This window comes from Oryza sativa, chromosome 2 (genome assembly GCF_034140825.1).
Source record: "Oryza sativa Japonica Group chromosome 2, ASM3414082v1".
Classification (NCBI taxonomy): Eukaryota; Viridiplantae; Streptophyta; class Magnoliopsida; order Poales; family Poaceae; genus Oryza; species Oryza sativa.
The window spans coordinates 15,659,031-15,730,334 of NC_089036.1; the positions used below are offsets into that span (position 1 = coordinate 15,659,031).

General features: G+C 42.9%; 5 protein-coding genes and 1 long non-coding RNA gene across 9 annotated transcripts in view; 1 reads left to right on the forward strand and 5 right to left on the reverse strand.

Annotated features, from left to right (window-relative positions):
• Positions 1-2,884: 2,884 nt before the first annotated feature.
• On the reverse strand, positions 2,885-5,031 carry LOC107276524 (histone H3.3). Its single transcript, XM_026023482.2, has 5 exons — positions 4,942-5,031; positions 3,953-4,022; positions 3,743-3,852; positions 3,396-3,486; positions 2,885-3,298 (listed from the first exon to the last, which is right to left on the reverse strand). The coding sequence occupies exons 2-5, from the start codon at positions 4,019-4,021 to the stop codon at positions 3,128-3,130; spliced, it is 441 nt and encodes a 146-aa protein (XP_025879267.1). The 5' UTR covers position 4,022; positions 4,942-5,031; the 3' UTR covers positions 2,885-3,127.
• A 541-nt stretch (positions 5,032-5,572) lies between these two features.
• LOC112937976 (uncharacterized) lies at positions 5,573-12,424 on the forward strand. 2 transcript variants are annotated; one of them, XR_010739164.1, is made up of 5 exons: positions 5,573-6,009; positions 10,011-10,526; positions 11,314-11,459; positions 11,582-11,617; positions 11,902-12,424. It is a non-coding gene; the product is annotated as an uncharacterized lncRNA (long non-coding RNA). The 2 variants fall into 2 exon arrangements; XR_010739163.1 differs by lacking the exons at positions 5,573-6,009; positions 10,011-10,526 and having other exon boundaries at positions 10,986-11,459.
• A 5,966-nt stretch (positions 12,425-18,390) lies between these two features.
• LOC136355238 (uncharacterized) lies at positions 18,391-19,943 on the reverse strand. Its single transcript, XM_066307627.1, has 2 exons — positions 19,092-19,943; positions 18,391-18,798 (listed from the first exon to the last, which is right to left on the reverse strand). Exons 1-2 carry the CDS (start codon positions 19,941-19,943, stop codon positions 18,391-18,393), a joined length of 1,260 nt encoding a protein of 419 aa, XP_066163724.1.
• Positions 19,944-24,159: 4,216 nt separating this feature from the next.
• Positions 24,160-25,027, reverse strand: LOC107276414 (histone H3.3). 2 transcript variants are annotated; one of them, XM_015767661.2, is made up of 4 exons: positions 24,959-25,027; positions 24,749-24,828; positions 24,427-24,517; positions 24,160-24,330 (listed from the first exon to the last, which is right to left on the reverse strand). In XM_015767661.2, the coding sequence occupies exons 1-4, from the start codon at positions 25,025-25,027 to the stop codon at positions 24,160-24,162; spliced, it is 411 nt and encodes a 136-aa protein (XP_015623147.2). The 2 variants fall into 2 exon arrangements, with proteins under 2 accessions (XP_015623147.2, XP_025879268.1); XM_026023483.1 differs by having other exon boundaries at positions 24,749-24,813; positions 24,950-25,027.
• A 7,125-nt stretch (positions 25,028-32,152) lies between these two features.
• Positions 32,153-37,890, reverse strand: LOC4329284 (uncharacterized). Its single transcript, XM_015768388.3, has 4 exons — positions 37,375-37,890; positions 34,731-35,006; positions 34,490-34,627; positions 32,153-34,028 (listed from the first exon to the last, which is right to left on the reverse strand). The coding sequence occupies exons 1-4, from the start codon at positions 37,720-37,722 to the stop codon at positions 32,463-32,465; spliced, it is 2,328 nt and encodes a 775-aa protein (XP_015623874.1). The 5' UTR covers positions 37,723-37,890; the 3' UTR covers positions 32,153-32,462.
• Positions 37,891-62,819: 24,929 nt separating this feature from the next.
• LOC9267316 (alpha-terpineol synthase, chloroplastic) overlaps positions 62,820-71,304 on the reverse strand; it is a 19,589-nt gene continuing 11,104 nt past the window's right edge. The window contains exons 6-7 of one of the 2 annotated variants that reach the window (XR_010739589.1): positions 63,462-63,713; positions 62,820-63,295 (exon numbers count right to left, since the gene is read on the reverse strand). The gene's annotated coding sequence lies outside the window, so the exon portion shown is untranslated. Of the gene's footprint in view, positions 63,296-63,321; positions 63,714-71,304 lie in introns of those variants that run through there. The other variant, XM_015769298.3, reaches the window with a different exon arrangement.

Genomic DNA, 71,304 nt, shown 5'->3' on the forward strand with positions numbered 1-71,304 from the left:
TATTGAGATCCCTAAACTTGGTTTAATGTATCATCTCGGTCCAAAGCCTCGTTTGACCGTGATCTTGCCTACGTGGCGTGCCACGTGGACGATGACAAGGAATTTTTTTATTTTTTCTCCCTTCTCCTTTTTTTCTCCCTTCTGCCACAGGCCCACCTATCAGTGGGCCTCTCTGACCTCACTTTTCCCTCTTCTCTCTATCCTCTCTTTCTCCGACCGGTTGAGCGAGACGGGCGGCTGGCGATGGGCGGGGCGGCCGGCGAGAAAGGAGCGGCGCGTGGGTGCCGGCCGGCGGGAGGAGAGGAGCGGCGCGCGTACACGGGCGGCGGCTGGAGAGGAGAGGAGCGTCACGTGTGCGCGAACAACGGCCGGCAAGAAAGGAGCGGCGCGCGGGTGCCGGCTGACGGGAGGACGCGCGTGCACGGGTGGCAGCCGGAGTGGAGAGGAACGGTGCACGTGCGGGGGAGGCATCGCCGACCACGCTCGGGAGTAGAGGTTGCCGACCGTGGCCACGCGTGCGGGGGAGGCGTCGGCCATAGAGCGCGCGAGCTTGGCGGCGGAGATGAAGTCGTCGCCGACCACACGTGGTAGAAGTTTACACGTAGGGATTCGTGACGATACATGTTGGTACCGTAATAATACATTGATGATACTTAGAGGTATGCTTGTTAGATACGGGTGATGATATACATAGGTACCAGTGGTTTCTTTGGTACGTTTTAGCTGGTATCATATAGGTGTTGGCGATGATACAACGTAGGTATATATCAATGATGATACATTTAATATAAATACTAGAGACGATGCGACATAAGTACATGATACATGTATGTACCAAGGATTATATAATGATGTTGGTGATGATACACGTAATTACCAGGGACGAAACCTGTTGGTGAGATATACTTGTACTAGTGACGATATTTTGTCAGTTATAAACTTGTGATGCCTTAAGATATTATTACCGGTAGAGAACCCATCTTTACTCACGGTTCGCAACCCCTTTTAATCCCGGGTACATAAACGGGACAACCAATCCAGGACTAAAGATGCCTATCTTTTTTGTCCCGATTGAGCGGGATGGGCGGCCGTCGACCGAAGCGGCGAAGGACGGGGCAGCCAGTGAGAAAGGAGCAGCGCGCGGGCGGTGGTTGGAGAGGAGAGGAGCAGCGCGCATGCGCGGATGGCGGCCGGCGAGAAAGGAGCGGCGCACGTGCATGGGCGGCGGCTGAAAATACTCCACATATATAATACCTTATTCATATTACCTTGCTATTTTTAACGTAGAGAAAAGTTTCAGTAACTGAATTTAGGTGATGGCATTAAAAGGTGGTCTTTTCTCCTGAAGATGAAGACGAAGATGAAGATGAATATTAGGTTTTTTTACGCAAAACGAGGTGGTATTAATGTACGATTGATTGAGTTTTAATTATTACAAACTTGAAAAATAGATTAATATTATATTTTAGAGCAACTTTCGTGTAGAAATTTTTCGCACGAAACGCACCGTTTAGCAGTTTGAAAAGCGTGCCACGAAAATCCTAATCTTTATCCAACTCATGTTGGAGAAAAGAACAGGACCAAAATGTGTTGCACAATTCAGGGTGATGAGACAATACACTTCTTTTTTGTGTTGTTCCTGTACTGTATTTATGCTCCCTTCACTAAGAAATGTAAGACATGGTTTGTCATGGCATTCTCCATAATTGAACTTGTCCAGATATAGTGTAGTTCTTTATGCATCAGGTGGTATTGCAAAAGGAGAAAAACATAATTAATTCTTCAGGATCTATGATGCTAAATTGGTTAGTCCATGTTTTGCACTGTTATTATCACTGATCTGGAATTATTCTCGCAGAACTCTTAAGGGTCATCCGAAGATTGAATTTGAAAGAGCAGTGGACTGATGTGCTACTTCACTTTATTACTTTGTATGCTCTGAGATCAACAATCTCTCATGATAGATAGCATATTGTGTAATGCTGGAGACGTGGATAGAGATTAGTACGTTCATTACAAGTGAACTCGTGGCATAATTCTCTTGATTTTTGTGGTGTTTGATACATGTCTTTAATGGACTGTATTTGATTATTTCAATTCAGTCCCTATCATTTGATTTAAAAATATAGCATTCATCTGTAATCTCTGGAGATAATTTTCATTTTGTAATATATATAATAGTTTGTTATATGCACATAGATCATGATTTTTTATGATGTTCAGAAGACTGGTACATGTGAATAGAAAAAAAGGGAAATGTCATGTTGTTTGGGGTGAATTGGTGATAGTTTATGGCAATGCCAATGTATTTGTACGGGAGGTATGTTATAGGGAGATCTGCAGCTCATCCATGACAAATACTATATCTAGGTATGCTTGATGTTCTAGATATTAAATTTCCATAGCATTCTTCTATCTACTACTATGTTCTAAATATTAAACACCATGAGATTGTTTTATATGCCAGAAAGCTTACACTCGGATTGTGTAGTGGTAATAGATTTTTTGTATTGAAATTAATTTGAATTAAACTACAGAACAATTTTGATTTGTAGTCTCTTCGATTTGCCAGATTTTTAACCGTGTTCAACAAATTTTCACTCAATGATTATTTAACATCTTTTCACCTCATATAATTTGAAATTGATATATATTATTTCACGTTGCAACGCACGGACACCCAGCTAGTATATATGTAATTTGTAAATATCATTTACATGTTTTAGCAATGTAATAATCATGTTGTTTACTTGAATTTATTGGAGCATTCAGTTTTGTTTGCAACCATAAATTTATTTCCTTAGCAACGCACATGCACTTAATTTGCTAGCATAATAAATTCAAAATTGCTAGACGAGCGAAAAAGTTAGTGACACACAAGAGATTCTCTTGTGTATTCGTAGGAGAGATTATATTCGTAAGAGTAACAGGAAAACTCAAACGAAATTGGCTGCAAATGAAATTTTGAGGCTTAACTTGTCATAAGTCACGGCTATTTGCTAGCTGACGAGTACTCATAATGTTGAACAGAAACTAAACAAACAAACATCAATTAAGTTCGCCCGCCCTATATATCTGTAGAACAGTAGAAGTAGCAGATATGAATCAGGCCATTGTAAAGCGGGGTTCAGAGCCTCTCGCCACGGATCCTCCTGGCGAGCTGAACGTCTTTGGACATGATGGTGACGCGCTTGGAGTGGATGGCGCAGAGGTTGGTGTCCTCGAACAGACCCACCAGGTACGCCTCCGCCGCCTCCTGCAGCGCCAGCACCGCGTGGCTCTGGAACCTCATGTCGTGCTGCACCGCACCAAAACATCGCAAAAATCAATTAACGTACGTACAAGCATCCTTAGAATAGAATGAATCGATCGGCATAATTTAAACGTTTGGTTACCTTGAAGTGCTGTGCGATCTCCCTGACGAGCCTCTGGAACGGCAGCTTCCTTATCAGCAGCTCCGTGTTTTTCTGATACTTTCGGATCTCCCTGCAATCGTATATATATGATATAATTCAAATAAATATAATATAATATAACTGCAGCAGAATTACTTATGGAGAGAGTTAAGCATGCATGCATATATGCTATGGAAAGATCGCTCAAACAATTAATTAATTTGCTTCATCGTTCAGTTCTTTAGAAGATAAAAAACAGCTATAGCGTGGCGCTGGGACATGTACATCTTTGACATAGATGCTGGATTGAATTCTGTCATCATTGAAGAAAAGAATCATGTATCTACCTAAGGGCTACGGTTCCAGGACGGTGTCGACGAGGCTTCTTAACTCCGATGAACGGAACGGACTTTCGAGCGACTCCTCTGCTGGACGGAGCAGGCATAACAGCGGCTATCTGCATGTCGATCGATTAATTGTAAAGATGCATCGTTCACAAGTGAAACAAAATTAATTAGTATTGTAGTAATCATTTTTGGCAAAGCATTTGTACATACAGCACGGAGTGGCTTTCTAGGGGCCTTTCCTCCCGTGGATTTCCGAGCTGTCTGCTTAGTACGAGCCATCCTGCAATCCATATAGACAAGAATATGCACATTATCCACATTGGCTATAACGCTAAGACAACAATTTTGAAGACCCTATAATATGAACAAGAACGGCGGGAGCTCTGCGGTTTACAAACCTCACGCAGATCCAAAAACTTAATTACAACGTTCACGAAATAATAATAATGTTAATTAAGATTAGACTTAAGACCTTAATTAGCGCCAAGAACAAAAAAAAAATTCTAATCCAGAAAAAAAAAAGAACACCTTAATTAGCGTCGTAGATGAATAATGGTGGCGCTTGATTGGCCCAACAGATTTGAAGAGGGTAGAAGAGGTGGAGGGGCGATGATTCAACGGCTAACAATTCTGGAAACAAACCGGTGACAACAGTGTTTCGGGTCTTTGGAGTAGAGGAGAAGAGTCCGGATCAGGAAGGGAGGTTACAAGTTGCGAAGAATTGGGAAGAAAATAGAAAAGGAGAAGGGGAAGAAGAAGGGTCAAAAAGGACAATGCGGATATTTGCCAATAAATTCTTGGAATAAATTTGGAACTCTGAAACATGGTTCGAAAAGTGTAGAGAGCAAGCCTAAAAAGTCTTTAGATATGCATGAAAGTAAGACATTTTTCGTCAAAATTGAGAAAAAAAAAACAAATGGCCGAGCAATTATGGCTTTATAATTAATTAGTCGCAATAAATCTAATCTTGTTTAAATATCTCGATTAAGTTAAACTAAGAAAATAAACACCAATTCAAATTTTAAAAGACCCGTACAAACTAAAAAAAAAGAGGAAAACCGGGATGTTACAGACAGAGAGATGCTTATTATTAGTACAATTTACAGGAAACTAACTAGTGTGGAGATCGATTGAAGAACACGTTAATTAGTAGGACAAGGAATTTCATTAGATTAAAAAAATGATAACTTATTTTATACCTCTCACAGTTCGACGAGTGCAGCAACTGCTATTGCTGTGTGTGCCTCCGAAAATCCCCCTCAGGTATGTTTTGGTGTGCAGATCTGACCGGAGAAGAGGGCTAATTTATAGGCGATCGGGCGGGCTAATTTACCGTTCCATAAACCGACTTATTAATTAGTTTTTATTTAACCAGAGCTCGATTGATTACCGTTGCATTTAATTAATCGACGGCTGATATGGTTTGTTTACGTGGTGGCACGGATCGGTGTCGATGCACGCCGCACTGCTATTGGCTGGCGCTACTAACACAAGGATTTCCTGGTTCCTGCGAATTTATGATGGTAATCCTCCTTTGGATAAAAATTGTTTCCTTTCACTGTAGATCATCAAGACAAATCATGCCATATATATCTATATCTATATCTATATCTATATCTATAATATAAAAAGGAGGAGTTGTCCACCTCCAATCCTACATACAAAATCATTCGGATTGATCCCTACCGTCCATCTGCGCGAGTGATTTCACCACCACACGATCCATCCATCCACGCCGAATACGCCGAATACTTCGCTCCTCCTCCTCCACCCGCGAAGACATCACCCCACGCGCGAATACTTCGCTTCTCCAGTTCTCCTCCTCCTCGCTCGCTTGCTCCTCCTCCCCGCATGTTCTACCGCCGCGCCGCTGCATCCTCTCTGGAGATCTTCCCCGCGTGGACTGCCGCCGCCAGAGCCTCTGATTCTTCCCCGTCGCCGGAGCCAGTGCTTCTTCCCCGCGTGGATTGTCGCCGCATCCCCGCCGCCGGCGCCGCTGATTCTTCCCCATCGCCGGAGCCGGTGTTTCTTCCCCGCGTAGACTGTCGCCGCATCCCCGCTGCCGGAGCCGCTGCTTCTTCCCTGCCGCCGGAGCCGCCGTGGCCGGTTCCGACCTCAACTCCATCCGCCGGCGCCGGCGCCTAGATCCACTGCCGCGGCCGAAGCCGACTTTCCACCGCTTCCTTGAGACGTTCAACGAGAGAGACGACTGCCGGTGCGACACTTCAACATTATGCTCTACCACAACGCTACAGAGTACAGACCAGGTTCGGCACAATACTAGGTTTCCTCGCTTTTAACTTCACAATTGCTTCTGTTCCTTCTGGTGTTTGTTCCCACAAAATGCATGTGGCATGGAAGATGCTTGATGGAATACTCAATTGATTATTCGATACAGTATCATTTGTTGCAGTTTTTAGATCTTCCAATTAACTAGCGCAACAACAACAGATTCTGGTTCCTCTTTCTTTATTTTCTGCTTGCCATTTATATTTATATTTATGTTCGTTAAAAGAAATTCAGCACTGAAGTATAAATGTTCACCCATTTCTCTGTGATATCAGGCTTGTTAACAACAATGTTTTTGTGCAGGAATTCCTATTTATTAAAAAGCTATGGTATGTTAGCTACATTTTAAACGAACAGGATATGATTATCTGAGCTTTGTCCAGCTCCAGTCTCTAAAGATGGGATGTTCAGTTTGTAATCATAGAACACACGCGCAACAATCTTGCAGTGGGGAATACCATGATGCACAGGTTAGAATGAGAGAGGGATGGCATTGGAATTGTCAAAGATTTCTCATACACCTAAGCCAAAGCCCTTTCCTCTTTTGGTCTTTCCTTCTTTCTATGTAACAAGGGAATGATCTGGTCACAGAATACTGCAGCGGTTTGATCAACGAAAAGCAGGTGATAAATGTTGGTGTTTGACTTATGCCCAGGTTACTGTCACGCCCATAAATTCACGAACCAGAATTTTTAAGCTGAATGTGCATTAAATCCCTGTCTAGGACCAGCCAGGATATACAAATGACAATTGTTGACATATAGATCCACGTCTTACAAAAATAGAAAAGATTACAAATGCAGCCGAAAAGATAAAAGCGAGCTAAACCGGGAAGCTTGACTTCAGCAGCGGGGCGACTCCACTCCACACAGGCAATCCTTGACGGCGGCGATGAAACCAACTTTGACAAGACAGCTCCCACTAGGAAGATTTTCAGTTCTGGTGTGGGGAAAAAGAGAGCAAGACTGAGTACTACCCACTGTACTCAGCAAGTCATACCGGAAGAGGAGGTATGATGCAGGATATAACCAAAGGAGGCTAGGGGTTCATTTGCATAAAGCAGGCATTTAAAAGCAGAAGTTGAAAACAGTAAAACAATTGTAGTAATTAATCAACATTAACCAATCACTGTCCAATGCTACACCACGTTGCAACAAGCCCAACCAACCACCTGAACTACACCAGTTCATTAAGCTAAACTAGGGGTGAGACTAATCACGGTGAATCTGGTTGATCGCCCATAACCACGGGCACGACTATTCGAATAGTTTTACTCTGGCCAGAGGTGTACAACTGTACTCACAAGACACAATTCCACACATGTTGCCATGCCCCGAAGTATCACCATGATACTGCAAAGGGGGAAATCGTGACAAGACCCTCCGCATAACCCTCCCCTAACCATCCACACCACGCTAAGGTTTCACCCGCACCCCCAACGGGCAGTGGGCGGTCCCCTCTTGCGCCGCGGTGAATCCGGCAGCTGGACAACTGGACACCCCGGCTGACCCAACTCCATCATGCCCACCCTCACCACCGGTGCCTAGGAAAGGGTCGAGCTATACTTCAGATCAAGCAGTTACCCACTCCCGCTTGTGGTAAGCACGATAAGTCTTCTAGGGTTTCCCGTGAACCGGTCCTTAATTGCCATGGGTGCGACCAGAAAAACCATGCACCCACAGCCCACCCTTCAGTGTATTTTAATTAACTAACACCAATGCGGTGGCACCAATCCAAAGCTATGCTCATAGTCAAAGTCTATGTAATAATGTGATCCCCATTTGTGTACTAGTTGAACTACACATAGCTAAGCATTTCCTAAACCAACATCTAGTCATTTGGACACTCAAGTTATCAATGGCATAAGGTAAACAATATATGGCTGAGTAATGGGACCCATCCCACATGACATTGTAAAAGAATGCAACATTTAATAGAAATGCGGGATATTTGTAAATTGGGTACAATATGATGAATTGTAACGCATGACTTGCCTTCCTTTCGCACTGATGAGCCCACATCAACGTCTTCGTGGAACCGCGGATCGACAAAACGGCCGAAATCTACGCGACAAACAAAACACACAAGCAAAACACACTATAAGACTACTGAAAAAGGAAACAAAACCATTTTTAATGGATTCTAGGGATTTTTATGAATTTACTGAGACTTGAATGGACTTAAACGGAGCTCGGATGAATTAGGTATGAATTTTAGAAGATAAACTGTGTTTTTACTACTAAAGAAAAGCCCTTAATTAATTATTGCGCAATAAATCCCCAGGGCTGACGTCATCAAGGGAGGGGGCGGCGCCGGTAAGCGGGCCCCACATCTCAGCGGCTCGAGGTGGCCGGTCCACCGTGGACCGGGACCACATGAGTGGTCCACCGCCGGTCCACGGGACCGACGGTACAGATCGGCCTGAGGCCAATCGGACGGCGTAGGTGAGGCTAGGCATGGCTCGGCTCGGCACAAAGACGGCCGGCCAGCCATGGGGAGCGGCGGCGGCGAGCGCGCGCCGGCAACGGAAAGCGGCAGTGCGGGAGGCAGCGGCGGACGTCTCACTGGCCGGCGGCAGCGGCCGAAGGCGATGGCGAGCGCAGAGAGTGGCGGCGCGTGCGGGACAGAGGGAAGGAGGGAGGAGAGGAGCTCCTCACCGATGAGCACGGTGGCCGGCGCGAAGGATGGAGGTGGCGGCGATGACCGCGATGCGGAGGGACGGACGGGCGGCGGCGACACCCTAGGAGAAGATGGAGAGGCGTCAGGAGAGGAGATAACGACCACGGCGGCTTTAAACACCGGCCGAAGATGGGGTGGACGGCGTGACTCACCGGCGTGCGAGGAGAGAGGCGCTCCAGTGGGATTCCGGCAACGTGAGGCGGCGGCCGGGAAAGCTCTTGCGGCGGCGGCTTGGCACGGCGGCGGCCCTAGAAGCGACAGCACGCGGCCGGAGATGGGCGGCGGCGACGGAGCTCGGCGAGCGCGGCGCGACGGCGGTAGAGGGCGTGGGAGTGGACGGTTAATGGGGGAAATGAGAGAGAGAGCTCGAGGGAGGATTTTTATGGGCGCTTTGGGGGCAGAAACGGCCGAGGATGGCCCCTATTTGGCCGGCGACGTGGGGAGTGGAGAGAGAGAGAGAGGTGGATTCGAATGCGAATCCCGCCCATTTTTGGGCGTGCGCGAGAGCGGGAAGAGGTGGAGGAGGTGGGCGGCGATGTGGGCGCGAGCGCGGGGCGCGGAGTGGGGGCGGGGAGGCGGAAAACACGGCGGCGCGGGCGGTTACTGCCGGGGCACGGTCGGCTGGAGGAAGGGGACGACCCCGACAGGTGGGGCCCACCTGTCGGCGTTCCGGAGGGAAGGGGAAGGGGAAACAGGCCGGCCCAACAAGGGGAGGTGGCGCGGGAGAGAGATGGGCCGACGGCCCATCAAGAGAAAAAGGAAGGAAAAGAAAAGATAAAGAGGAAAATGATTTTCCTGGGATTAAAAATATTGCACTTGCTCATTTTTAATTGGTTAAAATTATTTATAGGGCTCTGAAAATTCCACTAAAAATCTTGTTAATGCATTAGGGCATGGGGAACTCAAGAAAAATTCCACCACGCTATTTCCAATTATTAGTTGCATTTATTAATTAGGGATTCAACTCTAGGTTAATTAGAACAATTTCTCCAGACGATTTATTTAACAAATTTTTAAAACAAGAAAAAGGGGAAACTTCAAGGCGTGACAAAGATTACCCACCTTGATTTTGTGCCTACCTTGAAACATGAAGCCTCAATATGATTGTTCACCATTCCAGCTTACCAACTATATTGAAATATCAATCTATTATGTAAGCTGCCTTTACAAATTAATTATTACTCTTTGTTGATAATGTTCAGAGCCACTGAGCTTGTTCTTGCTTTCAAATATGGTGCTGCTCTCATGAATATTGATAAAGTTTGCCATCTCTTCATGGTAGTTTTGTATGTTTGTGCAGGTCTTCCAAATTACACATAGTTCATTATGCTTGGGACAGAATAATACAATAGTTGATATAAATGTGCAGAAAAAACTGAAAGAAATTTCAGATTGCTTAATATTTTGATGTGAGTTTATCACGGGTGCATATTGGAGTGACTGAACAATGATTCTCATTGGTAATCATTTTCTCCTACCTTCTACTTCCTTCAGTTTCTCATATTCCTTTTTTACGAATTATATACCTCCGTATTTAAACAGCTTTTTATATATTTGTTTTCTATAAATATTAAATGATAATTACTCATTTTTCATTTTTTTTCGTGGTGGTACACTATGAGAATTTTCCGAAATACTATGTCCTGCCACATGGTTGCTGAATACATTCAAGGGCATTGCACTGTCCATTCCATTCAGTACTGGGCATATGCATTACATTAGGCACACACAGGAGAAACATGCCATAGATTAAGTCATAGAGTTCTGCCTTCAAATTTGGAAAGAAAAAGATATTCAGAGTGGCTTCAGCCTTCAGGTAATGTTACGCAAGCGGACAATAATGTTGTTATTAATTTGATATATTTTTAAGTGCTATAGAAATCGATGAAACTAATTCAGGTTTTGTAGACAGCTTGGTGATCAAGGCCTACCAATATTTAATGAGTTATGTCCCTTGATTGATACACTAAAGCTTATTCTCATAGGCAATTTTGATCTAGCAAAATATGTGTGCAATGGGTGCAAGTAATAGAAGCTGCAAGGCATATTATGAACAATCAAATTGTTTCTGAACTGAAGTAGCAGGTTTAATTTTGGTCAGGTATTTAATACAGACCAAATTTATAGTGGTAAGAAGTAACGAGAAATGCCCGTGCGTTGCACCGGGTATTGGTGGGGTGGCTGAAGTTTGATATTAACGACTTATCAAAAGCACACGAGATGATTATAAGTACAATGATAAAAAGGTCATGTTTGTTTTTGATAATTAATTTACTCTATATTTGGACGACTTAGATGACGCTTCTGACGTGTGTGGGCTTGATGGTCATGGCAAGGGAGGAATGAGTGGCGAACAATTAATGTGTCTCCTTTTGCATATAGGGCGACATATGGAAATTTATGTGATGAAAAATGAATGGAATTGACCTAAAGGCACCTCCCCAGATTTATATTTCCCCATATTTATATTTGTAGTTTAATTAAACTTTCTTCAGCATTTATTTAATAGAGTTGTAACCGAACCAAGGGATTTCTTGAGATTCTTAAGTTATCAATGGTGAGATTCTGTCAGGTGACTTCTAACCTTGAATTTGTTTCAGAAGTCACCAGATTGTTTAACACGCTAGATGCTATCTCACTGCAAGATCCTGCCTTTTTTTTTATCTGAAGTTATACTGAGCTGCTACCTCCTCAGGCTTCATTCTGTCCCCGTCCGCACCTTCCTCGATGATGATAACCCTACCGCAAGGTAACTATTCATGTCATCTTCTTTGGGTATTCACGCACATGTGGCAACACAACAGATTGGTACATGTGCTTTTCTACAGCCAGATCATTGCACAATGTCTAGAATTTTCTACTTATTTGCAGGGTGACATGAGAATTAGTTTATCACCCCGGTCGAAGGTATGCCCCAAAAACTAGATTGAATATACTTATGTCTCTATAAAGGGATATTGTGTGGATTCTATGCAGCTTTCAGATTCGTATGCTAAATTCTATATAGATGTATATGCTGAATTTTATGCCCCAAAAACTAGATTGAATATACAGAACTATATGCAGCTTTTACTCTTTGAAGGTGTATATGCATGCTACCATGTTTCCTGCTAAGCTGTATATAGTGCAATTTACTACGTCCTCTCTTTTTTTTATATATATACCTTCACAGAAGACAGTAATGGATGCAGGTAGCTAACTGCGTGGAAATTGGTCTTCCGTCACTCATTCGCAAAAATAAAAGAGAAGCGTCTCCATTGCTTCTGAATTCTGGTGCCTTGCATTTGATTTAACCTCAGGATAAAAAGAGTCTTGGGATATATGGCTTCTTTACTTTACGGATTGCTCTTCCTGCCCAATAAATGTATTTTGCAGCCTTCAAGCAGATAAGGATCATGGAGGCTCTCCAAATGATATATGCTTCTGTTCATAATCTGCTTGTGGGTTACTGTTTCTGTTGACACGGATAATTAGTCCATCTCTGTAGTCACAGATGACAACTTTTTTCCCTTCAATGCAGCCACATTTTTGTGATGCTTTACAATCTTGACAGTCAGTGCAAAAGGACCAATGCAGAAATCCATAAAACTGAACAAACAAATGGTCTATGTTAACTGAGATTATAAGCAAGTTATTTTTATACTGAAATATATTTGTCGCCCTAGGAATATTTGAGGGCTAATATATTTGTCAAGCTTAAATATTGAATTCCAATCCATGTGCACTTGGCTTCAAGGTAAACATAATTTTATTTCTAAGATGTCATTTTAGTTTACAGTAGATGTACACACTTTAACTAGGTATGCTGTTTTTAACTGTGAACTCAATAGGTGTAACTCCTACTATTTAAATGCAGATTTCAAAACCAAGTATACCAAAATTGGCGTTGTTAAGTAGTTGTACAGCAATACTGACTATTATTTGGTTTTTATACAATACAACTCTGCTAATAAGTATAGAATCACATCAGACATGTAGGCATATATGTGCACATGCATAACCAGGTGACCAAGGAAGCTATACTATAGAATAATGTGAACTCCTTCCTTTTCTTTTTCTAATTAGACACTTTATTGCATAGTGTTGTGGTTTGAATGTAAAATAGACAGATCTGTTGCTCGAGGTTTCCAAACATTTATCAAGCTATGAAAAAAATTACATATTTGGTATCATTAGATGGAGTTGTTTGAATGTAAAATAGATAGATCTGTTGCTCGAGGTTTCCAAACATTTATCAAGCTATGAAAAAAATTGTATATTTGGTATCATTAGATGTCCTTCATTTTTATAGTTAGTGTAAAGGGAGAGTTATGTGGCATATTAATATTAAATTTTGTATTTATATGTCCTGTGTGTTACACGTCGTCGGAAAACCATATAAATTTGATTGTGTTTATATGTTTACTATGATATATAGTGCGGGAACGTGCCTTGCACGTGCACTCTTACTAGTATGGAATTAAATTAAGAGATATTACTTATACTCAAATTAAATATTATATCTCTATCTATACTATTCTAAAAATTAAAGATTCCGCTAAAATTTTGGTACTCCCTCCATTTCATATTACTCCCTCCATTTCTAAATATTTGACGCCGTTGACTTTTTTTAAATATGTTTGACCATTCGTCTTATTAAAAAAATTAAGTAATTATTAATTCTTTTCCTACCATTTGATTCATTGTTAAATATACTTATATGTATACATATAGTTTTACATATTTCACAAAAGTTTTTGAATAAGATGAACGGTCAAACATGTGCTAAAAAGTCAAAGGTGTCAAATATTTAGAAACGGAGGGAGTATAAAACTTTATAGCATACATTCATTAACATCTATATGAATATGAACAATGCTAGAAAGTCTTATAATATGAAACGGAGGGAGTATGTCATAAGTGTTTGAGTTAGTTCTATGTCACCGTATCCAATTCGAAGTGACTCCACCCAGCTTAATCCAACCGGCTCACACCACCTTGATGCTCCATCCCGCACTGCGCGCCTCTCCCCGATCGACGTCTTCTCTCTCTCTCTCTCCTTTTTTTTTTTTGCTATTTCTCCTTTTCTTTTCTCCCAATCATCATGTCCTCTTCCTCCCCTTTCAATCTCCTCTATTTTCTCCTCCTTTTCTCTTTTTCCCTCATTTTTCTTCCAAATTTCTCTCCTCATAAATATTTTTTTAAAAATTATCATTAAGGTGTGTATGGGGCAAGAGTGTTACTTTGCAAATGTTTTCCATCTACAGTTAAATTCTTTTACTAATTGAATAGTCAAAATTTCAATCTTTGATCGATGACATATAGCAGAAAACATAAACGTCAACTTATGGAATAGCCACCCGATCGATTTCTGAGACTATGGAAAGGTGTACATAAAAGATTCTTCATGTGATGATGCATGAAGCGAGTGCAACCGGGTTTAATACTATATATGATTTATGACTTTGTTTTGTCATTGTTTTGTTTTTTTGTTTGTCATTTAAATTGGTAAAGTTTTTATCAATCGTGGAAATTGTCTTCACCCGTTGCAACGTACAAACATCTTTGGTAGTATGCATGGCCCCTAGTCCAATTTGCATCTTTGCTACCGAATATGTTTGGTTTCTGCTTCCAACGTTCCCCCTTCCCCTTCTATTAGGTCTAGGTCGGAAGTCCCTTAAAAAATGTGATGGCCTTTTCCACGTCCAGGTTGAATTACAATTTACACCAGATCGAGCAATCTTTTGTACCCTCCTAACTCCATCTCCCTCTTCCTTCTTGCTTCATCCTCCCGCCATCGCCGCGAGACATACGATCCCATGAAGCTTGCTCACTCACTGAAAGGAGAATTAATCGTCCTAGCTAAGTGTAATATCCCACATCGTACGAGATTGAGTCGCTAACGACGAAGAAGAAAGCAAATACTTGAAGAATGGGAAAGGGATTCTGATGTGACCATCAAATATATGAATACAACCAAGTATGAATGGACTTGTTCTGGTTGGTAGCCACGTCGCAAACGTCGCACTCGATCAAAGCGAGAGTTATCCCCTTATTAGAAGATCGGGCCACGAGAGAGAGCGTCATCAAATTCAGAGAAAAGAGGGAGGAGGTTGTCAACTTACTTCATTTTTTCTCGCCAAATCCTATAAATCTATAAGTGATCCTCACTTAATGTAGTTATTACCCAATTTCCTATCCTGTAGTTCATCCACGTCATAAAAAAAACGTCAATCATTGTATGAAATCTCAAAGGTTTGGATGCACCCAAATCCCAATGGTATGGATCAGAACAGTCCAAACGAGAGAGCCCATGAGCCCATTTGTACGTAGCCTCCCGCCCCGCGACTATTACCAAAAACGATTTTCTTGTACAAGGAGCTCTTTAGATTGCAGATAGACAGCACAAAATCGATTTTCCTATACAAGGAGCTCTTTAGAAAATTGATTTTCGCAGGCAGGCCTCTTAATGGTCCGCACGTAAAAATAAGCCTATTTTTGCAGGTGGACCTCTTAAGGGGCCGCATACGAAAATCAATCTTCGCGTGCAGACCTCTTAAAGGCCCGCCTACAAGTCTATTCCCCCTCCTATCTTCCCTCTCATCAATTTCAAAATTTTTAAGTCCCATTCTTTATCTCCTCACCTCTCATTCCACAGCCTTATCTCCTCTCCCTTGTCAAGTGCGTTGTGTGATAGGGTAGCTGGCCCTCGGCTACGGAGCTCGTAGCCGCGCGCCGTGATGTTGGGCGAGGTTTTCCCCCTCAGCACCGATAGACAGAGGCAAAGAGGAAGAATAGAAAGTTTGTGATCAACTCCTTTTCTTCCAAATTCTGAATACAAACTTAAGTAGGCTCTCGGGCCTTAATTCATGGCGCTAATCAAATCATTGTAACTAATTATTCCTATTACTAAGGATCTGATTGATCCTTCTGTTTTCAAATCCACGCGCTAATCCTGCTCAGCCGCGCGTGATCGCGTATACGGCGTCGACGGCGCGCCTTCAGTGCCCCTGATCTTGCGGCCCTTCCTTGTATAGGTGCGGCCCCACATGACATCTCTCCCTCCCTCGACGAGCAGCTCGTCCTCGAGCTAGAATGCTGGATAGCGATCCATGAAGGTATCCACATCTTCCCATGTTGCCGATGTTGCCGGTTCTCCCTTCCACTCGATGAGGACTTGTCGCACTCCTCGAGCAAGCCGCATGCGGGTAGCACGTTCAGGTTCTGGGATGGCAGCACCGTTGTGGATGGCCAGCAGTGGTGGTCGTGCGTCCGGCGGCATTCCCACAAACTTCTTGAGAAGGCTGACGTGGAACACATCGTGAAGACGAGTGCGCGGTGGTAGTGCCAGCCGCACGGCAAGGTTGTTGATGAGCTCATTGACTTGGTAGGGGCCAAAAAATCTTGGCTTTAGCTTGCCTTTTGTGACTTGAGGAAGCGAGGCCGGTTCGCGGTGGCGTAGACGCAGCCATACCCAGTCACTGACCTGGTAGGAGACGTCGCGGTGGTGCCGGTCGTAGAAGGCCTTTTGAACTGCTTGTGCTTGCTCCAGCCGGTAGCGTATGTCAGCTAGGATCTTGTCCCTGTCTTCCATGTTGCGAGCTACTGCCGCCATCCGTGTTTCACCTGGTTCATATGAACGGATGGTTGGTGGGTCGCGGCCGTACACCACGCAAAACGGGGTATCCCGTAGTGACGTTTGGTACGCCGTGTTGTAGGTGTACTCGGCCCATGGCAGCCAGTGGATCCATTGTCGCGGCTGGTCGCCGGTGAAGCACCTGAGGTACATGACGATGACTCGGTTGGCCGCCTCTGTCTGGCCGTCGGATTGCGGGTGGAATGCTGTCATCATGTGTAGCTTGGTGCCCATGAGTCGCATCAGTTCTCGCCAGAACAAGGAAGTGAACACTGGGTCACGATCGGAGACCATGGACTGCGGTACGCCATGCAGACGCACAATGTCGGTGAAGAAGGCTTGGGCAACCGACTCAGCAGTGTATGGATGCGCCAGGGGGATGAAGTGGCAGTACTTGCTGAAGCGGTCGACGACCGTGAGGATGACGGATTTCCATCCTACGCGCGGCAGTGCCTCCACAAAATCGAGGCCGATGTTGGCCCAGACAGCCATCGGTACCGGTAGGGGCATGAGCAGTCCAGCCGGGTGAAGATGTTCTGACTTGTACCTCTGGCACGTGGCGCATGCCTTGATGTAGTCCTGTACCATTCGGCGGACGTTGGGGATGTGGAAGTCGCGCCGGATGCGGTGGATGGTGCGCTGCACCCCCTCATGGCCGTCGTCGTGGATGGCAGTCAGCAACTCTAGGAGCAGTGGGGAGGACGGTGGTATGTATAGACGTGCGTCGAACGCCACCATGCCGTCTATCAGTGACCAAGGCGCCGCGCGTGTGCCGGCTTGGATCTCATCCCCCAAGGCCCTGATGGCAGGATCGGTATCCTGTGCTTGCCAGAGTCGCTCGACATAGTCGAACCGTGGCGCAGAGATGGCGAGGATCATGCCGTCGTCGGTGTCGCGACGTGAGAGGGCATCGGCCACCGTGTTCAAGGCACCCGGCTTGTATTCCACAGTGAAGTCGAACCCAAGGAGCTTGCCGACCCAGTGGTGTTGTGGGATTTTTGCGAGACGCTGGTCGAGGAGAAACTTTAAACTGTAGTGGTCCGTGCGTACCAAGAAACGGCGTCCCCACAGATATGGCCGCCAATGCCTAATGGCATGGACGAGGCCGATCAGTTCACGTTCGTATGCCGCGAGAGATCGGTGTCGAGGTGCGACCGGCCTGCTGAAATAGGCAACCGGGTGCTTGTCTTGGATGAGTACGGTGCCGAACCCATGGGACGATGTGTCGCATTCGACGACGAATGGCTTGGTGAAGTCGGGCAAAACCAGGACCGACGCCGATGTGATAGCCGTCTTGAGCGCCTGGAATGCCGTGGTCGCGTCGTCGTTCCACAGGAACCCCTCTTTCTTGAGCAGTGCTATTAGTGGTGCAGCTATGGTGCCGTAGTCGCGGACGAACTTGCGGTAGTAGCCCGTCAAGCCGAGGAAGCCGCGCACAGCTTGAACAGACCGTGGTTGGGGCCAGTCACGGACGGCCTGTACCTTGGCGGGATCCATGGCGACGCAGGACTCGGTGATGATATGGCCTAGGTAGGAGATGGAGGAGACCCCAAACGCGCACTTGGAACGCTTGACGAATAGCCAATGTTGTTGGAGAGTGTCGAGGACGGCCCGGAGATGTCGGAGATGGTCTGCCCACGTGACACTATATATGAGAATGTCGTCGAAGAAGACAAGGACGAACCGATGAAGAAACGGCCGCAGGACGTCGTTCATCAATGCTTGGAATGTGGCCGGCGCCTTGCAAAGTCCAAACGGCATCACCAGGAACTCGTACAGTCCGTCGTGTGTGCGGAACGCCGTCTTGGCGACATCTGCTGGATTCATCTGGACCTGGTGGTACCCTGAACGGAGATCGAGTTTGGTGAAGAACTTGGCGCCATGAAGTTTGTCCAGTAGTTCGTCGACGACCGGGATAGGAAAAGCGTCCTTAACGGTGATGGCATTGAGGGCGGTAGTCGACGCAGAAACGCCACGTCGCGTCGGCTGTCTTGACGAGTAGGACCGGTGAAGAAAACGCCAAAGAGCTCCGACGAATGATCCCTTGCTCCATCATGACCTTGCACTATCGTTCGAGCTCATCCTTGTGTGTGGCCGGGTACCTGTAAGGCCGAACAGCCACCGGCTGGGCACCCGGGGAGAGGACGATGCTGTGGTCGCGGCTCCGTGGTGGAGGAAGGCCTTGAGGCTCGGAGAAAACATCAGCGAACGCGAAGAGCAGTGCGTCGAGCAGGTTGTCGCCGGCTGTGGTGGTGTGGAGTGATGTCGTCTCCTGTCCTGCCACGCCCTGCCAGCGAACTTGACGGTCGCTGCGCCAAAATGACATAGTCCGGGAGGCGAAATCCCAGAGAATCGGCCCCAGAGACGCGAGCCAGTTGGTGCCGAGGACGACGTCATAGCCGGCCAGCGGTAAGACGAATAGGTCGGCCGTGAAGGTGTCCCCATTGATGACGACGCTGCTTGCCAGAGTACGCTGAGGCAGGGAACTCGCTCCCCATTCGCGACGGTCACCTTCATGCGAGCGCGTCGGTGTAGCGTCATGGCCGTGCGTGCGGCTGCGTCCTCGGAGATGAAATTGTTGGTGGAGCCCGAGTCGAGTAGCGCCAATAGGGTCGTGTCGCTGATCTTGATGTGCAGCTGCATGGTGGCGCTGAGGCGGATCCCGACGATGGCGTGGAGGGAGATGTGCGGCTCGCTGTCGTCGTCGTCTTGAGACTCGTCGTCGGTGTCGTCTGCAGTTTCCAGCAAAAATAGGCGCTAGCATACCTTGTTGTGGCCGCGGCCAAAATTTTCGTTGCAGTTGTAGTAGAGACCGAGTCGACGACGCTCCTCCATCTTGGTCTGTGACAGGCACTTGACAGGACGGCCTTCCACGATGGCCGTCGGCGGCTGAGCGTTTGGCGCAGGCAAGGCGAGACGTGGTGCCGGCGGTGGGAGCCGATCTCGTTGTTGTCGGACTGGTGGTGCGGCGCATTGCGCTCGCAGCTCCAGTTTGCGGGCCAAACTCATGGCGTGGGCGAGCGAGTTGGGATTGTGAATCTCGACGTCGAGGCTGAGCGGAGGTTGTAGTGCAGCGGTGAAGAGCTGCACCTTCTGTGCTTCCGTGAGGTGGCCGGCGCGTGGCAGCAGCGCCTCGAAACGGTCCTGGTACTCCACCACGGACCCTGTACGCTTGCAGGCTGCAAGTTCGCCCAGGGGGTTGGAATGGAGCGGCGGTTCATAGCGCAAATGAAGTAGCTCGGTGAAGCGACGCCAAGACGGTGTGCCTTCCTCTCGCTGGACTTGTATGAACCACATTTGCGCACCATCCTCGAGATTGTACGAAGCCATCCATACCTTCTCCTCCTCCATGACGTGTTGCTGGTAGAAGTAGGACTCGCATCGGTTGATGAAGGCGAGTGGATCAGTCTTGCCGTCGTACCACGGAAAGTCGAGCTTCTGAAACCTTGGCGGTCGATCTTGGGTGTGTTCGCCCGAGCTTGTCCTGCCGCTTGTAGACCCAGTGCACTGATTGTTGAGGAGTTGAATGGCCTGTGAGTTTGCCTCGACGGAGGCTTGCAGCGACTTGATGGTGGCGGTGAGGGCTTCCAGTGATGCTTGGATAGCTGCGTCTCCCATGGTGGTCGATCGCTACGGCGTCGTTGGAGCGGAACTGGAGCGTGGTGGCTGTGGAGGTGGTGTAGCGCGGCGCGGCAAGGATGGCCTGGATCGTGATACCAAGTTGTGATAGGGTAGCTGGCCCTCGGCTACAGAGTTCGTAGCCACGCGCCGTGATGTTGGGCGAGGTTTTCCCCCTCAGCACCGATAGACAGAGGCAAAGAGGAAGAATAGAAAGTTTGTGATCAACTCCATTTCTTCCAAATTCTGAATACAAAACTTAAGTAGGCTCTCGGGCCTTAATTCTTGGCGCTAATCAAATCATTGTAACTAATTATTCCTATTACTAAGGATCTGATTGATCCTTCTGTTTTCAAATCCATGCGCTAATCCTGCTTAGCCGCGCGTGATCGCGTATACGGCGTCGACGGCGCGCCTTCAGCGCCCCTGATCTTGTGGCCCTTCCTTGTATAGGTGCGGCCCCACATGACATCCCTCACCACTAACTTACCTCTACCTTCTCCCACTTTCCAACGGCGACCGACGGCGACGGCTCAGGAGATGGAGAGGCGCGGTGGCGGGCGTCGGACCCAACGACGGGTGCGGCTGTGAAGGCGGTGGAGAGGTGCTCGTGCGGCCGCCGGATCCGAAGATGGGGATCCGCAAGAGGCTCGGCCTCTAGTGGCTGGATCCGTCGCCGGCAACCGTTTGTAGAGTGGATCCATCACCGGCCACCACAGGGAGGGCGGATCCATCGCAGGCAACTGCAAGGACGACGACGGCCGGCCTCGGGCAGGGTGAAGATGATGACGACGGCTAGGTTGGCAGCAGTGGTCTCCCGTCAACGGTAGCACCGAAAACAGTGTTAGATCCGCCGTCGCGGGGCCTCGGGCGGCTGGATCCGTAGCCGGCGACCACAGGGAGGGTGGAGCTGTCGTCGGCGACCGCGGGGACTACCACGGCGGGCCTCGGGCAGGGCGACGATGACAACAGTTCTGCCGGCGACAACGGGAGGTGCGGATCCGCGGCGACGACGATGCCGAGGAGGAGGTGGCCGGGAGCGGGGTCCTCGGCCCCACAACGGCCGAATCTGCGCCGTCCCCGCCGATGATGAGGAAGAGGCGAACGGGAGCAGCGCCACCAGCCTAGCGCGCACGTGCGCTGACCAGATTCGCGCCTCCGCCATCGGATTCCCAGGGTTTTGATTTTTTTTTATTTTTATATTTTTTTTGGATTTTTAGTTTTCCTTCCGGGCGACATAAGCACCCGCACGCGAAAATCCAATTTTCGCGTGCGGGTACACCACCCGCACAGAAAAATCAGATTTCGTAGACCTTTTGGCACAGACGGGCCAGGCTTCCACACATGAAAGTAGGTTTTGGCTCGCACAGAAAAATTGTTTTTGTACTAGTGTGCCCCCCAGCTCAGTAACGCATGTTTCTCCATCTCCCGTTCTGCGAGAAACAGAAACCACCGCCGCAAAGTTAGAAGACTTCATGGCTGTCATCAAGACAGTGGCATCATTTCCTCAACTTCAAGAAACCATATTTTCTCCACATCATGCCCCTCACATTTCTTCTACTAAGGTTCTGAATAAATTATATTTTTAGTTTTTTACTGCTTTGACCAAGTTAATTGAGGTTCTAAATGTAGAGATAAAATTATGAAAAAAAATACCAGTGAGTTGCAGAGGTTGAGTAGCATTTGTATGAATTTTTACATGATTTTATCTTGCACCACTTACTTTTAAGATTTTATATAGGCTTGACATTACATATATGTTTTATTGTTAAGATGCAACTAAATGCTAAATAAAATTATAACTAGCTTATGTATGACCTTAGATGTTGTTGTTATGCTTGATTTCTATCTTTCATGTTTTCATAAGTTGCATGTATGCATATTTTGTGTCATAATAAACAAAGGTTAAGGTGAAATATGAATTATGTATGAGTAAATGTAATTATATAATTTTGTATTCATGAGATGTATTCAGGTGAATTGCCAATTTAGATGATGGATTCTAACATATGTCATGTTGTAATTTTAAGTCATAATAATTTTAGGAAATGATTTTCCATATTAGATGTAGGGTCATTTACTTTAATTACTATGTGATACTCCGCACTTTGCTGCAGTATTCATGGATGAGTATACGTTAAATATTGTCGAAATGATGAAAGTTGAAATGTTGAGAAAATAATGTGTGGAAGATGATTAGATGCATACTTGTTGATCTCTATAATATAATATTGTAAATGATGTGTAATTGTTAGTGAGTGAAGATGTAGCATGCTTGCATGGATTTTAAATGGGTTTGAATAGTAATTGCTAGTGGGTGATCATGTGGTATGCTTGCATGTTGAGGTTTAGCTTCTAATAATTGTTAGTGTGTACCAACTATATTGAAACAATAGATTTGCTTCTAGTTTTAAGTAATGCACACGAGACCTATTATGAAGTGCATTTAAAATCCAAAAACACACAAAGAACTCAAATCACACCAAAACAATCATGCAAAAAATGCAAGCACACTCTATGTTTTATTTTATTCTAGAACTGCAATGGAAAGGTTTTAAGGGCATGTTCACTTTGATGCCATTTTCAACCTTACCAAATTTTGGTAAAGTTAACAAAAAAAAAGTGGCTACATTTAGTTTGCAGCCAAATTTTGGTAACTATATAAGAAATCCTAACAAAATTTTGGCGAGTTGCCAAAATTGCCAAAATTTGGTAAGATTTTTTTGGCATCAAAGTGAACAGGCCGCGCTTAAGGTTTCCGGTTTAGGTGGTAAACTTTTAGGAAATTACCTAAGAAACACACTTTTGGTTATGTTACATCCGATGGCCCACATGTCATTCTAAATCGTCTGAATTTGAGCCAATCCACTGCCAACCGTCATAGGGGCCAACCTATAATCTACTAGGAAAAGTTAGTGGCCGAAGGTGGTGGAGGTGGTTCGGCCGAACCAGCCTTGGCGGCCCCGGCTGCTTCCTTGCACATGGCAGCTGCCCATTAGTTGGTGATGGCGGTTGTGGATGAACCGACCTCCACAACCGACATTCCAACAATAATTGGAAGCTATAATAGGATAAGCTCACTCACTTTCCAAATGCACAACAAAGTGGAGTACAACTCATTTTTATATTCTAGGCATCACTTTAGTATGTGGAATTAGGTAGAGAGTGAGGGGGAGCTCCGGAAGGAGTGTCCCAAATGTTGGGTTTGTCGACATTCTTCCACTGGAGTTTCGGAGAAGCACTGAAGTTATCGGCTTTCTTCTCTCGCTTGTACCTCGACGGATGCTCTTTGAATGAAGTAAGTATTCGAGACGTCTATATGGTATTTAATTTATTTGCTTAAGTGACATATATTCCTATCTTTGCGGGTTCCTCGCTTAGTATTATTATTGAGTGCTTTAGTACTAGGACTCTTAATAAAGAAGGAAGTTCCTGCACAATATAGTAGAGTAGTAATCAATAACTTAGACATGCTATCTAGGTTAGCGGTTATCTTCATTTGTTGCGTACTCCACGGAAAGTGAAGTAGACAGCAGGAGGTGATAGTCATATCCTTCAATGTTCAAGTACATTATAGAGCCGTAGTCCGGACTCTGCTTGGTAGACCGGGGGAGTCGGTGCCTGAAGCCATCGATAGTTTAGTAAATTAACCCATAGGAATCATCTATGGCCTAAACCTACCATTAGTTGTTGTACTTAGATAAAGTACTATTCTTACGCTATACACATGTTCCCTGTGAATTAATACTCTTATCTCTTGGAATACTCTAAGGTAAGGTGCTACAATGGAATCCCCATGATTCAGTACATTTGGAATACTCTGAGGTGAAATGCTACAATGGAATCCGTGCGCTTGCTGATTTATTTGTGAGCGTATCAAGTACCAACAGTGGTGTGTTATTTTTGTATTCTGTGTAGCATGATCCTATTCTGGTCTAGCAGAGGGAGAGGGAATTAAGTTGGGGTCCCAACAAAATTGCCTTCAAATTAAAGTTTGTGGAATATACCATCAAGTAGAACTTGCACACCAGTAGCTTAATTAACTTGGCATACGAGTAGTATTTATAATATTGAACGGAAACTAAACAAATTAATGGCCGACAATTAGGTTCGCGGCGTAACAACTAGCGTAACTGATATAAGCTAGTATCATATATGTTGTCGAATAGCAGCAGTATGTGAATCAGAGGCCCATGCAGTGTGAGGTTGGGTGGAATTAGAGCCTCTCGCCACGAATCCTCCTGGCAAGCTGAACGTCCTTGGACATGATGGTGACGCGCTTGGAGTGGATGGCGCAGAGGTTGGTGTCCTCGAACAGACCCACCAGGTACGCCTCCGCCGCCTCCTGCAGTGCCAGCACCGCGTGGCTCTGGAACCTCATGTCGTGCTGCACCCACCAAAACATCGCAAAAATCAATTAACGTACATACAAGCATCCTTAGAATAGAATGAATCGATCGACATAATTTAAACGTTTGGTTACCTTGAAGAGCTGTGCGATCTCCCTGACGAGCCTCTGGAACGGCAGCTTCCTTATCAGCAGCTCTGTGTTCTTCTGATACTTTCGGATCTCCCTGCAGTTGGAGCAAAATTACTTCAGTCTTCATGAGGGTTAAGCATGTGATGGTATGGAAAACATTGCTCTGAAATTTTCCTCAAACAATTTGCTTCATCAGAGTTCGATCGATACAACAGAAAGAAAACGCGGAGATGCTGGATTGAATTCTATTATTGAAATAAAGGAACAACCAGCGTGAAATTAGACGAAAAAAATTGTGAATATGTATATACCTAAGGTTACATACCTAAGGGCTACGGTCCCAGGACGGTATCGGTGTGGCTTCTTAACTCCTCCAATGCACGGAGCAGACTTACGAGCGGCGGCCTGCATGTCGATCGATTGTAATATATATACATCAACGCACGTGTTGGCAAGCGAAGCAAAAAAAAATTATGTTCGGTAAACTATTAAATAATGTATTGTGGAGGTGAAGGATATATTGTACATGTATAGCAGCGACGAGTTGCTTTCTAGGCGCCTTTCCTCCCGTGGACTTGCGAACAATCTGCTTAGTACGAGCCATCCTGCAGCAAACCATGCGCACGCATACACATATATAGACAAGAACATTATTCACACGTTGGCTATATACAATAGTAATACATCGGCTTTCAAGACTCTTATAAGGAGAGCAAGCTTTTTTTTCATCGCACGGAGGGGAAAAGGAGGGGAAAAGAGATTTATAGATGTCGGTTTTAAATGAATCGGTTTTTATGAACCGATACATATGAGAGATTTTATAGTAGTGAAGTTAGAATGGCGAGAGAGATCTGAATTTATAAACCTTATCCCAAGACCTTGCAATGTTCGCAATAATACTACCCCTATATATTTAAATAACTTTTTTTGGTACTTAGCGTGCAACTTTAACCACTATTTTTGAATCAAAACATAATAATAATAATAATAATAATAATAATAATAATAATAATAATAATAATAATAATAATAATAATAATAATAATAATAATAATAATAATAATAATAATACAAAAAATATTATAAAAGTAAAGCAAAAAATATAAAAATCTACCCATATGATTTTTAGTTATGTTTTAAACTAAGTAATTTGAGAGCTAGATTGTTGAAGTTTAAGAAGTTTAACCGAGTAAACTCAATATTGTCACATATTTTTATACGGAGGAATTAGCCACTCGTTCACAAAATTAGAATGGACACATTACCTGTCGAGAAAAGATAAAGGCGAATCCTACAAAAGTATTTACTCCATCTATTTCAAAATAAGTTTATTTTTAGTCTTCATTATTTGTGGCCAATTAAATGAACCTCTATCGCTTCGTCTAGTTACCTATCCACCATTTTTATACTATTTTTTTACTAGTAGAGTTATTTTGGATAGAGGGACTACAAATTAGTACAATTAAAAAGATGCATGAAACTTTGCATCACATCAAAGAGCTATTGACGAAGCAACTATGCTTGAATAATCAATAAGTCAAAATAAAGCTAATTTTGTTATAATATTTGAATTGAGAACTAAGAATATAAAACACCAAGAGAAACTTTATAGAGATCTTGGGAAGCTAACGTGTGCGGAAGAATGGATGATAACTCGTACCTCTGACAGTTCGAGGGCAGTAACCGCTTTGCTCTTCAGGGATGGCCGACTACTGATCTGTTTCTTGGTGATCCGGACGGAGAAAGAGGGCAATTTATAGGCAGTCAGGAGGGAGGGTTTACCATCTTGTGAACCGACTTAATTACTCATGAGCCTTTAACGTGGGGTCGTTTGATTGCCGTTGGTTTGATCGGACGGCTAAGAGGGTTCGATTAGGTGGTGGCACGGATCAGTGGTGATACATACTGCCCTCCTATTGGCTGTCGCTAGTAGCACAAGGATCCCTGTGTAGTAGGGGTGAAAACGGAGCGGATAGTTTCCGTCCGCTCCGGTCAAAAACGGATACGGATAGTGTTCGGAGCGGATTTTTTTCGGATAGTTCGAATACGGATACGAATACGGATATTTTTTCTCCGGATACGGATACGAATATGGTAACGCAGTTTCCGGCGAATACGAATACGGAGCCGAATATCCCCGGAGATTAAGATGCGCGGATATCCGCGTAACGCTTGATGTCTCTCCAGCCTCCAGCCCATCCCTTCAATTTCAGCACATAGTTTTCTCTCGGCTATCTAAACCCTAGCTGCCAGATGGGCGACGGCGGCGGCGGCGGTGACGACAGCAGCGGCAAGCCGGCGACAGTGGCGGCGGCTGTCTTAGATCTCCTTGGCTCCTTGCTGGAGTTGCTGGGCATTGGCCTTCAATCCCCCTAGTGCTTGTTTCTGCTTCCTATCTCCCTAAATCGTGGGACAGTGGGAGGCTAGGAGCCGTTACCACCGCCGGCGGCAAGGCCTCTTGCATGCACTAATCTCTTAGGTAATCCATTGATTTGTTCTTCTCCTGTAACCTTTGTTTTGTGCCTTTCATGAGATCGATAAACTGATGTAGATCTTGGATGTGCTTTTTTTTACTTTGTGTCTAGATTGGTGATGGAGTCTGGTAGTGCAAGTAGTGCAAGTGCAGCTGCAAGTACCACTGCATCATCTCCAGTTTTGCAACTCCCAGCACCTCCAAGCCATGCTACGGCAGCTACGCAGGACACTTCTCCTACTGCTGGTGCCTTGGCACACAATGATGCAATTGATTTGACAACCAATGATGATTCTGAGGTTTTACCTCCTCCTGGTAAGAAGCAAAAGAAGTGTAGTTCTGAAGTTTGGCAGCACTACACTAAATATAAGGTAAGCAAGAAAGGGTCAGATGACACTGTGATTGTAGAGGAGTATGCTAAATGCAACAAGTGCTCATATAAACGTCGGTGTGAGAGTAATTGTGGCACTTCTGTTTTCTGGAATCACTTGAATAACAAGCACAACATTAAGTCAGGTCAACAACAACTACAGATGAAAAAGAGTGAAGATGGTACTGAAAGAGCTGTTGAGACATACAGGAGCTGTTGAGACATACAGGTATGATGAGACGGTTAGCCTGAAAAAGTTCTATATGGCAATCATCATGCATGAGTATCCCTTTAACATTGTTGAGCATGATTACTTTGTGGATTTTATTAAGTCTTTACGCCCTACTTTTCCAATTAAGAGTCGCATTACTGTGAGAAAGGATATTCTAAACATATATGAAGAGGAAAAGAAGAAATTGTGGCAGCATTTGCTTACACTCTCATGCCGTTTTAGCACAACCATGGACATGTGGACATCTAACCAAAATAAAAGTTATATGTGCATCACAGTTCATTGGATAGAGGACACTTGGAACATGCAAAAGAGGATCATTAAGTTTATGCATGTAGAAGGACATCATTCAGGAAGTAATATGTGCAAAGAGTTTTATGACAACATAGTTGATTGGAATCTTGATAGAAGGCTTGTTGGACTTACTTTGGACAATGCATCGTCTAATGATGTTTGTGTTAAGGGTGTTATTTTAAAACTCCGTAAAATCTCTCCTTTAATTTGCGATGGCATCTTCTTTCATGTGAGATGTTTCAATCATATCTTGAACCTTGTTGCACAAGATGGTCTGAAACAAATCACAGGAGCTGTATTAAAGATCAGAAATACTATTTCAATTCTAAAGCACTCGCCACTGCAGTTTGAGGCATTTCAGAAGTGTGCCTTGGAAGTTAGTTTGGATAACACAAAGGGCCTTTCCATGGATACTCCTACAAGATGGAACTCCACATTTCTCATGTTGAAGAATGCTATCTACTACAGAAATGCTTTTGATAGGTTGTTTCTTCGGCATGGTAGAAAGTATGCAAAGTGTGCTCCCACCAAGGTAGACTGGTCTATGGCAATAGCACTATGCAAGTGCTTGAAGCCATTTCATGAAGCAACTGAACTATTCTCTGGTACTACATATCCAACAGCAAATCATTTTTTCGGTAAGTTTTGTTCCATCAAGCTTTATATTGTTGATTGGTGTAACAGTACAGATGGAACAATAAAAACCATGGCAAACGCCATGCAAACTAAATATGATAAGTACTGGGAGAAGTCGAATATGGCTCTTGCTGTTGCATGCTTCCTTGATCCACGTTACAAAACAAGTTCAATAGAGTACTATGGTATGAAGATTTATGGTTTAGAAGCTGCAAAAAAATTTGATGAGTTCAATGGGGTTATCAAAAAATTGTTTGATGTTTATGCTACTAGTGCGTGTGCAACATCAAAGAAGAAAGGTGCTGAAATGCATGTGCATCAACTTCAAATTCAATCTGATCCTGTTCATAATACTGATGAGTTTGATGATATCTTTAATGAGAATGACAGTAGCCATGATCATGAGCAACATTTTCAAAGATTTTTGCTTGAGAGAAGTCAGCCAATTTGTAGTGATAAAACCGAGTTACAAATTTACATGGAACAACCACTGTTACTATGGACTTCCAAAGATCCATTTGATATTTTGTCTTGGTGGAAGCTCAAACAAGCAGAATTTCCTATCCTCTGCAAACTTGCTCGTGATTTCTTATGTATTCAAGTGTCAACTGTTGCTTCTGAGTCGGCATTTAGTGCTGGTGGCCGTGTTGTTGATCCATTTCGCACCCGTCTTGATCCAGAGGCTGTGCAAGCTTTAGTTTGCACCAAAGATTGGATTAAAGCAGCTAACAATGGTACACTTTGTGTCTGTGTTCATTGCTTATTTGGCCATTCCTTCTTGTATATATCAATATATGTATAGCTGATCCATGATCTGATCTGGCATCATTCTTAGGTTATAAGACTCAGGCTATCATCAATGAGTTGGACATTGAAAGCGTAGAGAGGCATCTGGCAAACTTATTGATAGTGGTGAGCTATTTTCTTATTTTACCTCTATGAATATTTTTCTTAATATAACAATAATATTATTCGACTCCTGTAGGAAAAAGAGGAGAATAATGATGACATGGAACAGGATGATGTTCTGATGGATGAAATGGATGAATAATGATGTTGCAATTTTCATTCATCGGACTGCAAGTGTACTGAAAATTGCTTTGGGCTGATTACTATTTTGATCTTATCTGTGTTACCTATAGAACTCGAACTCAATATGTGTTGAACTTTTCAACGTGTTTCGATTTGAACACGATACACTTTGTTTAATCTGTGATGCGTCCTACAACGATGATATTTATATTAAATTAGATAAATATATGTGGTGCATTTGTATCTACGAGCAGTTTGAGTGGTCTCTATATTCCGAGAAATATTCGTTTTCGTATTCGTGTCCGATCATATTCGATCCTTATTCGTATCCGCGATAATTCGTATTCATTTCTGTATCCGAGTTATTCGTATTCGTTTCCGTATCCGCCTAACAATATGAAAACGGATACGGTAAGAGCATTATCCGTCCGTATTCGCTCTGTTTTCACCCCTACTGTGTAGCCCTCCTATTGGCTGGGTACGTAGCTTGTCGAGGAATTATGGGATCTCCATCTTCAAAAAAGTTGTTTTCCTTTTTTTTTATCGTAGGCTATCGAGAGAGACTAATTAAGATATTGCATACATTCATACAGAACAATTGTGCTATTTTATACCCTATAATCGGTACTATAGGTGCCGGAACAGCTAAAACCACCTGTAATGCCTTTTCCTCCTCCGCGGACTAAAAACACATAAAACCGGCACATTTAAACAAACCATAGGTGCTGGTTTTTAAAAAACCGACACCTTTAATATAGGTGTCAGTTAATTACAAACAAACAACATTCATAAATTCATAAATTATAGGAGTTGGTTTTTTTAAAAAAACCGACACCTACACCCAACTGAGCCGAACTGGTGAGCTAAGCATCGGCCTTATCCATTCCACACGTCTTTATCTCTCTCTTGTCTCTCTCTCTCACCTCTCTCGCTTTTCTCTGTCACGGCGGCGGCCCAAGGAGGTGCTAGCGGTGGCGGCCTCACCCTCCCCTTCGCCAGATCCAGCTTGAGGGGGGTAGCGGGATGGGAGGCGACGGCGGCCTCTGGTGATGACGGTGGCGGCAGCCGTGCCCTCCCCTCCACCAGATTCGGTGGGAGGGGAAGCGGCGGACCACGGTGATGGCAGCGGCAGTGGTTGTGCCCTCCCCTCTATTAGATCCAACAGGAGGGGAGGCCACAGTGGTCTCCAGTGACGGCGGCGGCGGCGCCCGCACTCTCCCCTCCGCCAGCTCCAGCGGGAGGGGAGACGGTGCACCTTGGCGACGGCGGCTGCGCCCTCACCATGTTGCAACGATGGCAAGGGTGGAGAAGGATGTCGGCTGCCATCGTCTTCTTGATGTTAATCTTTTTAATGTTCATCGATGTTGTTGATGTTTATGTGTTGATGTGTGCTTTAATCTTGTATGTATTCTTTGATCTTGTCGAGATGAAGTGGAGCTGCTCGATAGATCGGCTCGAATCGGGCCGATGCATTGAGTCGTTTTTTCTTTGTTCATGGAACCTCAGAGGTGCCGACTAATGTGTACCGGTTGAAAAAACCGACACTTTTAGCTATTTCTGTACTAATGAATATTCATCGTATTTCTAATGAGGTGTGAGACCTAACAAACTAATTAGATGAAGATATAGTGCCTTCTAGTCTCCCATCTTTTCATCCCTATCAAATAGCCTTCCTTCTAATCAAACTGGCACCTCATATGTATGCATGCAGTGTGGTCATAAAATAAGGTTATATTCTGATAATTTGTGTATGCTGCTAATCCGCCTCTAATCTTCTAGAAATGTAACTGTTCTGGGATGGAGGTAGTTAATAAAAAATATTAGGATTCAGAAAATAATGTTAGTATGTTAAAGCACTTTCACATATGCAATGTGGTCATAAAATAAGCTCATAATTTGTGTATGTTGCTAATTTATCTCTAATCTTCTTGAAATGTAATTATTCTGGGATGGAGGTAATAATTAATAAAAAATATTAGGATTTGACATCAGAAAATAATGTTAGTATAAACTAAAGACGATGTGGGATGCCGTAGAGACAAGACGGTCCGGGGTGGCACCTAAGAGTGAGAAGGAGGAGACAGGCGGGAGGCTTGTGCGATGAGGAAGGAGCGGGGAGCCGATCTGCAAGGGTGAGTGGGCTGACGTGATGGGGCCACGGCGTCATGTAGCGAGGTTGGTGGTTGGCAAAAGAGGACGTGTGAAGGAAAAGGTGTAGGAGATTGATTTGCGTATGTGTAGATCGAAACTGAGTGATGAGCACGTGCGTGATTTTCTACCTGGGTGACCCTGTGATGGCGTCATAGTGGAGAGGTGGGGGGTGGTAGTCTGCGAGGAGCAGCGATGGCAGCATAGTAGAGAGCGGCGGGCAGCAAGGTGGAGACAGATTTGTGAGGAGGCATGATGGCGGCATGGTGGAGGGTGGGGTGACGTGGTTTCCGGGTTGGTGCAATGGTTACTGCTAGAGAAGATATGGGAGTGAGGAGGGGAGGCCGAGAAAAAACATGGCTGAATTGTTGGATTTGGTGATTTTGGGATGTTGGATTTATTTAATGAATGGATGAACTATACGGATACGTATAAGATACAGTGTATGTAAGATGAATGATATAATATGTAAATTTAAATCTCTCATATTATATCATGATAGCACACGAGCACCGGAATGAAGACTACAAAATAACACAGGAGCAGAAAAAATAACGTGTATATACATTCACAAATATAATTTAAGGTCATTACATGTAAAAAAAAAAAAAAGCCATTCTCATTTCAAGGCTCCCCACCTCAAACCTGAACCTCTGGACTCAAAACACGCCAAGGGGGGCATTATAAATACGTCCTTTGTACAAACAGCTAATAAATAGTTAATTTACAAGCGCTAAACAAGATAGTAAACATATTAACTTAGAGAGCAAAATGCATACTTACAATATGAAATAATTGCAAGGCGTCTTGCAGACAGTGGGCAGTCTCCTCCATTATGGATACGAGTGATATGACTATGCTTGCTCAGCTTCATCCGGCCTTGACCACGCGCAGTCTTGCACGATGAGATTGATGCCTCTGACCCATAGCTCGACGCTGGACGCGGAGGTGGCCTCGAAGTGGATCTCCCTCCCGGTCACCGTCTCCACCATTAGGATCAGCTGCTCCTCGCTGCCCGTCCTGATGATCCTCCTGTTCCTCCTGAACGCCGCGCTGGGCCCCGCCCGGGCCTCCCTGCAGGCCACGTTCCTCCGGCGGGTCGCCCCCCACGTCAGCACGCCGGACCGCATCATCCGCACCGCCTTGCGGTGCGGCGGACCCCGGCCCCCGCGCGTGTGCTTCGTCAGCTCCTCCCCGGCGAGCACGTGGGCGCGCGCCACGTGGTCCAGCAGCCACTCCTCCGTCGCCTTGTTCGACCTGCCGCTCCTCCTCGCCACCGACAGCGCCGTCTCGCTCCCCGCGTCGGCGGCGCCGCCGCGCGACACCAGCGCCCTGCACGCCTCCAGCTTGCCTGCGGCGGCCGCGTGCATCAGCGGCGTGTAGCCATCCTCGTCCATCGCGTTGGGATCGTGGCCCATCTTCAGGAGCTGCGTCAGGGAGGAGGTGTCGCCGATCCGGGCCGCGTAGTGCAGGGGTCTGAAAGATGGCTGCTGGCCTGCGATCGCATCCGCGAGCGAAGCCTGGAGTAAGATCTGTTCGAACCGATCTCTGGTTTCAGGAGCTCTGCTTCGGATGATCGACATCGCGGATTTCCCTTCGGCACTCGTGGCAGCGATATCTGCCCCCGCCATCACTAGAAGCCTGAAAATGTCAGCATGGCCTGACTCTGCAGCAACCATAACAGGAGTGAGCCCTGAACCATCAGGCCTGTTCAGATCTGCTGCTGAGTAGTGTAGCGTCATTAGAAGAGCTTCTGCACTGTCACTTGCAGCGAAGAAGTGCAGCGGAGAGAAGACGGTGATATCCGATGAAGTGATGCAGCCTCCGCAACTCAATGCTCTGGAAAGAATGTCGATGATGGTTGAGCTAAATGAGCTTTTCTTAGCAAGCATTATTGCTGTGTCACCTGCATTGTTCACTATCCCAAGGTCTGCCCCTGATTTGATCAGTTCAAGAAAGCAATCGGAGTGTCCACACCTCGCAGAGACCATCAGAGGAGTGTCCCCAGTAGAAGTCTGCGCATTGATATTAGCCCCATCCAACATGAGTTGTTTCAGTACGGGCGCATGACCCAACCTTGCAGCAAAATGTATTGGGTAGGAGACGTGTGTGCCGTTTGTCATCATTATGGGAAATCTGGGATTGGCACCAGCATTTAGAAGCACGCTTACTGCATTCGGGTTCTGACAGAGTATGGCATGGCAAAGAAGATTTCGACCCTTGCGTGGGGTTTCCAGCAACCATGGTGCTTTATCGAGCAGCAATTTGAGGATTTCACCACTGCATTCGTAGTACTCTACTGCACACCAAATGGCGTTGTATTTTTCCCCAAGGCATGCACCAACACGAAGTTCTTCACCCGTTGCAGAGTCCCAACACCAAGAACCAACTTGCACAAGACAGTCCAAGTAAGAGCCTTCCTGCACACAAATTTTGATACAAGTATCATTCTAAGAATGTGGAAACATTCTAAATTAGCATAGTACTCATAAATAATGTGGAAAATTAGACTGCCTAAAATTTCGTTTACTGAAAAAGGGACGGCCAGTGCGTTTAGCATACTGGAGTGGAAACAAATTTGGATTGCTTGGCATACAGAACATAAACTTAATGGGAAAGTAGTCGGAGAAACAAAAATCATCCAGACATAATGCATCCCCACTTGTCATATATATGGCTGCCTTGAATCTACAGAAATGGTTGGAATTGTTGCAAATAAAAAAAAATGGGTATTATTAGATAATGAGTTTTTCTTCAAATAAAAACAGTGAGTTAAGTAGGAATGGCAATGCACAACTAAGCATTGTGAACAGAGTACTACATCCATCTCTGTACCTAGACTAATAAGAACGCTTAAAAGATATTCAGTTATTGCAGATACCTCAATCAAGAGTTTCACAGTTGAAATTTGCCGGCTCATTACTGCTGCCACCAGTGGAGTGCAATTCACATTAGCATGTAGTGCAGGCTTAACAGACCTCAAGAGGACCCTAGCCATGGAATTAACGTCAACCCCATTCTGACAAAATGAAAGTGAACCAGTAAACACACACATATATATATACACAAGAAAATGTTATCTTTGTAACTGGCTGTATATAACTGATATCATTTGATCAGACCTGCAGTAGTATGACCACAACATCATCAAAGCCTCTTGAAGAAGCAGTCACCAAAGCATGTGCTGCAGCTTCAGGCTGTATCATCTCTGAACAGACTAATAGCCGAACGGCTTCAGCCTCAGCAAAAAGAGCAGCCTCTGATAGGGAATCTTCACAAGCTTCCCGAGTGACTCCAGCCTGCAGAAGCATCTCTAGAATATGGATGTTTCCTTCACGTGCGGCAGCTGTTGTTGCATAGCCTAGAAATAACTTTTGATTAACATCAGCTCCAGCAACCTGTATTCAAATATCAAGTCAATTACTCCATGAACACAATTTTAGAGTATACATAATTCATAATACAATATATTTACTAAGATACTGAATAATTCCCGGCTGTCCTGTTAAGCACAAGCGTCTTCTTTTCGTCTTCTAGATCTTATCTCCTTATGGCTCACTCGTGCCGGCCTATACATCATTCGATCAGTTTTTCGTCATAATTTTCGTGAGAAAGCAATTGTAATGTTATCAGATAGTTTGAACAAACCAACTCTAGTTAGCACTATGCAATATTTTCATCATGACACTTCTCATAACTGTTTAGAACTGACTGACTGGCTAGGTCTGTTAACCTGATAAACCTGTCTTTAGGCATGTCTATGTCACATATATCTAGATACTAATACGGCTCCAATATATATGCAGGAAACAATCGAATATCTGTATTATATGAAAGAATCTAATGGTGCATGTGGCTTCTAACGATGCCATTTATGGACTGATGAACCTAAATCAAGACAACGAGAGTACGAGACAATATCAGCATTATGTCCTCAGTGCGACCTCGTTAAACCTCTACACTGAACCTAGCTATTTCTGTACCTCAAATACCGAGCAGTATACTTTTTTACAACTTGATACACCAGCCACCTTTCCACCACCTCCACTCTAATAATCAGCCTTAAAATTAAAGCTACTGTAGTTAGAAATATTCCAGCTATTTATCTCTATTAGAAGGCCGCTTAAAATTGCCAGGTTTGACATTCCTATAGTATGCTAGCTATCTCGCTCTAGTATAAAATCTCATTGCAAACTTAGGTCCCTTTTTTTGGCTTATCATGTGAAGGTTTTCCCAAGTTCTTAATTAATGGTACGTTTTCTTAAAAGTTTTTCTTTACCAGCATTTCTTAGAAAACTTTTTTTAGATGAACATTTTAATATTCAATTCATTCATTTGTGCGCTGGAATAATTGTCATAAACTCAGGTTTAGCCATCATCCATCAACTATATCAAACGGAACCGTGCACCTGATACATATCTTATTGTGCGGTTCCTGTATTAGCGTATAAAATATACATGCATGTTCAATATACGTGTAAAAAATATATCTACTATTATACTTCATATGCCAAATAAGAAAGCCTTAAAACCGCTTACATGGCTACCTTCCCCATGAGCTCTACGAGGTGAGGTGACCACACGGGACTCCGCTTACTACCTTTTTAGAACATTATCATCTATAATATTAAAGCACATGGATAACAAAAAATATTTCCCTCTAAAAATTGGGCCCACTTTCTCAGTAAAATCAGCTTAGAGTTAACAACAGTAAAATCTGATAATTTATATATAGCAAAGCTTGGAAAATATACTACTGAGAAATTGCTTAGCTTCCCAATTTCCAAATTTCGAGAATGTGCTCAAGGTGAGTTGTGATGTATCTCTTGTGGGCATTGGACCTGTGGTAAGTCAATAGCAAGATCTGCCATCTTCTCAAGGACACTGTTGAATGCAACTACTAATCTACCTAACTTTGTAAGGGGCTTCACAGAACAGGTCCAAGGAATCCCATCTGTTTTGTATCACATCAAAGGTTTGAAGTCCACTTCAGGCACTTGTATAGTGGGGGCACTAGGAAAGATTTGAGCATCGGAACACCACCAACATGAAAAAACTCATAAAACAACATAGCTTGTGATGAGAAAAACATTTTTCATTAGGCACTGCAGAGTTTTAGCCAAGGAGTACATGCTAGTCAAATTAATAAGTGATATAGAAGTTTCAAAGTGGAACCGAAGCCATCACATTCTTGTCTTGAAAACAACCGAAGAAGATTATCCATCCCATTCCAGAAGGGAGAGCAGTTGCCATCACACCATACCAAAAGGTGTAACAAGATTACCCATGTCCCTAATCCTAACTCAATTCAGTGATATGCATTGGCAAACCTGCTAATATTCTATAAACCACCATTAGAATAGACTGATAAATCTCTCCACTACAGTAATAATTTTAACAGGAAAAGAAGGGGATCTGCAACAGCCATTCGTTTGAATGGTTTTAGTTTATTCTTAATAATTTAGATCAGAAAACACTCATTCATAATTTGTGCGAATTTATTTTGGATTACTATGAAAGGGTACAAGTCATCCAGAATGTTTTTTTACTAATCATTACTTCCAATTTATTCAGAATTCCCTCCGAACGTACCTACTGAACAAATTTGAAAATTTTGTCATGACAGACAATGCGCACAAATTATTTCGCTCTAAAAATATTTGGTCAGATGATTAAACCCTTGGAGATTGAATGCGAGGGGATTCAAATCTTGGAAAGTGAGAGAAATGACCAGTCTGTTGACGAAAATTTGGTTACGATCCTTACCAGGAGGGTGCGAACAACTTCGGCATGACCGGCGTGCGCGGCGGCGAAGAGCGGCGAGACGTCGGTCTTGAGCTCGCGGGACTCCACGATCACCTCCCCGGCCGCCTCCTCGCGGAGGGCCACCTCAGCGCACCTCACCCGCAGGCGCGCCACCCCGACGCGGCTCGCCGCGGGCACGCCATCGTCCGTGTCGTCGTCCGCTGCGGCAGCGGCGGCGGCGGCCGCCAGGCACGCCTCCATGGTCACCACGTCCCCCCGTAGGGCAGCCTCCACGAGACGCTGAGCGGGCGACGCCTCCTCCTCCTCCCGCGCCGCCGCCGCCACAGCGGCCGCCCTGCGCCGCGACATGGCCGCCAAGTGTGGGAGGCGGCGGCGGCAGCGGCGTCTAGGTGGTGGCGCTCGCCAGGTGTTTGCGGTGTGGTCGGCGAGGAGAGCGAGGAGGCCGCTGGTGCTGCGTGGCTGCCAACGTTCGGGTGGCGAGGCGACTGGCGAGACTTTGGGGAGTAGGTGGAATTCGAAGTTTGAAACTAGTCGCACTGGTATAAAAGTGCAAACGCGTGATTTTCTGAAGTAAATATCTGAGTCAAATTGTTTTTGTTTTTTATTTCTTGAATATTATTTTTAAAAACAAGCCCCGTTCAGGTCTAGAAGCTTTTACTAGTGTTTTTTTTAAGCAATTTGGCACGCTTTATTAATCTGCAAACATAATTACATCGTTCACTATAATGTTCAGCTAGAAAATTGGAGTCTCATCAATCCAATTATAAGAATTCTTAAACTTAAAAGTATAATTAGCTACAAGCCTACAACATGTGCCACACAATTTGCTTCCCTATTACAATGCTCAACAGAGACTTTAACAAAATCATATATCAAAATCTGGCATTCATATAAAATTGCCGCTGCCGTAGTTGCTTAAAAACCTCCATCTTGCATCGTCTCCACCACCTGCAAACAATCTGATTGAGTAAATAGTACTCCCTCATTCCCTAAATATTTGACACCGTTGACTTTTTTAAATATGTTTGACCGTTCGTTTTATTAAAAAAAACTTTTGTGATATGTGTAAAACTATATGTATACATAAAAGTATATTTAACAATAAATCAAATGATAGAAAAAGAATTAACAATTACTTAAATTTTTTAAATAAGACGAACGGTCAAACATTTTTAAAAAAATCAACGGCGTCAGACATTTTGTGATGGAGGTAGTATCTTGACAACCAATCTGCTGGGCGAGGATGAGTCCATCCCTGAGGACGTAGGCTTCTGCCATTGCTGCATCAGCAACATGAGACAAGTACCTACAAGAACTAGCTAAAAAATTCCCTTGTGAATCTCGTTGACAGCTCTGGTTCCTCCTGTACTCGAGACGATGTCAAAGGAAGCATCTATGTATACGAGAATTCCTTCAGGAGGTTTATGCTATCCTTCCCATGGTTTTGCATCCGACTTTTTCTTCGCCATCTTATAATTTAGTGTTAGAGCAACAATAGATCTAGCAGCCATCTGAATCCTTTCACCATTCACTACTTGTCTTCTTTCCCACCAAATGTACCATCCCCCTGTTAAAATCAATTCAGCAAAGCTTTTACCAGTGTTTCTTTCAGAACATGTGCCATTCGGAGTGAGAGTTTCAAACTTATAGTCCCTCGTTTTCTTTGTACATGCTTCTCAAAATGCTAAATGATTTTTTTAGAATAAAATAGAAAAGTTGCTTTCAAAAATAATATTAACTACTTTTAAATTATTTTAAGCTAATACTTAAGGGACTACTTATTGATCTTTCAAGAGAGAAATCTTTCAAATTTTTCAACTAATGGATACAATCCGTTTTGAATGAAATAAAAAAAAGATAAACATTGATGAGGACATAACTAGCTCGGATATAACCATGAATACCTTATGTATTAATCAAATAAAGGTGCATATGTTCTACATTAGATTTACTTGTTATATATTTGAACAAAGGTTGCTACACAGTGAGTTTTGTGTGTTTTCGTTTGCAGAGGTATTTGCTTGGGCGAAGGAAAAGAGACCGAGCGTAACTAATGCATGAATGATTAAAGAAGTTGATTAGGGACCAAACCAAGAACTTCTCCAAGTCTACTTCTACCTCACCACGTCACTTTTGGCCCATAGAAGACAAGAAATCAAGTTGTACACGTTTTGTATTCGGATTCGGGCCTCCTGACAGCATCAACTTCAAACGGACCTAGCCACTGATATAGAAGGAGTTTCGAGGCCCATGAGTACTTGTTGAAAAACTTATGGAGTCTACTTTCAGATGGTTTTGGTCCCATGTCAAAATTCCTACCAAAACTGCCGGGAATCTGCAAAACAAGCCACGTACCTCATCCAGTCCGAATCTGATTTGGGTGTTGGGCCTTGTAACTGTGTCGTGGGCTTAGCCCAAGGAGGTGTGCGCCCTAGGACAACCCTAGTACGTCCCTAATCATATTAAATCAGTAGCTGTCATCGTTTAGAGTCGGGTTTTGCTTAGATTAATCTGTTAGGAATAGTTTCGCCGCTACATCGGTTTGTGGAACCCCAAATTCGAGTGTTTAATCATCCATATGCAATTTGGTTGCAATCTATCTTGTTCTTGCTTGTGTTCTTCGATTCGCATGCAGGGATTAGCCTTCTCGGCGAGGTCAACCGGGTTTCGGCATGGTTGATAACCAGAGGAGACGTGGTGCTGCGATTGCGGGACTCAGTAGCATGTTTGTTCAGAAGCCGGATCGAGTTATGTTGCGATTCCGCCCAAATCGACTGTTTATCAATAGCTATCGGAAGATCGGGACCTAACACCCTCATCAGTTGGTACCAGAGCGTGGTTGCCCGTTAGGTAATTTATCTTCCCGTAACCAGAAAATTGCCACACAAAAATATTTATTCTTTACCTAGACAATTTGAGCCGTTGCATTGTTCTATTAGATTTTGCGTTGTTGAATTATAGATTGCATCGTCGTATCGAGTGCTGGTTTAGTTTTAGATTTAATTTTTAGTTTTGAGTATTGCATCTGTTCATCACTTTCACTTAGGTGTAGGGTTCGTCTATGAGTTGTACGTCAGTTTTGGGTCCAGTTTTGTATTTCGTCGGTTGTTGCCGGGACCTTGAAAAATTGAATCGTCTCGTCATCGAGATTCCGTTTTTATACTTTTGAGAAGTTTTTTGTCGGTCAAGTTTGGAGTTGCGGCTAGGGTTTGCGCTTTTGCCGAATTTCCCTTTGGCCGTACCCCTCCCCATCTGCAACTACCACCTCCCCCTCACGACTGACCACCTTTATCACATTGTTTGGTATTTTGGTGGTTGTAGATTTGAGATATTTTTACAAAAATGGAACCTACATGATGTGAGCATTCCATTTTTGAGGTGATCTAATTTTAGTTTTACACTTTGCATTTGAGACCCCTGTAATATTTATATTTACATTTGAGTCCTTCTTCGAGGTCAGTGGTTCAATTCTTGTTGAAAAAAAGTAAAAAAATAAAAAAAGAAAAGACAGAAAGGTGCAAAGAAAAAAAAAGAAAAAAAAAGCCGCACCTAAAAAAGAAAAAAAAAGGCATAAATGTGCTTAAAAAAAGCCGCACCAAGAAAGAAAAAAAAACCATTCATCCTTGGAGTATGTTTTCAGAGTGCAGAGTTGTGCATTGATTCATATATAGTCCTTAGTGTTGTCGGGTGCTTGCTTGAGCTAGAGTTGAGTCTAGACTAGGCCAGCACATTGACTAGTACTTTGAACTATTATTCAACTTTGCATTTTCTGATTAGTATAATTGCGTTCCTTTGCTACTATATATTGTGCCTCCCAAGCTCCATATATATTCTTCTGGTCAGCACCGCTTTGATCCTTACAATCGCCACATCACGTTCTTCAAGGTGTCACAAACTAGCCACTGGTTGTACCATCCTTAGCATTGCTGGTAAGACACTTGTAAGAGCTTGGTAAGGTGCTCTATTTGGCTGAGTTGTTGAGGGGCATCACTACACCACGTAGCAGATTATTAGGGATAACCTTCATTGTTTGTTGTTGTTTTTGTGTTTGCAATGATATGTATGAGTGGCGCTCAAAATCAGTGATACCAACAAGGTGCACGTGATGATAGTACTTTGGTGCAACAAGTGCTAAGTTCTCAACTGGAGAAAGCGGAGCAATGGCAGTACCACGAATTATTTGAAACAAAGTTTGTGGTTAAGGATAGAGCATGTTGTACTGTAATCGATAGTGAGAGTTGCAATAACTTGGTGAGTTCAGATTTGGTTGAGAAACTTGAGTTGCCTACACAACCGCATCCTCATCCATATTACATCAAATGGTTCAACTCTTGTGGTAAGTTCAAGGTAAATAGAATTGTGAGAATAAACTTTTCGATTGGAAATTACCATGATACTGCCAATTTTGATCTTGTCCCTATGCAAGCATATTCTTTGTTGTTTGGTCAACCATGGGTATATGATATTAGTGGTTTGCATAATTTTGTTGCTAATACGTACACATTTAGACATAATGGTCAAAAAATGAAATTGGAACCAATGAGTTTTTCTGAAATTTTCGAAGATAATCTTGAAAGTATGAAGAATGGAATCGAAGAAAGGACAAATAATAGAATCGATGAGATTTTCAGAGATACCAGGAATAATACTAATATTGTGAAGCCTTCAACTAAGTCTGAGTTATTACAAAACGAATGTAATGTTGTGCCTATTGTTTTGGATACTAATATTTTGCAGGCATCTGAGAATAACCAAGGTAATGAGAAAGAGAAGAAAGATGAAGAGGAAAAAAGACTTATCTATAGCTCCATGCATGCTTGAAGAATGTTCAATTGACCAAGCACTGATAATTTCTGAAGATGAGAAAAAAGGTAATGATAATGGTGCTACAGCTACTCAAGGTATGCATATTTATGATGTGCTAACTATGTCCACTACTTATGCTACGTTAGAGCAACCCATAGTGGAACCGATTGTTGAAATACCTTTGTCACAAAACAATTTGCTTGATGTTTCGTGTGATAAAGAAGAGTTGTGCGATGCTTCACTTATATCCATGCCACAACTAGTGAATGAACATGTTAGTTCTAAAGTAGAGCCACTATGTGTTGAGTTTAAACATGTTATTCACATTTCTAGCGAGAATGAAGAGCTTAAATTGCTATCTTCTTTAAATACTTGGGGTTATATTCAATTTGATGATCTTTGTCCACTCTACTGCTTAGAGAAGAAATTATTTGCTAGATTTGAATTGCCATGTCCTTCTGATGTGATTTTTCATGTTATTGGCAATTATTATAGTAAAGGAGAATATAATGTGCATCGAGTATATATTTGTTCGAATTTGACTATACCTCCTTTTCATGATATGCATTGTCTAGGGGACCGCATGCGTATAAGTAATTATCTATCTAGTTCCTGTAGTTGTTTAAATGAGTTACAGGTTGGTTTGCAAGAAGGGGAGTGTTGTGATTTTTCGACTACAAAGATTTTAGGATCCAATCATATGGTTATCAAGAAATGTTCCTCACCCGATATTGTGATAGATAAAGATGAGTTCAATACGCTCCATGAGAAGGTGAAACCAAGGACGGTTTCCAATCAAGAAGGGGAGGATGATGAGGACATAACTAGCTCAGATATAACCATGAATACCTTATGTATTAATGAAATAAAGGTGCATATGTTCTACATTAGATTTACTTGTTATATATTTGAACAAATGTTGCTACACAATGAGTTTTGTGTGTTTTCGTTTGCAGAGGTACTTACTTGGGCGAAGGAAAAGAGACCGAGCGTAACTAATGTATGGATGATTAAAGAAGTTGATTGGGGACCAAACCAAGAACTTCTCCAAGTCTACTTCTACCTCACCACGTCACTTTTGGCCCATAGAAGACAAGAGATCAAGTTGTACACGTTTTGTATTCGGATTCGGGCCTCCTGACAGCATCAACTTCAAACGGATCTAGCCACTGATATAGAAGGAGTTTCGAGGCCCATGAGTACTTGTTGGAAAACTTATGGAGTCTACTTTCAGATGGTTTTGGTCCCAAGTCAAAATTCCTAACAAACTGCCGGGAATCTGCAAAACAAGCCACGTACCTTATCCAGTCCGAATCTGATTTGGGTGTTGGGCCTTGTAACTGTGTCGTGGGCTTAGCCCAAGGAGGTGTGCGCCCTAGGGCAACCCTAGTACGTCCCTAATCATATTAAATCAGTAGCTGTCATCGTTTAGAGTCGGGTTTTGCTTAGATTAATCTGTTAAGAACAGTTTCGCCGCTAGATCGGTTTGTGGAACCCCAAATTCGAGTGTTTAATCATCCATATGCAATTTGGTTGCAATCTATCTTGTTCTTGCTTGTGTTCTTCGATTCGCATGCAGGGATTAGCCTTCTCGGCGAGGTCAACCAGGTTTCGGCATGGTTGATAACTAGAGGAGACGTGGTGCTGCGATTGCGTGGCTCAGTAGCGTGTTTGTTCAGAAGCCGGATCCAGTTGTGTCGCGACTCCGCTCAAATCGACTGTTTATCAATATCTATCTGAAGATCGGGACCTAACACCCTGATCAAACATATCAACAAGCAGTTGTAAAAACTAATTGAGTGAGTGCTCTATAACTAATATAAATGCTTTGTAACTTAATGTAACTGAAAGATGGATGTAGAGGAACACAAATCTTGATGTAAGATCCTACAGATGAAACATTGAAAGACAGATGGAGTGCGAAAATCTATCACAGATGAAATAGCAAAACCTAATACTTAATTAATCGTGTGCTAATCCATCGCTCTATTTTACGTGCGTGAAGAAGGTTCCCATCTTACACTAACGAACAAAGCTGCAGCAATGTTAACATAGCGAGAGTGTCGAAGCAAGATAATGTAAGCTTTTCTTTTCGTCAAGAGCATTCTTACACAACTTTTAGTTACCTATATTATATAGCTAAGTTCACCATTGCCTAGCACAGAAAGTTAATGGGATACTAACAATGAAAGAATAGTTCTCATCACTGTTAACATTGCTAATCCTGCTATAGTATGGCCATGTACATTATTGCTAATCCTGCTATAGTATGGCCATGTACATTATGGTTCGATTGACATACCAATTCATTATCAAAACAATAAAACAAGTTGAAGAATGTAATGTAACCACAAATTAGGCTACATTGCCTAGCAATTCATCGTCAAATTAAACGATGACATGGGCATGCCTAGCAATGTTCCTTCAAATTGATCCAGACTTTCTAAAAACCTTGGGATAAGAAAATCGTGATGGATCCAAAAACCTGAGATGGTTGAGTTGAAGCGTAGCCTTGTGAACTTTATAATTATGGCTTAAACCAAGATCGTGTTTTAAAATATGCTTTAAACTTTGGCTTTATGCAAAATGAACCATATTATACCACTCCTTTGTTCCTGTTGGCACGCGAAATTGATCCGCGCAACAACACGATACTAACCGTGCTTACATGACGATCACCGGAGTCTTTCCGAGCAAAGCAACAAAGATTCCTCGCTTTCGTGGAGGAGAACCGACCGTTTTCCAGCGCAAAACGGCAAAGATCCACCAAACCCTAGAGCTTGGCAGTAGAGAGAAAAAGCACGGGAAAGAGAAAACAGAAATAGATGAAAAACTAAATAAGTAGATTGATTTTGTTCGATTGGTCCCCTTCCAATCAGCCATGCACCTGATATATATACAGACGTGCTCCGGTCTTTAGCAAATGTATTCGGCCCACGTATATAGAAAGTACCAAGTAGTGATCAATTCTCTAAGCCGAATACAAAACAAACCAAATCAAACAATGCCTTATCTCAGCTGACATACGTGCCACCTTGTATTCCCTTCCGTATAAGCTTCGGCGTCAAAACAACCAGCCTCATCTCTGCACGATCCATTGGTCTTGATATAGCCCAAACCCATGTTGTTCTGTGCATGATCCAATAGGCCCACTCAACTGCAGCATACGTATACGGAATCATACGGCAAAAAGACCCGCATAACATATATGCACCTCCATGCAGATATACAGCACACACACAGCCTTGTGAAGCAGACCATCATGCATGAATCTTCCAAGCCATCAATCTGCTGCTGCTGCTCTCCAGATAATAGCATCATACCTGCACTTAGAAAACAAAACCAAACTTCTAAAGAATATATTCAAATCATCTAACTACTCATTAAAAATAATCTGGCCATTTGAACTACCTAATCGGCCAAATTACATTATTAACACATGCCCCCCTGTTTTTGGTAATATATTATAAATTTCACCAAAAACACCATAACTAATATTTTTCTGAGGATGATGTTTCAAACAATACACCGGCCATAACCATATCAAGCTCCCTACCATATACTGGGATAATATTTTTTCAAATATCTTCCATTCAAAGCTTTAGGCAACTTATCCCCCTGCAAAGACTGCACAAAATATGAATTTCCAGGAACAATCTCTACAACTTTATAAGGACCTTCCCAGCTCGGTGACCACTTGCCAAATTTGCTACTCCTAGTTCCAATGGGCAAAATCGTTTTCCATACCAACTCACCTATCTGAAATGATTTTTCTCTCACCTTCTTATTATAAGCCCTAGCTACTCTTAATTTTTCTTTCTCAATATGTCTCAAGGCCTTCAATCTTTCCTCTGGGACGTCATCTATCCTGTCCATCATTAAATTCCTATAATCTACAGCCGACAAACCATTTTGTCTGGCTATTCTAAGAGCTTGTAAATTAACCTCCACAAGTAACACGGCCTTCTGCCCATAGACTAGCTCATACGGTGTTACTTGAGTCGCACCATGCTTAGATATCCGATGAGCCCATAAAGCCTCTGACAACACCTCATGCCACCTTCTTGGATGCTCCTCTACCTTCTTTTTTATAAGCTTAATCAAAATTTTGTTGCTAGATTCGGCCTGTCCATTAGCTTGAGCATAAAAAGGCGACGAATTCAGCAATTTAATTCTAAAAGATTCGGCAAACTCACTAAATTGATGTGACATGAAAGAAGCCCCTTGGTCAGTAGTTAAAGTTTGGGGTATGCCAAATCTATGAATAATATGCTCTAATACAAAATTAATCACTTCTTTATGAGTCATATTTTTCAAAGGAACCGCTTCCGTCCATTTAGAGAAATAATCAGTAGCTACTAGGACGAAGCGATGACCTTTAGAAGATGAAGGATGTATCTCACCAACAAAAACTAAACCCCATCCTCTAAATGGCCACGGTTTAACAATGGGATGTAGCATAGCTGCAGGTGCTAACTGAATATTTCCAAATCTTTGACATGCCTCACAGCCCTTATAATAACGAAAACAATCCTCTAGCATAGTCGGCCAATAAAAACCCGCTCTCTTTAATAGCCATTGCATCTTATGAGCCGACTGGTGCGTCCTACAAATTCCTTCATGTACCTCTCCCATGGCTACTTTAGATTGATCAGGACCTAAACACTTTAAAAGTAAACCATCTATAGTTCGGCGATACAACTCATCATCTAACAAAGTATATTTTAAAGCTTGTCGCCGAACTTTCCTATCCCTCGATTGACTTGGGTCTCTCAAATAATTAACTAAAGGACTCCTCCAATCACCTAACTCATCTCCTACTGACCCGGTTATTCCCTGTTGTTGGACCGAACCAGTATTACCTTGTTCGGTCAGATCGTTAATTGTGTCCATTGTTACAGTACTGATTACACCTCCAACCGAATCAACTCCAACAGTAACAAACGCCGGCTTATTTGTTACAAAAAACACTCCCCTGTTCACATGATAGCCAGACGCCTGCTGTGCTAAGAAATTTGCTCTAACATTATCCTCTCTAGATATGTGACGAATAGTAAAAGTGTGAAGCGATTTAATTATATCCAAACATCGGTCCAAATAACTATTCAGTAGTCCATCAAAACAATTGAATTCACCATTAACTTGCTCAACTACTAAACGTGAATCCCCAAAAGCATCAATATCCCTCACACCCATATCTACCAAACTTTGTAAACCAAACAATAAAGCCTCATACTCAACTTGGTTATTAGTGCAAGAATATTCTAAATGGACCGATGTCTCATAAATCATATCATTTGGTGAAAACAAAACTATACCAATACCTTGCCCATTCCCACAAACCGATCCATCAAAATAAAGTTTCCATGGACACACACTAACAAAATCGACATCTTTAACCATATGATCAACGATAAAATCAGCAACCACTTGGCCTTTCATAGCACGCAACGGCTCATATAATAAATCAAATTCTATTAGTGCATAAGCCCACTTCCCAATTCTACCACTAAGGATCGGTCGTTGCAACATATATTTAATCACATCAGTTTGGCAAGATACTGTACAGGTATTGGAAAGCAAATAATGACGAAATTTGGTACATGCATAATATAAAGACAAGCACAATTTCTCAATAAACACGTACCTGCTTTCAGTGTCAAGCAAACGACGGCTCAAATAAGCCACAACATACTCCTTCCCATCGTCTTCTTGCGTCAAGACCGCACCGATCACCCTTTGTTGTGCAACAACATATAATCTGAACGGCACACCGGACTTGGGCGCCCGAAGCACCGGAGGACTCAACAAATATCGTTTAATGTTATTAAAAGCCTCCCACTGTTCTGCCCCCAGCTAAATTCGTTTTCATGTTTCAACCGAAGCAAAGGAACAAACGATTCAATCTTTCCAGCAAGGTTAGAGATGAATCGTCTCAAGTAACTAATTTTCCCTAGCAACTTCTGCACATCTCTCTTGCATGTCGGCTCTTTTAACTTTTTAATTGACTCTACCTTTTTAGGATCTATCTCTATGCCCTGCTCATGAATTATAAAGCCTAAAAACTTACCAGCCGACACGCCAAAAGCACATTTGAGAGGATTCATTTTTAATCTATACCGGCGCATTCTTTGAAAAGCCAGTCGTAAATCGGCCAAATGACTATCAAACCCGTCCGATTTAACAACCACATCATCTATATATACTTCTACAACAATGCCTAACAAATCATGAAAAATTAAATTCATAGCACGTTGATATGTAGCGCCGGCATTCTTTAATCCAAAAGTCATAACCATCCACTCAAATAAACCAACAAGTCCCGGGCAACGAAAAGCAGTCTTAAACATGTCTTCTTCGGCCATAAAAATCTGATTATAACCAGCATTGCCATCTAAAAAGCTAATTACTTTATGTCCAGAAGCATCATTAACTAACATGTCGGCTATAGGCATAGGATATTCATCTTTTGGAGTAGCTTTATTTAAATTTCTAAAATCGACACACACTCTAATCTTACCCGTATTTTTCTTTTCAACAGGCACTATATTAGAGATCCACTCCGCATATCGACAAGGCCGAATAAACCCAGCTTTCAATAACCGATCAATTTCTTGTTTGATACGGTCATACATATCAGAATTAAAACGTCTAGGGGGTTGTTTATACGGCCGAAAACCAGATTTAATAGGCAACCTATGCTCAACTAAATCCCTACTCAAACCAGGCATCTCATTATAACTCCAAGCAAAGCAATCAACAAATTCTCTAAGTAATTTACATACCTTGCTCTTCTGGTCAGCCCCCATGTTTGCATTAATAAATGTAGGTCTAGGAATACTCCCATCACCAATATCAACCTCCTCAAGTGGATCAGCTGACGAAAACCCCTGACCAAGCTTCTACACATCATCGAAATCCTCAATAGTCTCATGCATATCGTTCTTTCCTGAACGATATTGCTCAGTGCGCTTTTGCAGCCACTTAATACTGTCTTCTTTATTCATTATATTTACAATGATAAATCATTAAGCCGAGCTACATTAGCCGGCTGTGCATGTATAGGTACAAAACCATCTCTACCAATACTAACATAATCATAATCAGACAAGTCTCTACCTGTCAAACATCGCATATCGCCGTGTTGCCAATCAACCGGCGCTTCTGTCAAAGCAATGCAAGCTGAATTGTCCGCTTCAATTACCTCCACCTCGTCGTCAACCCACTGAACTAAACACTGATGTAATGTGGAGGGAATACAACAATTCGCATGTATCCAATCACGCCCTAACAGAATATTGTACCTACCCTTAACATCAACAACAAAGAAAGCAGTAGGTATTGTTTTGTTCCCAACAGTGAGTTCCATAGAAATAACACTCTTAGCCTCAGATAATTCTCCAGAAAACCCACTAAGCCCCATGTTTGTCTTCATTAACTCGCTTTCCTTTCGGCCCAATTTAGAAAAGACCGAAAGAGGCATCACATTAACACCGGCACCACCATCAACTAACATGCGACCAATAGGCTTACCATCAATATGTCCTTTAATAAACAAAGGCTTCAAATGCTCACCTGATTTCTCGGGCTTCTCGAAAATCGCATTCTTTGGACCAAGAACGAGCTCTGCAACCTCCATCTCAGGCGCTCGAAATTCAGCAGGCAACTCAAACACCATGTTAATATCCATGCAATCACTAGGCACATTCTGTTTACTTTCAGAAATAACATCAACGTCCTCATTAGCATCAGCATTGCCTTCATTTTCAATGCGTCTATCCTTCCATGTTTTATCTGTGAGCACCATTGGCCTATCCCGATTAAACCACTCATCACGTGCCTTCTCCTCCTTTTGTTCTCTGATTTCTAATGCCCGCAACCTCTGCAGTCGTCGCTTTTGTGTATGTTTAATCCCTGGAGGACACCACTGTGGCTGCGGTACAGTCCCCGGCGCCAACCTCTTGCTACGGTTGCCCCCCGAGCTGCTTGCACTTCACTGATTCGCCAAAGTTTCAGCTCCAAACCGCTGCTGCACGCCTACTGTTTGCTGCACAGAACTGCTGCTCCCAACACCAGCATCCTCCTGCTGTCGCTTCTCTCGCCAAAAACCTGTCGGCTGCTGATTTCTGCCATAGTGTGTGTTGCTGCCGCTCTTTCCTAGCTGCTGCCAAGTGTCTCTACTGCTACCCAAACCACATGGTTGGCACACCACTCCCTGAACTGAAGATCCCGGCGACGCACCATCTGCAAGCTGTCCCTGACTGCTGCTGCCAACTCCACGTGTCTTCAGTTCTTCAATAGCAGCTGCTGCTAACTCCGGCTTCTCAATAACAACATCACCAATTTTTAGAGGACCAGCAGCTCTTGACTCATCCAAAGTGGCCACAGCTCGGCTCACAACCACACTACTAGGACCAACCTCACCACCTTCATGTGCAACTGACGCCCCGGCATCATCTCTAGGTCGAATTGGCACCCACATGCGTTGTGAACCACTCTTGATACTATTGCTTGCCATGTTATTTTTTAGTGAATTGCTTCTTGCTGGCACTGTGAGCCTCTTCCTCTTAGACAAATTATTATCACCACCGTTGATTACAATAGCATCACTTGCTCTAGCTTCTCGTCCTCTCTGGTTGTATAAATGTTCTCCACCAATGGCCACTGGTGCATTCCATCCTTGCTGAAAATGAGTCACTGGCACAACAGGATATGGAGCCCAAGGATCACAACCCCATGAAGGAAACTGAGGATACACTGGAGGCGGATAACCCCAATGCATTGGCCCCATTCCGAAATAAGGTTGTTGTACATATGATTCTCCATGCCAATAACCTTGATCACCATAACTGTGTCCAGGAGAAGATCTAGGACGCTTAGCACCTCCAAGCCGACTAAACACGTTAGTGTTCTTTTGAGAAGTATATTTTTCTAACAACTGTTTAAATGTCGGCCTCGGCCTTGGTTTTAGAACTGGCTTCTTACCCTTATTAACCTTCCATACTCCCACTTCTGGATTTTTTGGCTTTATCATCCTTGGGGGCACACTATCATTAACAACAACATTTTTTCCTTCAGCGGATTCGGTCTGATGTGACCGAATGAGCATCTTCTTATTTGCAAACTCTATCACATTGACAGGAAAAGGATCACTGTCAAGCTTCATCTTGCCACCGTCCTTGATTGTCAACCGGCCATCATTAATCGCCGATTGTATCTGTCGATGAAACACATTACAATCATTAGTAGCATGAGAAAAAGAATGATGCCATTTACAATAAGCCTTTCTACCCAGCTCTTCGGCTGACAGAATCACATGTCCCTCTCTGTCAGTCTAATTTGTTTGCCTTGCAACAGTGTATCAAAAATTTTATCACATTTACTAACATCAAAAGTATACTTCATTTCTCCTCTTTTAGTAGGTGCAGGTTTCAGGGCAGTACACACAAAAGGTTTTGTTTTAGATGTATGCACCCATTCGGCTACACATATGTCAGTATCTTCGTCGCTAGCCAAATCCTCATCACTACAATCCACAGTATTAACCGTATGTTTTTATTTATCTCTATTTTTGCCATCTTTAAACCGGCTATATTGTTTAACTTCTTTAGCATGGTTTTCCTGAATCAAAGCTTTTTGTAACACCTGATTAATACCTAAAAACTCCTGGCCATCTAATTTCTCCTTAAGATGAGCGAGCAAGCCTGAAAAAGCAAGGTCTGCTAAATCTTTTTTGGCTATAGTTAAACTAAAACAACGATTCTTTACATTTCTGATCCTCCTAATATAATCTGAAACAGACTCACCATATTTCTGCTTAACCATTGTTAAATCTGAAAGTCTAAGTTCAGTCTCACCACTATAAAAGTAATCGTGGAATTTCTGTTCTAATTGAGCCCATGTGGTGATAGAATTAGGAGCAAGAGATGTAAACCAAGTGAAAGCAGTACCAGATAATGATAAAGGAAATAATTTAACTCTAAAAACATCTGACTGTACCTCACTGCTTTGTGCTAAAAATTGTCCAACATGCTCAAATGTAGAACTACCATCCTCCCCAGTAAATTTAACAAATTCAGGAACTCTAAAACCCCGAGGGTATGGAGTTGTATCAAAATAATCAGGGTATGGTTTTTGATATGCTCGTGCTCTGCCCTTAGGTTCTAAACCAAACTCCCTAAGCACACTAGCCAATTGATCTCTGAAATTTGCAGAAGGTTGAATCGAATTAACTGGATGTGTAGGTGCAACATATGTTTGTAACGGAACTGCATCAACACATGCATCTTGTACCGGCCCACGAGGAACCCCGATACTCGCTAGCGGCAAAGGATGATTACTGTATGTGGATTGAAAATATGGATGCTGTAAATTAGAATTAAAACCAACACTACAACTGTTGCTATTAAGATTTTGTGGACTTAACACTGGAATAATAGAATTAGTAGTGCTAGTTGAAACACTAGGTACAGAACTACCAGCCGAAACAGCATTGGAATTTCGGCCATCTTGATTGACGTTTGGAAACAAAGGAGTTTGCAAAATACCAGCCGATGTACTGGATTGGATTACTGTATCCGGCAGACTAGCCGAATTAACATTATCAGAAGACAATGGCTGTTTTTCGTGATGTCCATCATTAATTTGGCGCACTATAGAACGAATTTGACGAGGCAAACTATTCTCAAAACTTTGAAATTTATCAGACATAGATTGAGCAAATTCTCGTGACATGTGACTCATATCTGCCCCATATTTACTAGCTACCGATATGTCAATTAAATGAGCAATTTCTTCGGCGGAAGTAGGTTTACTCACCTCAGGAATTACCTTTTTAACGACGCCGTTCCGTGTCTTTTGGTAGGCAGCGAGTAGTTTTTTCAACTCCTCGTCGTGTTGCCGCAGTACCTCTTGCCGTTGATCCTCAGATAAATCTTCAAGCGTGACAGTGATGATATTCTTTGGGTCAACAACGCTTCCATCGCTCTTTTCTTCACCAGCCATGTCGCACCGTGAAACAATTGATTTCGGCCGACGAACAGGGCCGAAACTTCTCGACCCCCAGCGGAGTCGCCAAATATGTTGGCACGCGAAATTGATCCGCGCAACAACACGATACTAACCGTGCTTACGTGACGATCACCGGAGTTTTTCCGAGCAAAGCAACAAAGATTCCTCGCTTTCGTGGAGGAGAACCGACCGTTTTCCAGCGCAAAATGACAAAGATCCACCAAACCCTAGAGCTTGGCAGTAGAGAGAAAAAGCACGGGAAAGAGAAAACAGAAATAGATGAAAAACTAAATAAGTAGATTGATTTTGTTCGATTGGTCCCCTTCCAATCGGCCATGCACCTGATATATATACATACAGACGTGCTCCGGTCTTTAGCAGATGTATTCGGCCCACGTATATAGAAAGTACCAAGTAGCGATCAATTCTCTAAGCCGAATACAAAACAAACCAAATCAAACAATGCCTTATCTCAGCTGACATACGTGCCACCTTGTATTCCCTTCCGTATAAGCTTCGGCGTCAAAACAACCAGCCTCATCTCTGCACGATCCATTAGTCTTGATATAGCCCAAACCCATGTTGTTCTGTGCATGATCCAATAGGCCCACTCAACTGCAGCATACGTATACGGAATCATACGGCAAAAAGACCCGCATAACGTATATGCACCTCCATGCAGATATACAGCACACGCACAGCCTTGTGAAGCAGACCATCATGCATGAATCTTCCAAGCCATCAATCTGCTGCTGCTGCTCTCCAGATAATAGCATCATACCTGCACTTAGAAAACAAAACCAAACTCCTAAAGAATATATTCAAATCATCTAACTACTCATTAAAAATAATTTGGCCATTTGAACTACCTAATCGGCCAAATTACATTATTAACAGTTCCCCTTTGCATTATTGCACATCTCCGGTATGGCTTGGTAAGTACCATGAGTGGTACTTATTCTTGCTCACATCTAATTCAGAAGATGTATGCTCTGTAGAAGATGGCTTGGATTGCTAGCTTGTACCGCCATCAAGTGCCTATTCAAAACTACAAGAAAGTTACATACGAGATACATATCAGTTATATGCAAATTATAATATAATTACACTATAAGCGCATTGTATTTACATGTGAGATATTTTTAGAAGATAATTTCTCGACAAATGTATAGCAAATCGACCTAGAAATTCTCATACTAAATCGACCTAGCAAATTTATAGAAAAAAATTAGAAAAAATAATTTAAAATATTTGAAATTCGGATTGAAAATAAAGGGAACAAGAACCCAAGTAGGGATACAATTTTTAAAATATCTATAAATTCGGACTAAAAATAAAGAAAAAAGCAGAAGAGTTCAAGCAATAATACAATTTAAAATATCTAGAATTTAGATAAAAAATAAAGGAAAAAAATAAGAGTCCAATTAGAAAGACAAATTAAAAATATCTTATATTTGGATATATAAGTTAAAAAACAAAATATCAATGTCATTTAATAGTGTGGCTACATTTTTAATATATGAAAAATAGCAACTGGATTGCCATAAAAATTTCATAAAACTTGTAATTGTTGTAATATACTCCCTTCATTTCGTATTATAAGTCGCTTTGACATTTTTAAGTCAAATTTCTTAATACTTTGATCAAGTTTATAGGAAAAATATAGCAACACTTATATGACCAAAGTAGTTTCATTACATCTAACATTGAACATAATTGAATAATTTATTTGTTTGGTGTTGAAAATATTCCTATATATATAATACTTAAAATGTTAGTAGTGGTGGTGTCCATTCCCACACCACCCCTACCACTAACATCTGGGCACTACAATCTATACTATTACACCACCTTTCAACAAGTCATCCCCTATTTCCGATATCTTAATGGCACAAGAGATTTTGGACTTTAATGGGATATAATAACGTTGGCTATCTATTTGATCCCCACAACGCCAGATCACAAATAAGATTTGTATTATTATAATGTGGAATTGCTATTTCATGGAAGTATTCTAAGCAAACACTAGTAGCCACGTCCTCCAACCATTCTGAAATATTTGCATTATATGAGGCATCACATGAATGTGTATGTCTTTGCAGAATGATAAACCACATATTAACATCTTGTGGTACTGGTTCATTAGAATCACCTACCATTATCTTGTGGTACTGCTTGTGTTGTTAGATGGAAATTGGTTATATCGAGAGCAAATCACTAAGAATATTGCTCCTAAATTGTCTTATCCTCACGAGCTTTAGCAGCATGGAGACAAACATCTTGCAAACTAAGTCATGTGATAATCTTGCTGATTTATTCACAAAACCTCTATGATACTACATATTATTTAAATGTGTCAAACGAATTGGTACGAGACATCTTAAAAATTTGGAGGATTCAGAGAGAGTATTTCTCTCTAAAAAATATCTTTATTATATTACACTCTTTTCTTTCTATGAGTTTTGCCTTTTAAGTTTTCTCATTCAAAGTTTTTAATGATGTAATATCAACATAAGATATATGTCTTATCATTTTACTTTTCCCCATTCACGTTCTTAATAACTGTAATTATACACATACTACTATTTTTGGACTATATTATGAGCTTTACTCATAAAAGTCTAAAGCAGCTTCTCATCATTTTCCCAATTGGGTTTTTGAGGAGTTTACCTAATATACCTAACGTAATAATTATTTTTAAGATTTTGCTAATAAATGACATATGATCAAAGGCTGGATTCGATCAAGGGGAAGTGTTATGAAATGTTGGGGGTGATCTCATCCATACCTTTGGATGGGATTAACTCCCGATGAATAGGCACGGTGGTTGTGCCGTGGCTCCTCGCTCTTATGCTCCACGCCAAGGAACTGCAGCAGTTGGGCCACGTTCCCTCACCCTCTTGATGCTTCTTGGCAACCGGCTCGATGCTTCCCATCCATCATGTTCTTCGGTTACAACCGATTCCCTGTATATATACATGTATGATCAATATACGAATTCACTCTCTCACTCAAACCCTATCGCTTTTGCTTTGATTCTCAACAGCCCCTTCCTCTCCTCAGCCAGCACCCGCCTCTCCATCTCAATCCACAGCAGGCACTCCATGTCCCTTTGGTTCGCGCCTTGAGAGCATGGTTACTACCCGAGCTATTAAAAGATGGAACTTGAGTAGTTGGCGAGATATGTAACTGATGAGCAGTGCAAAGACGATAAATACTCGGAAAGGCAATGTCATCCTTGGCTATCTAACAATCCTGGACCATGGCTAGACTTTCTTTTCCTTGAGCTGGGGGCTCACAGAACAAACCATTGAAGGAGTCCGGTATGGATTAAATCCACTGCACTCACAGGATTCAAATTTTAGATGTTCAAGGTCTTTTCGTCATCCATTACGTGCTTGCAAGCCTGCGGCTCTCCAAAAGGTGAGATGAAAAGTGAGGTTAGTTGTTCACCAAAAACTGTCATGCCCGCTTCTTCTGTTGCCCAACTCTAATCCTATGCATCATGGTCTGTAGCTCTTGATGCTACATTATGTGTAATATGACTACTCTACATTTCTCATGCTGATCTATATTGTTTTTATTTTATCTGAAGGGAAATCACTTTTATAGCCCTTGTATCAAAGCTGTAAACAAAGAAGAAATCATTCTTCTTGAGATTGAATTGCATTAGCAAACAAAAGGAGCAATTTTTATCAGTTCGGGATTGTACATAATTTATTTCTCGTTTCGTTCTGCCAATAGCTATTTGGAGAACTATTTCAATATTGAAACAATTTTCTTTCTATATACTACATCCGTCCCAGAGTACTTGTCTCTTTAAGGTGAAGCGTCACTTGACGCCCCCTCCAATTGTAAGGGCGGCCAGCCAATTTCAAGAAAAAGAAGTGAAGTTGCCGGAGCACTTGGTTCATAAGTTAGCATCGCAAGTGAAGAAGCTCCGCAAGGAGAACATTGAGCTTAGGGACCGAAATGCGGAACTAGGGGTAGAGCTTGCTGAGCTTAGGAATAATTTTGATACCCTTAGTCGCAGATTGTGCGCTAAAATCAAGCGTGCATTCATAGAAATGGGGAAGGAGAATAAATATTATGCTAATTAGATGTCTCCTTTCCCATAAATAAAATGGTAGTAGGTGCTTGGTTTTTATTTTTCCAATCATGTAAGCACTTGCTATGAATAATGTGGCTCATTGGTGTTAACCCTAATGATTGCCAAAGTTTGTTTTTGTTTCATGTTTAATAAAGTTTAGGTTTTGAATAATTGTGGGGGAGATATCCCAACTTCTGATGTGCGCATACTCTGAAAATTGATGAAATAACTGAACACCTGGAAGCACTAAACTCTGCAAATAACTGAACACCTGGAAGCACTAAACTCTGCAGAAAGTTGTAGAGAGATCAGGCGCCAGAGTGGTTCAGGTTCGGCCGAACCAAAACTGGCCCCAATCCCTCTCAATTTTTACAGGTAAGCAGGTGAGCATGTCCATCGGTATATCTCCACCATGGTATAGTACCAGAGCTAAAAATTCAGAAAACAGTTGGTGCAAGCATAAGTGAAAGATAAAATTTCCAACCAATGAAATTCTTCATATGATTGATCTTGTATATTCATTATTCTCAGCTGAACTTGTGCTTGTGAATAACCATCCATATTTAGGGAACCTTATGCAGCTAAGTAATTGCTCCATGTGAGATGATTTAAGATGAAAGGAATTTTTGCAACTCTTGTTATCACTCTTGGGAATTTGTTTTTTTTAAAAAATAAAAATTGTTTTAATAGCTCATTCTTCCAGTTGACTTCATTTTATACCTACCAAGGCCATATGCAAGAGTATCTTTGATAAACCTTATCATACATATGACTGCTTGACATTATATTGAGCTTTGTCAAATTTATGTGACTCGTGTTAGATATCTTTCATGCTCTCATGATCAAGGGGTCAATTTCACTTTCATTTCCACATACATGATAAAAAACTAAGCTTCTACACTGGAAGTTGGCTTCCCACAAAAGTTCCATTTAAACAAACTTCTACTTTAGACTATGCTTTCTTCTCCTGGAAAAGTTCTTGGCAAAAAGAAAATGAGAAAAGGAGGGAAAGGCATGGCTATAAAAAAAAGAGAAAGGAAATAAAGCTTGCTCTCAAAACATTGAGCAAAGTTGGAAAGAAAATATAGCCATACCCCTTCCATATGCATGCCAAGAAAACAAAATGGAGAGAAGGTATAGGAAAAAGGAGAGAATCATTTCTTTATTCCACCATTCCAAAAAATATTTTACTTTCCATTTTCTACCATAAATAAAGACCCTTGATCTAGGAGTATGACTGATGATCTTTTTGAGTCCATATTTTTGGCTTTGCAATATATATGATGCAAGTTTGTCATTATTTATCCCTACCGAGCTCCACATATCAACCTTAGAATAGGTGTGAATTCTGGCACATTTTGCCTTGGTGAGGATCCAAAAAGAAAATATATATCCCTGAGAGACAAGAGAGAAAGTCAATATGAGGAAAAGAGCTGGTTTGCGAAAATTCATAAAAATCCCATGAGTCTGACAGAGAAGCAAGAAGGACTGGAATCGAGATTGTTCCATTTATCAATTTCTCAAGATGGTAAGATAGTCACTGATAAAGTTCACAGGTGCAGGTATGGTTGTGAATTATTTATATACCTGATTTATATCTTGAAGAAATTCATTCTACACTTACCTTTACTCAGGGACGAGCAAAGAGCTAAGTGTGCGGGGTTTTGTTGGCGGCTGTTAAATACCAATTCTATACCGCCAACATCTACATAAAGTTCAGATAATAAAACATCCAACATAGTGATAGGAGCTTAATCTCACAAGTGTTGGTGTATATTTGTATACAGGTGATAAACCCTGAAGTTAGGAGGAAAATCAGACTAAAGTGAGGAGAAACAAGTATCCATAGAAGGATGGGTTGTGAACTTCATCAAAATACCAAAGACTAAGCCCAAAATTCCGAGAAACGGATAGAGGAGAGTCAGGGGAGTCCACAGGCCGAAGTCCAAGCCGAGAGGGCCCAGCCCGAACCTCCCTGATCACTGTTGATCCTGGGGTTTGGCGTGGATGCTCCAGATGCTCTCCTAATGACGGTTGTAGGGCAGTTCAAACATTTCCCCTTCTCACAACCATTATAACTACCCTATAAATAGACCTCACTTCTTCACTTCACACACACTTCCAAGCTTGAGCTGAATTATAAGAGGCTTTATTGTACTATATTGTATACTAAAATAGGAAGACAGTAGAGTAGAAGAAGTCAGAAGAATTCCGGAGTTGTCGATAATCTTCTTCTGTTTCTTTTATTCTGTTTATTACTCCGAATTCAATATAATATTCCTCCTGAGTAATTTAGATTTATCTTGTGAGAATTATCTCTTGGTTAGTTCCTAAATAGCATACGGGATTATTGTTCACTATAATCAACTAAAATATATTGATTTCTTTGGTGAGTTATAAACACTAAAGTATATATTAATTGCTTAGATGTGGTGTTTAGGTAATTGTTATCCAGTAATTGCTGTGTATCCCACAGTACGTTTGAGGTAGGTGCAGAGCTGGTGAAAGCCCTCAAGATCACTTAAGTCCTCCCTATCCGGGTACGTAGTAGAGCGACATCCGGGAACAGCGGGTTGCAAGTGCCTGAAGTATTGCATTAGGATTAAAGTTAAGCTTTCCCTAGACAATGTTTCTCACTAGCAAATCCTCTCTATCCTGGCCTATCATCTGCTTGGTATCCTTAGATGAACCGGAGGAAGATCTGACCACACACGTTCCCTTGGATTCGATACCCTTGGAATATTCCGTAGGGAAAGTGCTACATTGGTATATTCCTGCGCTTGTGGATTTTATCTGTGATTGTAAGAAATACCAACACCGCTCACACATCATCGTCGCTACCCTGTTGAGCTTCGCCTCAATCTCCTCGCCGGCACCCCACGGTGACCTTGCTCTGTCTCCTACTCGCCTCTTACGCTGCCTCCATTGTGCGTCGCCGCGCCGGATGGTCGCCGCCGGCGACTGTCGGGCCACGCACCGCCACTCCCTGCCTATTTGCCCAGAGAGTTCCGCTGCTCCACCCTTGGCCGCCCGATCTCCCTTCGGGGCGATCCGGGCCGTCCACATGGCCACCCTATTGCCACCCTGTTATCAGCGGAATATGGCATCAGACTCAGAGAAGAAAAAACAAATCGAAGCAGATTTGGTGCGAAAGCAAGTCAAATTGGAAATAGACTGTGCATCGGCTGGATGTTGCACCGACTGGAAACAGAGTCGGAATCCAGTTAAGCCGATACAATAAAGTAGGTGATACAGTTGGACATGGGCTTGGTTTGGGCCTAGATTGGGATAACAGATTATTGTCGTATAGGGATACAACCCACATAAGGCAATTGTATCTATTAATTAAGATATTCATGTCAGTTTGAATTAGAGATATAGTAAGAGTCTGCCATGTGGACTTTTTTGTTCTCTAGGAAAGTTTGTGTCGTGTCTATAATGGGCGTATCATCTACCCGTGGGTATAAATATGTACACCAGGGTCCCTGTAAAATCTCTGAACAATCAATACAACTTTTCTTTTAAGTTTTCGACGAGTTCTTGCTTTGAGTCAAGGTACCAGCTGTGATCTTCTGATAAGAGCTAACATGTCTCAATGGTTTGTATTATCGGGGCTATTATATCGTTTTAGTTGTATTAATCTTGTTCTTGTAACCATTGTTTATTATATATCTTAGTTAATCTAGTTTAGCATCTCAATTTGATCATATCGGCTGAGATTCGTTTTAGGGTTTATGCTAGTGTTGGCTAAATCGTCTTGCCGGATTAAATTAGCTAAGGTACCATCCTGAAAATTGATTAATTTCTTGATTGTTTAGGCTCTATGATTCTTTACATACTTTCAGTTGCATCAACCCTAGTCTTGTCTACAACCCTAAACTAACCTAGAATTGATCATAACTAAGGATAGCATCGGAGTTTTAGCTGATCTTACCTAATATACATGATAATGCATGTTTTCCAATTTGCTTTATGTATATTTGCCACTTATATAGATAGATCACTATATATAAATATATCAAGTATTAACCAACCTCGGCCATATCGTTATTTGAGGATTGGCATATTTATCTAGATTGATTTGTCTATATATGGTTGTACTGGAGTAATAGCCAGCATATTATCTGTTATATTCTAAGTATTGGATCATCAGTTATTTTTGCAATACCGTCTAAAAGATACTGATAAAAGACAAACAGACAGTATTACATATCTAGGATTTTGCTTCACTTATTTCATCATAAAGACAGAGCCGATTTAGATTAACTGCTCCGGATAGGTCTCAACGATACGTCATCGGCTCATCAGCCCATCGGCTATCGTTCATCTAACTACATTTGCTTTTTTCCTTGTTGGCTGCAGGATTGAACCAGCTGGCACGCTTTTTATAGTCGAGGCAAGCCTTGGACCTACATTTGAGTTAAGCAAATCTCCCAGCGAGCCGTGTTTTGCAGCAACACACCTGTGTTGTTGCCTCCGTGGCGCCACGTCGGCACCACCTCCTCCCGCCTATCCACCGTGGCTGCTGCATGGCTGGAACGTGGTGTGCTCGCAGCCGGTGCACACGTGGAGCCGGTCCACCGTGCACCCGTCCCCTTGAATCACTGACAGGTGGGGCCTGCTTGTTAGCGCCACCTATCCGCTCGGCTGATGTCATAAATCGTATTTAATTCCGTAAATACAATTAAAGGGATGAAATCTTCTAAAATTCATAACAAATTCAAACGAATTCCAAATTGATCCATTCAAGTTGCAAAATTCATCTAAAGTTGAGCTTTACATGTCTGTTTACTTTTCATGTATGGTTTATTTGGTTTTTATTAGAGTGTTTTCTCGTTTTGCATGCTAGCGTGCAGAATCTATTGTTGGTTGTGTCTTGTAGGTACAGTTGTACACCTCTGGCTAGAGTAAAACTATTCTAATAGCCATGCCCGCGGTTATGGGCGATCGAATAGCTTCACTGTGATTAGCCCCACTCTATTAATTAACTTGGCATAATGAATCAGAGTAGTTCAGGTGGGTTGGTTGGGCCTGTTCAACGTGGCGTAGCGTTGTTCAGTTGACATCTAATCTTGAATTAATCAATCAACTGTTTTACTCTTTTCAACTATAAATGTTTACAACTACTTTTATGCAAATAGCCACAAACCTCCCTTGTCTCCCCTTGCATGATTACATCGTTGGTGTGGCTTGCTGAGTACGGTGGTTGTACTCAACATTACTATTATTCCCCATGTTCAGAAGTGTTGTGTTTATGAGTTGAAGACAAAGTTAGTGGACCAAGGCTTATACCCCAATTGAGTTTTTGCCAGTGGAGTGGAGCTAATGCGTCGGTAGGATCGCCTTTTCCTCTGCTGCTGCATTCTTTTCGGTGTGATGACTAAGTGCCTCTTTTGTTAGTATTTACGTTTGGATCTATACATTAATTTGCCATTTTGTGTACCCTTACGTGATTCCTAGACAGGGGTTTATACACTAGATAGTTTAGAAATTTGGCTAAATTTCTGGCCATGACATGAATCCAGTGAATGTTGACCGTGGGTAATGAAAACTACAGATTTATTATGAGTTTTGCAACTTAAGATGTTGACAATGCTCATATGTGTTTATATGAGATTTAAGCACACTGGGTTTTTATTACCAAATGTGATAGTGCTTATTAAATAGACCAAACCATAGCCTACAAATCATAGATGTTTGTATGCGGAATCTGACAAATTAGCTCATCATTACAGGCTCTACGAACAACGAGTAGATATTATCCTTGATTGTGTGGCCATTTGTATATGCATCATCTTTCTTATAAAAGAACTCCATCGTTCTTGTTAGGTTGAATATTCGTTCCATTAGTTGTATTGGTTGAGTATTACCAGAATCCAACCACTCGCCATTGAAATCTTTCCATGACTCCTCGATTAGTAGATGTATCTTCTCATACGCCATTTCAATGTCAATGTTGTGTTCCTTCATGCAGCTATCTATTGTCGACGCTACATGTAAAGTCAATCTCTCACGCTGCATAAGAAATTTCCTCATCAAAATTTAAACAATAGGAAAAGAATGTAACTTAATTAGTAATTATCTAAACAATGTTGCTGATTATTTTTGAAGAAAATACTCCATGTGTCTATTATAGTTATACAAATGTAATATGTGTCTAACTTAAGAAAATAAACTTTACCTCATATGACTTAAGATCATCGGATAACCTCAAAATTATGCAGAGTGATTGTACTATTTTGGGCACACTACATACCCAATCAAAGCAGTCTTTTGAAACTATATCATCCATCCCTACAAATGATGTGCAAGACAGCAGGTGACATGCACCACTCCTCGCTGAAACCTGCAAGTGTTCATCAATTGTTCCAGGAATGTAACCTTCTTCACGCCATTTCACCTCTTTGTTGTAAGCTCTAACCAGATCTACTGTCTGCATAAAATTAAGACAAAATGCTTAGCAGCATCCACACAAAAAGGAGCTAAAAATTCATATTTGAAGTATATTCTCCCTTTGTTATTTCAAAGAAAGGTGATTTGGATCAATCATAAATTGCAATCATAAAGATCTCCATAGAACAATCGACATTGCAAATATCAAAAATCTACACAAAATAAATTGCAAGTACTCATATCAAGGCATGAAATGGCCCTTTTGTCCACTTCTTCTATTTCCTTTTAGTTTTTTACCTTTTGTTTTACTATGATTGCACCATATTGACAATCGTTAAGTACCGATTTCGACCGTTACTTATGTCAGTAAATAAAAGGGAACTAACATTTCTTACATACATATTAGTTACCTTCGTCCCAAAATGTAGCAACTTAGGATGGGATTAGACCTATGCTAGGATTATAAATCTAGACAAGCTCCATGTCTAGATTCGTAATCCTAGGATGAGTCCTATCCTAGATGATCTAATCTCATTCTAGGTTGCTATAATTGGGACGGAGGTAGTACAACTAATGTAGTTCCACTTGTCCTTGTAGGATACTATGGATGCAGTGATTATACAATAAACCGAAGGAGAAGATGTGCCTACATGCAAAGAAACACACCTCCGGTGAATCACGTGAGAGCACACGAATTGAATAGACAACAAATCAGACCAATCCACCATGCACCACCTTATGGGTCCACATGTCAACCTCTGGGAGAAAGGCGGTGGACATAGGTGGGGCCCAGGGGGGCTAAACAGGTGGTGCCCCTTCCCCCCCCCCCCCCTTATCTTTATCATGCACATGGACATTCTGATTAACTCCTGATGGCGGTTATGGGCGTTAATCAACCCACTCAACTATCATAAGCAACTATAAAAGGAGAAGAAGCTCTCACTTCCCAACACACACTCAATAAGCAATTTCTCTATTCTACATTTGTATTACTCTCTAGATTAGTGGAGTTTAGGCTTAGAATAGTTATTCAGTTTCCTAGTTTTCTCGAAGATTTGAGTATGTCTTTATTACTTTACTCTCTTTGTAAAAATATGAGTTTACTAATTAAATTATCTTATTTTTTTAGTTGTGTTCGTAGTTCATATATTGTGTCAATTATATGACCTATGAGTAGTTTATACCTCTTTCATATACTATATATGTTTAGGCTAGTCAATCTATGCCATGGCCTTGGTCCAATGATCTTAACGGGTTACATTAGTTCTAACTTGTCCATCTGAAGGGTGGGAATCCTGGGAGAATTAGTTGTATTATTTAGCATGTAATCATGGTGCTTAGATTTATTAAATGCCATTGGTGTGCCCCATGGAATGCAAAGGTAGGAGGCTGGTGGTAACAACCATGTCTATACTTTGTAATCTTCCGTATTTGGGTATGACGTAAGAGTTCGTAAAATGACATAACACACTGGTATACCAACAGGGAGTTGTCTCTCGGTAGTGACTAGGTGCCTAGAACTAAATGCTTATGTATATGAATGTATGTATCAACTAAGAATGATAACATAGAAGTACAGATGAAACCAATAGCTTTTCATTGTCTTTCTCACTAGCTAGTTTATTTATTGAGATGATTCTTCTGTATGTCACACTACCAAATTAGTTGTTGTTGCTGTGGCGGCGGCTGCTGCTGCTACTACTATTACTACTACAACTATTATTATTATTATTGTTGTTGTTGTTGTTGTTGTTGTTGTTGTTGTTGTTGTTGTTGTTGTTGTTGTTGTTGTTGTTGTTGTTGTTGTTGTTGTTGTTGTTGTTGTTGTTGTTGTTGTTGTTGTTGTTGTTATTATTATTATTATTATTATTATTATTACATTTACCCATGTTAGACTATCATATATTGATTATCGAATGATTATGATATATCGACTTATTCTTTACACCGTCGCTTTCCCTACGGAAAAACAAATAACAATACCCATAGAATACTGTCAGGTGAAATGTTACAACGGTATCCATGCGCTTGTGGATTTATCTGTGATCGTATCAAATACCAACACACTAAGTTGAAATTTGGAGTTTAAATATTTTTAACATTTTCTTGGCATTTCCAATAAAACAAAATTGTATCTACAGAAGTATTTTCTTTACTTTAAGAAAGGTAGTTAAGAAAGGAAGAACAAATTTTAGAAACTAAATTTAAGATAGAAAATTCTTGAACTCCAAACATATTCAAGAAAAAAATTATTATTATTTCATGCCATTGACTTTTTTTCTTGAAATTTTGGACTTCTTGTTTGGACTAGTCAATGGCATGATGATGGTAATGATCAGTGTGGGGGAAGCGAGAAGGCAATGATGCGAGGAGGATACAATTGCACAAGGAGAAGATGGCTGGATTGCTGAGATAAACTACTCTCTACATCAATATTCGATTTATTGCATTAAGCTACTCTGGCTCTTCTTCCACTGCTCCTTGCATCGAGTCTATGATCCTAGGGCTTCCTAATTTGCACGGTAGAAATTTTTTATTTATGCAATCGTAGCGTACTGTATGCCTATAACACTTCAATTTCTATCTAATTTACACCTCTAACCAATTATGTAACAAGTATTAATTGTTAGTGATGGTTAAAAAACAAAAAATGTTATTACTTGCCATGTTACCCTGTTTGATGCAAGTGATTACTAGCATTGAACTACCCATTCAGAGGTAACTTAAATTGATATATTAAGAGGATTGAAACCTTTATGAGAGTTTTAAAACTTCAATAACTCAAATACATGAAATAAATTTGCAATGATAAAATAACTTAGAAAATTTTTTAGGTATGACATGCGATATTTTTCCTCCAGTAGTAGCTCATTGTGGAGATTATGGGTACCCCATACCCACACGGCGTGGTTATCTGACTGGTTATAGGGGATAACTTATATCTATGAAATATGTAACGGATCATGACTTGGGTATTACGTTTCCCTGTATATTATGGAACGGCCTAAAGTCCTGGTTTGATAAGATTGTAAAGTAGATTTAGGAAACCGATACCGTGTTGGTTAAGGTTTCTATCTTGTAATCCAGCCCCCCATCATATATAAGGTGGGCAGTAGGCTCTCTAGGGGGCATGAGACAACTAGATCGTCAGATCTATACTACACTCGGCGGATTCAAATCCCCAAACAGGAGTAGAGTATTACCTCTCATTGAGAGGGCCTGAACCTGTCTAAATCCTTGTCTCCGCATCCATCCACTTTTAGGTCTCGTGCGCTACCCCCTTTTATTATTGCCGAATTCATGTTTCGACAGTTGGCGCGCCAGGTAGGGGTGCTTCGAGTTCCTCGTCGAAAAGTGTGATGGAACTAATCTTGGAAATCACCGGCGTGGTCTTCGGTCCACGATCCATCTATTATTATTTATCAATTTCTAATACACAGATTGATGTGTGGCCCAAATTTTTGTTTGCATGCATGTCCTGGCTGTTGATGAGATCCGCCAGCTACCTTCAATGACGACGTCGTGCTGAAGGACCATCAAGTTAGCCATCGGTTACAGGGCCGGATGCACATATGTGGTGGTGGTTAATTTTTTAATCACCCCTGGCAAGCTGGCTGACGCCGACTTCTTCTACAAATCGATCTACATGCAAACATACATGCATCGATTAACATTCATGATCATCTATACTTTTTTATTTGCTTATGGTACTAATCTCTATTTGATCTGTGGTTTATTATTTTGCATGCACCCCCGGTCGAACGTGTCCGATCCCCATCACAAGAAGTTTCTGACTGGGATTTGATCTGGACTCGGACCTGCGATCTGTACGAGCGCATGGCAGGACCTGTCGGGTGATGTGTGGATGTGTCTAGCGTTCATGCCACAGGAGATTAGTTGGCTAATTAATCAATATATGCAAGCCGTGTATATGCATTGATATATGCAAACATACATGCACAAGCTTCTTTATACCTATATTTTTCTTATGTGGTACTAAGCAGATGATCTATTCATTGATTTATTTTGCATGTACCCATGTCGGCTACCTTTGCTGTTGCTGACTAACATCTTCACTGACCGGCTGCCTCGTCCGCTACCGACTGGAGCCCTCGCCTGCACGGCTGGTCTTTTATGCCGCCGCTATTGGGTGTCTACGACTTCACTGTCGCGTCCCAAAATGACTCTAAAATACATCCTCGAAATTATGCCTAGAATAATTAAAATCCTTGTGAAAGCCTCCCACAAGTAAAATGTGCAAAGTTAAAAGTCAAATAAGGCTTGGAGGATTTTTGTATATTTCCTAAAAGCCTAAAATGCGTAAATAAATTTTAGTGGAATTTTCAGAGCACAAATAATAATTATTAAGAAATAAACAAAGTTAAAATGATTTTATAAAAAGAAAAATCCTAAAAAGTCTTTTCCCCCCTCCCCCTCTTGGGCCGGCTCGGCCCATCTCCTTCCCTCTCTCTCCTCCTCCCCGCGGCCCATTCGGCCTCCTCCCCGCGCGCGCGCCGCTGACGGGCGGGCCCGCCCGCCACCCTCGCTGACGGGTGGGGCCCACCCGTCATCCCCGTCCTCCCGCCGCTCCCGCCGCCTCGCCCGTGCCCTAGCGCCGCCGCCGCCGCAAATCCCGCCGCTCCCGTCCGCCCCGCGTGCAATCAAGAGGGGGGAAATATTCCCCGTGATTCCCTCCCTCTTTCCCCCCCATTTTTCCCTCCCTCTCTCCCTCGGATTCGTTCGGAATCTTTCCCCCTAAACCTCGCCGGCGCATCAATGGCGGCCGGATCTTCCGCGCCCGTTTCCCCCTCATCCGGCCGCCCTCTCTCACTCCCAACCCTATATAAACACTCCCCGTGCCTCCCTCCACCGTTTCCGCCACTCGCCGCTCTCTCTCCGCCGGAATCGAGCTCGCGCCGTCGCTCTCTCTCTCCGCCGTCACCGCCGAGCTCCGGTCTGCCGCCGTCGTCGCCCCGGACCTTCTCCCGCTTCGGCGCCGCCTCCTTCGGTTTCGCCGCAACCTCGCCGACCTCGTCCACCCCTCCGTTTCGCCCGCCGACCGCCGGAACGCCGCCGTCCCCGTCTACCCGAGCCGCGCCGCCGCCTTCCTATGCTCCGGTCGCCGTTTCCGTCGTCGCCGTCGACCCGGGGTGAGCTATGGACCGCCGATTCGTTTCCCCCTTCCCTCCCCTCTCTCGGGCGCCGCTCCGCCGCGCCGGTGGTCGCCGGCAGCGACCATCGGGGCGCGGGTGCGCCGCCTCCCGTCGGCTGTGCCGGCGTGGCCGCCTTCGGGCGCGCCCCGCGGCTGCCATGTGGGGCCCGGCCGTCAGCCGCCCGCGCCCTCGGGTGCGGCTGACGCGTGGGACCCACGGCGCCGGCCGGTGTGAGCCGGGAGCACCCGGTCCACCGTGGACCGTGAGGCTGCCGCGTGGGCCCCACTCCCGTGGACCCGGTCCGCGCGCCCCTTCCCTCGGCTGACGCAATAAATCCAAATTTTAAATTAAAATTTAAGTGAAGAAATTCGCAAATATTCATTTAAAGAGCATATAACCTTCAAATGGCCATAACTTGGCCATTTGAACTCGGAATTGGACCGTTCAAGTCTCTAATTTTTCCTTAAGAAGTCAAGAACCCATTTTTGTGCTTTGTTTCTGCTTGTTATATGGAGTTTATTAGAGTAAAAGCCTTTTCTTTTCCATTGATCGTGTAGACGCTGCAGCTTCGGAAGATCCGCTCTTCGTGGAGGTTGAAGCCGACGTTTGGGAAAGCGAGCAAGGCAAGTCACATCATCTTTGAACATATTGAATCCCAGTTTATGAAATTATGTTGATTTAAATTATTGCATTATCGCGTTATTTAAATTCCCGCGTTATCACTGTTTTGTTTAGCCATGCCTATTTACCTTTGTTATGACCTTATTATTGTTATTGTTATTATTTCCTTGTTCACCCTAGATTAAACAAAACCCCAACTAGTGGACACTCTACTCATGGTACCACTAGTATGATGTTAGGTAGATGCTTCGCTATTTAATTAGGTAACATTAGGCGGTTTTACAACTCTAGACTTTGGGATATTCATATCACCTGGACACTTTGGAATTGTTGGAGTATTGTGGAATTGGATTCACACCGCCCCCTCTATTCAAAATCCCCAAAATGGTTTTAGGCTGGGCTCGGGGTGCATGGTTTTGATAGTAGCACCTCGGCCATATAAGGACCGGTCTTCGGGCCTCTGTTGCAAAGCACTACCGTACTTCCACATGTCTAGTGGGTAAGGCTTAGTTTGTGGCTCAGTCTGGTTATAAACAAAAGTACACGGATGGAGATGGACGAAGTCGGGGGTCGATGGACATCTCCAGGGCAAATGAAGGCTACACGAGCTGCGGCCCGGTAGTCGAGATGTCGTGGAACAGGCCCGTGTCCTGCTGCTAGGGGCTCAGTCCTGCCTGCCTGTCCCGGGGGTTCCGGCCGTAGGTGGGATTGGGTCGGTACTCTTGTCTATGGCTAGGATGGGTTGGAAACTATGTCATGTCTTCCGTCCGTATACCATGGTGGTATGTGGCACGTGGTTACACGTGAGGAAGATGTGTCTTGTGGGTAAAGATGTACACCTCTGATCAGAGTATAATCTATTCGAATAGCCGCGCCCTCGGTTATGGGCAAGCCGAGCAATGTACCCAAGTTAGTGTTTTAATTCTTAAAACCTGCTTAACAACTAAAATGTGGAATGGTTGGCCTGGGTTGGCTTGGGACGAGCTGGGACCCAGGGTCGGGTTGCCGGTTCGGTCTGAATCATCGTAGGCCTTGGGTTAAGGCAGGTTCGTGTGGGTTCACGGCCTTGATAAATAATATTGCATAGTTCTAGAATCGTGTTTACAAAATAGCTTTGAGCAACTAAGCATCTTTAAATGCTGTTTACTGCAACCCTAACCCTTTATATTATAACTCCCTTGTACTCCCTTGCATTTATTATGCACTTGTGGGTGTGTCTTGTTGAGTACGGTGGTTGTACTCAGTCTTGCTCAATTTTTCCCAACCCAGAAGAGGAGCCCCTGGTTGATGAAGGCTTTGGTGTCTAGCTCGTGCCTGCCGTCAAGCGCCTGTGGTCGTCGCCCTAGTCTTCCGCTGTTTCTCGTTTGTCTTTGTGTGTGCTGGGCCTTCGTCGCCCATGTAATAAATTATCTATTTACGCTTCCGCTTGTTAAACTCTGAATTATATCAACTCTTGGTGTACCTTGCCTCCTGGGACAAGGAATAATACACGCACGAAAGGAACGCCCGTTGGGTTAATTCCGGTCGTGACATTCACCGCCGGCCTGCCTCCGTCGCCGCCGACTGTTGTCCTCGCCTTTATGGTTGGTTGGTCACACCACCGTTCACAGGCGTCCACGTCTTCACCGACCGGTTGGCCTTCGCCGCCGCCGACTGGTATTTCTGCCTGCACGGCTGGCCTATTATGCCGCCGCTGTCGGGCGTCTACGACTTCACCGCCGGCCTGCCTCCGTCGCCGCCGACTGTTGTCCTCGCCTTTACGGTTGGTTGGTCACACCACCGTTCACGGGCGTCCATGTCTTCACCGACCGGCTGGCCTTCGTCGCCGCCGACTGGTATTGCTGCCTGCACGGCTGG

Excerpts from the sequence above, each read along its gene's own strand:
- LOC107276524 (XM_026023482.2), bottom strand. The coding sequence starts at position 4,021 with ATGGCTCGTACTAAGCAGACAGCTCGGAAATCCACGGGAGGAAAGGCC. Across the intron at positions 3,487-3,742 it reads CCTGGAACCGTAGCCCTTAG|GGAGATCCGAAAGTATCAGA; the intron begins GTAGATACATGA and ends ATACGATTGCAG. Across the intron at positions 3,299-3,395 it reads AGATCGCACAGCACTTCAAG|CACGACATGAGGTTCCAGAG; the intron begins GTAACCAAACGT and ends GGTGCGGTGCAG.
- LOC136355238 (XM_066307627.1), bottom strand. The coding sequence starts at position 19,943 with ATGGGAGACGCAGCTATCCAAGCATCACTGGAAGCCCTCACCGCCACC. Across the intron at positions 18,799-19,091 it reads TTGGCCGCGGCCACAACAAG|CGTACTCTGGCAAGCAGCGT; the intron begins GTATGCTAGCGC and ends TCCCTGCCTCAG.
- LOC107276414 (XM_015767661.2), bottom strand. The coding sequence starts at position 25,027 with ATGGCTCGTACTAAGCAGATTGTTCGCAAGTCCACGGGAGGAAAGGCG. Across the intron at positions 24,829-24,958 it reads CTAGAAAGCAACTCGTCGCT|GCCGCCGCTCGTAAGTCTGC; the intron begins GCTATACATGTA and ends ATCGACATGCAG. Across the intron at positions 24,518-24,748 it reads CCTGGGACCGTAGCCCTTAG|GGAGATCCGAAAGTATCAGA; the intron begins GTATGTAACCTT and ends CTCCAACTGCAG.
- LOC4329284 (XM_015768388.3), bottom strand. The coding sequence starts at position 37,722 with ATGTCGCGGCGCAGGGCGGCCGCTGTGGCGGCGGCGGCGCGGGAGGAG. Across the intron at positions 35,007-37,374 it reads AAGTTGTTCGCACCCTCCTG|GTTGCTGGAGCTGATGTTAA; the intron begins GTAAGGATCGTA and ends ATTTGAATACAG. Across the intron at positions 34,029-34,489 it reads CTGTGAAACTCTTGATTGAG|GAAGGCTCTTACTTGGACTG; the intron begins GTATCTGCAATA and ends ATTTGTGTGCAG.